At 38.9% G+C, this 72,089-nt stretch overlaps 1 protein-coding gene across 5 annotated transcripts; it reads right to left on the bottom strand.

Moving 5' to 3' along the window:
- Positions 1 to 1,123: 1,123 nt before the first annotated feature.
- Positions 1,124 to 44,629, bottom strand: ERCC6 (ERCC excision repair 6, chromatin remodeling factor). 5 transcript variants are annotated; one of them, XM_059851545.1, is made up of 21 exons: positions 44,456 to 44,611; positions 43,244 to 43,677; positions 40,720 to 40,840; positions 39,130 to 39,238; positions 36,758 to 37,484; positions 29,572 to 29,697; positions 25,709 to 25,867; positions 21,781 to 21,916; positions 15,748 to 15,918; positions 15,124 to 15,300; positions 13,623 to 13,739; positions 12,114 to 12,209; positions 10,109 to 10,327; positions 9,277 to 9,387; positions 8,712 to 8,831; positions 7,608 to 7,702; positions 5,891 to 6,036; positions 5,113 to 5,805; positions 4,301 to 4,502; positions 3,901 to 3,979; positions 1,124 to 3,481 (listed from the first exon to the last, which is right to left on the bottom strand). In XM_059851545.1, the coding sequence occupies exons 2-21, from the start codon at positions 43,672 to 43,674 to the stop codon at positions 3,053 to 3,055; spliced, it is 4,464 nt and encodes a 1,487-aa protein (XP_059707528.1). In that variant the 5' UTR covers positions 43,675 to 43,677; positions 44,456 to 44,611; the 3' UTR covers positions 1,124 to 3,052. The 5 variants fall into 5 exon arrangements, with proteins under 5 accessions (XP_059707528.1, XP_059707530.1, XP_059707529.1 ...); XM_059851547.1 differs by lacking the exon at positions 44,456 to 44,611 and adding an exon at positions 44,226 to 44,362 and having other exon boundaries at positions 43,543 to 43,677; XM_059851546.1 differs by lacking the exon at positions 44,456 to 44,611 and adding an exon at positions 44,226 to 44,362.
- Positions 44,630 to 72,089: the final 27,460 nt, after the last annotated feature.

Consider the following 72,089-nt stretch of genomic DNA (forward strand, 5'->3'; position numbering starts at 1 on the left):
GGCTGAGCCACAGACAGAAATTAGGCATTTAAAAGTACCATTTTTAATCACCATTTCTAACCAATCTGTCCATTCAGCAACTTACATTTCTTTTGTGGCGGGTCATTATAGTCCAGAAAAGTCAAAGGCCTACAACCTTTAGCTAAGTCTTTTTTTCTCTATGTCAAAATTTAGTTCTATATCAGAGATGTGTTGGTTGGCTATACATCTTCAGCAAAAGGGTGAACACAGGAGAGTAAGCACTTGGAATAATGCAAAAGGAGGATGGGATAGAAGGACAAGGGATAACATCTTCATGAGCAAGAAGGTTTTTTTACCTCCCCCTTTACAAATATGGCTTGAAACCAGAAGGAACAATTATAATGTTTTAAACTTCTGCTGTTAAAGTATCAATTCAGCATGTTTTACCTAAGCAGTGTTCACAGTTCCCACAACTGTTTACGGAGAAATCAAAGTTTCAGCTATTTAGCTTTGTAGATTTTTATTCAATATCTAGATTTTGATTTTTCTTTATCCCCTTTTTTTACTGAGGTAAGAAAAAATATAAGAACACACGCATTCCACATGAGTGATTTTTGGAATCATGCACAAATAAAGTAGCAACTACCAACTACAGCACTGAGTACTTGGAAACTGAGACAGATAAAATACAAGATTTGTTTGACTATGCAACACTGTTAGTGAGGAACTGCTTCAGATATTCTGTGAAGACATGAAAGGAATCAACTTTACACATGTAAAGCTAAACAAACAAAAATTGGATGTTTTGTGGACTGAAAGTAGAATTTTTCTGAAATAACTACTACATTAAAATGTATAGTAGCTATATTATATTCTAGGAAAACTTTTACCTATAAATCAGTAAATCTTTAATCACATATGCTTTTGAGATCAACTACTTACAAATATTTTTTGAGTATTATATTAGTACTTCTTCAGTCCTTAAAGATTTTCAACAAATGCAAGTAGTGGAAAAAAGCTAGTTAGGATGCATAATAGGAAATTGTATGGATAATGGAAATATAATTAAAGACAATATGAATCATTTGGTCAGTGCACAGCATACAGGAGAAGATGCCTCCCTGCCCACTTTTCCCAGTGCCCAATGACTTCTAGAACACACTTTTGTTTTTCCTTTTTTAATAAGTCCATAAAAGCCAAGAATTTATAAAAAGTACATGCAAGTCTATTTACATTAACAGATCAAGAAGCTGCAAACTCTCCTTAATATACAGGAATGATGTCTTTAAAACTGGGAGTTTAAATGAAACAGGACACCAAAACTAACAGCTAAGGTAACAACAGCAGCTTTGCTGACTGCTGAATTCCTGGTTTGCTGCTGGGACAAGCAGAGATGGGGACATGGCACCCAAACCAATTCACAGTCTGTATAGATTTGAAGAAAACAGAAAATTGCTTTGTTTTTACTCTTCTTCTGATCCATTTCAAGTTGCACCCCAAGTTCCTTGTTTCACCTTTTTTTGAAAGAGGGAATGTAAGTGAATATAAATGGGATCAGAGAAGGAGATGTTAGGAGAGGTTCCATCTTCAAATGCTATTAGGAAAATAAACATTCTTGAATAGTCTGCCCTGCCTAATTCCAGCCTATGAAAAGCCAAGAAGTACCACTTCCTGGTAAGCTCTACAGACCCTTTATCACTGAGCAAAAACAGTAGAAAAAGCCATTGGAAGTTTCTCTAAAAGTTTTTTTTTTTTTACAAAAAGGAAGTTTGTATTCTTGTTTCACCATTCATCTTTGAATATTTGTACTTCCACTTAAAGTAAACAAGATAATTTCATAGTATACAAAAAAGCTAAAACTAGCTCAGCTTTCCATAGCTTAAGGATAGGAAGGACATTAGGCATATGTAACTATTCCTAGTTTAAGCCATACAGTAATTCAGTGTTGCTGCAACAATGAAGTTTTCTTCTCAAAATCTGTCCACATTTTCCACCTTAAAATTTCCTTGTGTAACACACGAGTACCTTGAAGACAGACCCAATATTGTACTTGGATTTGCTACATATAACTGGTATTAACCCAACCGTCAAGAAACTTTATGTTCTCCCTACCCATAGAAGATGAATGACGTGTAACTTCGATATATGCTCCAACTATACCCAAAAATGATTATGGTGAGTAAAATACAGTGACACCATTCCCCCTCTGACCAGCTAACACCCCAGCCTATATCAAGGTATAAAATTTTAAGTGGTAGGAGGTAACTGGCCATAAATCAGAGTGAAACATATGAACATTAAGTAAGATTTCAATTATAAGTCCACAACCTGTGACAAACATAACAGTTATTGTTGCCTAAGTTGTAAGAAATACTGTAGAGCAATCACTTGCCAGTGGTGTATGGGACTGTAACTGGATTGCTGATTATGGTGTTAATGGGTGCCCTGGAATTTAATAAGTTTTCCATAATTATCAATTGTCAGTCAACTCAATATCCAGCTATGCTTTCCATTTTTGGTGATTAAACCTTCATGGCATTAGAATTATTTCCCAAGTTAGTTAAACATTACAACAAAATTCTCACTACTGATGCAAATTACAGAAAATTATTCTGATGCACTTGTCAGTACAAGTGAATCTCTCATGCTAACTAAAATCACCTCCCCTCTGCCCTTTTTTTTTTGTGATGGCACACTGTGTGCCCTATGACCATTCAAGTAATAAACAGGAAATCAAGGAAGTAGTTTTCCAGAATTTCACAGAAATCAAAGTCTTACAATCCATGGCAACATCCATGGATCTTATTGTAATAAAAGGTCAGTATATGTTCTTCATCCCATTTATATTAAGATTTCTTTTGAAGAAAAGGTGCTGATAGTTAGTATTGTTTCATCTATGAGGTAGATGGCTCTTTTATATAAATAGTATAAATCAGAAATTAAGTTAGCTTTAAGCCTGCAACAAGTCCTGCACCACTGACTGCATTCAGGAATATAAAATATTTCAAAATTTTCAAAGTCACACAGTGGGCCTCCTTTGAGAGGAGAATGGTAGTCAGCTGGACAAAGAGGTGCCTTCATTGATCGAGGGTCATCGGAATTCTGGCTTTAGCCTCCAGACCCCTTCTCCATTTGGGCTCCTATGGAAGGTGCAGATATTGCGGAGCAGCTCTCTGAAGACACAGGAGTGCTCTGCAGGCAGTTTGGACTCAAACTCCTGCAGCAGCTCCCGAGTGCTCGCCTCGCCGTCCACGCGGGCCTGGAAGGCCAGGAAGTTCCGCAGATCCACAAGCAGCTCATCGTATTCTGTCGAACCCTGAACTGGGGCGGGTGCTGGCTGATGATTCTCATCACCCTCATCCCTTGTCTGCTGTGGTAAAACAAGGTGGTTTCTTGCCCTCATACGAGCTAACAGAGATGAAGAGTCCAGAGCACTGGATGACGATTCTCCAGATTTTCCATTGAAGTGCTCACTGGAACTACACTTCCTTATATTTTGTTTCTTTATTGTATCTCCATCCTGCAAATAAAGACACAGACTATGGGGAAAATTGCATTTTGAGACCCACAGAATTTATTAAACAAAATCTGCCTGTTGTTTAGACTTAAATAACAAACACCACCACTCAGAATTTGGTCATATGAAATATGTCATAAAGAGGTAATGTATTCAGGTCTCAACTTTGGAACTTAAGAAGCAAAAAAAAGGTTTTGCTGGTTTTGAGACAGATAAGCAAACCATGGTGCAATTTGTGACTGTTGTATCTAACTAGACTTCATCAAAACAAAAAATCAAAGTTACAGGTAACTAAAAATTCTGGAATTCTACATAATCATACACAAATGTGTATGACATATCTAAGCCGGTTTTATTGCATAAGTCATAACAATTTACATATATCAGGTATTAAAACAGAAATGTTAGCTTGTGTTTCTTACCTTGTGCTTCTTTGCAGGTGATGCACAACTGGAATGAGAAGAAAGCAGCATGGAGTTTCTTTTTTGGCCAAACCGACTCCTAGAAACCCATGAAAGAATTAACTCCATGAAACATCCTTCTCAAAATGACTATGATAGTTTTTCAAAGACAGACTGAGTTTTTGTTTTAGGGTTTTCAAGAGCCCTAAAGCTCTCTCTTCTACTATGCAACAATAATGTTTTCTTTGTACTTCAGAATGGACTACCTACGCTTATAATATGCTTTCATGTCTATATTAAATATAAAACATGCACATGACTAATACATGTTACTGCAAATACTAAGACAAAAAAATGTATATCTTTAATATCCTAAGCAACTTCTCTGTTTTTGGGAAAGCAGAGTGAGAATGGAACTCACTTGATTCCTGATGGTGCACCTGAAAGACCACTTGTGCCTGTCCAGGTTGGTACACCAGAAGCAGCTCCTAAACATTGCTGACGAGAAAGTCTTAGGGCTCTCAAGGCATCCTGGGCCACTCTGCTCGCTTCTGCTTCCTCCAGCACATGATCTGCACTGGAAGCATCCATAATGGCATCATGCTTCATAACACTGTGTACCCCTAAAACCAGAGGATAAAAAAGGTGAAGGAGGACATCTCTTGATTTATGTGAAAGTCAAATATTCACTTTTTAAGTGAATGCCACAATTTTTCCTTCTTCAGGGTGATTATATTAAGCACATCTGTATAGTAATTTCTAATGAGATAACCCCCTTCTTTATCAGTTAAGTAATCAATCTGACAGCAAATCACTTCTGGTGTGTTGATGAGGTCATTAGTCACAACAGACCTGGCAATTATGTGGGCAAATTGATCATTTCCATTGTTATGGACTGGACAGACAGAAGTGAAACCCTTGTGTAAATGAAGGTTGATTACATCCTGGAAATATCCAGGAGAAATACTGCATATACTTCTATATCCAGAAATGTGGATCTCTCTGAACAGTTTGTGCCAAGGTAACTAGCACATTTGTAACTGGAATTAAAGTCAACTGGAATTAAATTGAAATTAAATTTAAACAATGAACATTTTAAGTTTCACTAAAGTAACAGAACAAATACGTTTTTTATTGTAGCTCTAACCATCAGAGTAACAGATCTGCTCTTTTCCTCATTTGCATAGGTTTTATATACCTCTGTTTAGTCAGCAGCCAAACAACAACTGTTACCTGATTTTTTGAAAAGTTTCTGCAAGACATAGTCATCATTTTTCTTTGAGTCTTGCTCTTCACTGTTCTCCCTTCTGTATTGCTTTTGTTTCACTAGATGAGGAATGCGCTTTCCTTCAAATTTGGCATCTTTGTGATGTTTCTTCTTAGACTTATCTTTGTGGCTCTCATGTGACAGTATATCCACCTTGTGCTTTGTTTTTGAGATACACTTAAAATGATTATTATCAAATTGCCCATCTTCAGTTTTAGCATCCTGCTTTTCCCAAGAGCCAGCTGCATCACAAGTGAGGCTAAGATCTGCCCTGGCATCTGCATTAGCTGCACCACATCCCTCACCAGCCACCACGGCAGTCAGACTTTCTGCATTCTCTGCAGACCCTGCACTGCATGGCACTGACTGGGACATGCATTTGTCATCACTTTCCAAGCATTCCTCCTTGCTTTTACTGAATGAATTTTTATCAGCAGCACTTTGTGCATTATCTTTTGCGTAGCTATTTTGGTCAAAGGCTTCCAAAGTTCCCTTGGTTTCCTCACTTGTCTCTATTGCTTTAGAAGAAGAATCTTTCATGTATGTGGTGGAATAGGAATTGGAGGACTTCTTGTGTGAGCTGCTTTCTGCAAGATGGACATCACATTTAGAAGTGCCATTAGCAGGTGGCTTTGGGACTTGAACATCTGAACCAGTACCTGAGAGATGAATAAAATTAGTATCCATTTAACAAACAATTAAGACATATTTTCTTCCAAACAAACAGAAAAAAACCCCATGTACCTGCAAAAATTGCACTTGTTTCTGTCCCCTGAGACACATCTGGGCTGTTCAGCGTAAATAGTTCATAAAGGTCATTGGATTTGAAGAAGCGATTTTGCTTAGGGTCTTTCAGCACTCTGTTTGTTAAAAATTGTTTGAAGATTTGTCTAAAAAAGAAAACAAATATTTGGTGCATGAAACAATGTCTAGCTATGTTTAAGTACTGAGTACAGTACTTAAACAGAAAACTATAAGCACAAACATTACCCTGCAGAACAATTAAGCAGTGGGAAGACGATGTTAGTTTCCAAAAGACCATCTTGAGTTAGTAACTTTCAAACAACCAAGTAAATTGTTAAACACAGGGATTTATTATTTTGCAACAACCCCATAACACAACAGGTAACCACTATCCTGAGATGTCCTATGAGGCATCCCTTAACTAAGCAATAAATAACTTCACAGCTAGAACTTTTTTGTCCATTAAAATTGAAAAGCTTGCATATGTAACAATAAAACAAACAGAAAGCTCCTGAAAGAAAAAACTACAGCTTGTTAAAATGACAACATTTTATGGGTTCAATTGATTGAAGGAATCAAAAGCAGCAGAGTAGCTCTGTCTGATGGTGATGACTGGATGACAGACACTGAAAAGGGGAATCAGACTTGTGGCTGAGAAGAAAAGAGCCTGCCTACAGAGGACCAAAAGGAACGAATCTGTACGAAGCTGCAAGAAATCTTCTAGTATTGGTAAAAGTGCTTCTGTGCCATGTCTGTAGTACACAGTGCCTAGAGCAAAAGCTGTTTTACTCTGTACAAAAAGTACATCCCTAAATGGAACTGGAAATAGTTCTCTCAAACAGTTTTATCACACTTTTGGTTCTGCTGAGATTAAGCTAGGAAACTATTTTTAAATTCAGTGGTCAAAAAACTAAGTTTTCATTTCCAGGCAAGAAAACACAGGAAAATAGTAAGCATGGGCATTTCATTATTTAGAGCTTTTTGTTCTTCTGAATTTTCCAGGAGGGTATTTCAGTTCTGAAGAATGAAGTCTAGACACAGGATTCCCATGTACATTCATCTGGAATTCATGTGAGTGAAGCTAACAACAGAGAAAGCTGAACGGGAAAGCAAACCAAAAAGATTTCATTGATTTTGAAATACAAGCACTTCAAAGGCTTTAGCTACACTTTGGAATAAATAACATGAATATGACTGGTAGTTATTGGGATTTAATTCTTTCACTTTGGAATGAATTGGGAATAAAATCAAATTGGGTTTGCACAGTAGTAAATAGATCTATGTACCACATACATCTTGATACATCCCAAGGCGAATATAAAGAACTTGATGATTTGAATTTGAATTTCAGACTAGTTAAGTCTCGTGTTTTGAATAAGGTGCTCAGTGTTTTCTGTCTATGCCTCATACTATGTTTTACAGTGAATCCTGGATGAGCTGGACACAGCTGCTGGAACAGACTGATAAGGTACATTTAGCACATGGGTCTCGCTGCTAGGGATGGAGGAGTACAGCTGGGAGTCTAGTATGAGAAAAGGTTCTCCATTTCTCAGTAGAAACTTTTAAAAGTTTTCTATGATGTGCCTACCATGACCAAGGTGGGGGATTAGAAACAATGTATGGACATGCACACTTATGTCACTGTTAAACCACCTTAGATTTGCTAGAAGCATTTTCCTGAGCACGCAGCTGTATCCAAGAAATCATTCTGACTGACCTGTGGTATATCTTCTCCTCAATAGTCCCTGCAGTGAGCAGCCTATACACAGTCACCTCTTTCTTCTGGCCTATTCTCCAAGCACGTTCCCGAGCCTGGAACACAAAAGGTTTGGTTACCAGATATGAGCCTCTCCAACGTGTCTGACAGAGAGCTAATGATAACACTCTTTCAAACTTAGTTTGGACATTTAACAAATACTTCAAGAAGTGGTATTTCTAGAGCATAGGATAATTAACTCAGCAGGAGAGGAAAAAGATCTCCAATTGTACCAAGAAATCTATGCAAAAATTATCAATACATTATGTTAAAATCAGAACTTTTACCTAGAATATGTACTTTACATAGACTTATTCAAGAAGGAAATTTCCCAATAGAGTGTTAATACACACCTTTCCTTTGAACTTTTCTTCTTTAACTTAACTGAAATCTTTCCTACAAACATCTTGAACCAACCACTAATACAGAGCACTCTAAGTCAGACACTTGCAGATCTCACAGCTTCATAGGATTTCTATAAAAAAAGCTTTTTCCTCTCAAACTTGTAAGCACCATATAACTGCTACATGATTTGATAAATCAGTCTTACCCCACTGTGAGATAAGATGAGACAATGAACAACTTCTAAAAGCTTAGAGCAGCTCTCTAAGGTCACAGCTACATATCATTATCTAGTGAGAAAGCCAATTTGAGCAGCATCTGCTCTCCTCTTCTCACCCTGCATTATGACCACCAACAGTCCTGCTTGTTCACGAGCTTGCACAGCTGTACTATCCCTTCAGAAACATCTGGTTTATTTATTTTAAAAACACAGGCCATTTGAACTGTTAGTTTGACTGCACTGTAACTGACTACATGAATCAACAATACTGAAGAGTGGTAAGGTATAACAGCATATAGGGGATGTGGTGGGAACCACCTAAATTGGCTTTGCCACAAGAGTAATCATAATGTGGAGCTGCACCCTAAGTGACCATTGCTGGGAACAGCAACTTAGGAAAGAGCAACATAGTGCTTTAACACTGTTTGAGGAGATAAATGTAATTTCGTCTTCAGTTTTATTTCAACTCAGCTGGTAAATGGAATGTAATAAATCAAACTCACCTGTGTGTCTACACTGGGATTCCAGTCAGGATCATAAATAATAACCCGGTCAGCACCAACCAAGTTAACTCCAATGCCACCAACACGAGTTGTTAGAAGAAAAAGAAATATGGATTTGTCCTGTGACATAAGAGAGAATTTACTAAAGGAAGAATTAGCAAAATGTAACATTAAAATTTTTTTTTTCTGGATTATTTTATCAGCATTATATGCAAAGATGCAAAGGAAGCCAAGGGAAGAAACACATTTCCTTGCTCATCCAGTATTTCTTTTGACAAATAAAAGTACTCTGATCTAAATTTTATTTACTGTTATCCAATAAAATTGCTTTTCCCCCTTCTCAAATGAGTTTCTTTCCTTAGCAGAAAACCCAACTTGTGTATGAAACTCATACTTGTGTATGAAATAAGAGATTACTTTTTTTCCCCTCTCTCACAAAGACAGGGGTTTCATTTCAGTTTTGTGTCTCCAACCTGAAGTATTATATTTAAAAACAACAAAAAGGAATGGAAGAACTCAATCATACTCATTAATATGTTTTCATGTGTGGGATGGAACATCTCACCTCATTGTACTTTGCTACAAGAGGTTGTCTGGAAGCTACTGCTGTGGTGCCATCCATCCTGAGGTAGGAATAGTTTCTGTATCTCACAAAGACTTCAAGTATCTGCATCATCTGTGGTGATGAAAAAGATTTAATGAAATCCAGATGTGAAGACTGAGCATCTGTATGATGAACCTGTAAGAATTTCTGGCACTAACTGCAGTGTCAATCAAACAAATAACAACAATGAAAAACTTGAAACACTTTCTTAAATGACAGAATAACAACTTATGTAAATGGGGCAAAAAAAATTTCACAGCTGAATGCAGTGGAATATTTGAGTTTGGTTTGGAAGCCCAGGGCCATAGCTTCAAGACAATTAAACAGGCTGGTGTGCAGCATCCCAAGGAAATCCACAGAAGGAAGACAAAACTGTGAGTACACAGGGAAAACAAAGGTCACTGCCTGTGCCACTGTCCCGAAGGGAGGGATTCTGAGGATCAGAGGTGCACAGGCACTACACAGAGCATGCAAAGTGACACCAACTGTGTCCTGGAACTACAGCAGGGACAGCCTGGTACCACGTGGGCACAACTGATAAAGCTTTGACCTAGTAGATCGAAACCAGCCCACTGCCATATTGCTGCATCATTTCAGTAAAGCTTACTGATTTTGGGAACTGGTCTCTGATTATTCCAAACACATCAGTCATTTCAGTAACTTTTTCAGTAAGATATTGATTTTATGAGAAAGACACTACAAAAGGTGGTTCTACTTACAGGTTTTTTGGAACTCTCACACACGTTTTAATTAATAGTAATAGCTAAAACTAAAAACAATTAGCTCATCTTACCTGTCTGGACTGAGTAAAAAACAACACTCTGTGACCTTGCTTGTGCCATATTTTCAGCAAGGATTCTACCACTATCATTTTTCCAGAACGTTTCCAATATCCAAATTGATTTGGATCCTCTGCTTCAGCATCTGGCACACTCTTCAAAATTCTGGGACTATCAGCAACAAAGTCAGGGTGATTGCAAATCTTTCTCAAAGTTGATAGTCCTAAGAGAATCTAAAGAATACAAGAGAAAAATATTTCTATTTTCATGAGGAATACTTGTCTATATGGCTTGTGGAAAAAAGTAAACAACAATAGATTAATCCACTCACCATCAATGTTTCTTTTTAAAAATGTTTCCATGCTAATACTTGCTTAAGGGAAAGTTTTAGGAAAAATCAGTACAAAAGAAAGTGATTGAAATTTTATGTACTTATGAGCCTATTGTGGTGATAATGTTAAGGGAATTCTGCAACAATATCTGCACTAGTAAAACCAGTCCCTCCCTAGCTGTAAGGCCATGTTTTTCTCACTCAAAAGGAAAAATGCCACCAATTTGTTTTTTGAAATCATGAAATTATCATGTCTTTCCTTCCAACTTCTATCACATTAGCAGGTAACTTAAGACAGACCTTGAGGATAGTCAGTGTGCCCACCAGAATGCATGATAACAAAGAATAAATGAATTAACATAATTGAACACACATACAAAATGGAAATTACCACTTTTGATGCCACGTTCGGAGAGTCCTATTCAGTTATTCATTCAATAATATCACAAGTGCTATTTATACTTCTGAATATTCTGAAAAATGAACTAGCTTGCAACAGGGAATCCCTCAATCTTTTAGCACTACAAGCTGGATGAGCTTGAACATAATTTATGGTTTGTTTTTACAATGCTGTTTTTCAGCTGGGATTTGCTGTTGTCATCACAGAATATCTAATAAAAGCATTGACATTTACTGTTCAAAATTTTCAGATCCCTAGTAAATACGATAGCCCATTTTGTAACATCTTTGTTAATTTCTGCAGATAGTCTTGTACAAGCCATCTCTAAAAGTACAAGCTCCTTAAAGAAATTTTCACTGGGATAACTAAAATGGCTATGTACTTGAAAAAACTTGTCCACTATACCTTTTTGAGATCTGGAAAACTAAAAACATTCAAAACAGTAATAAGGTAAATGTGTTCTGTGTATGGGACTGCAATACATATGGCCACGCTGACCATAACCACTAACTAGAGCCACTGGGCATGCAGCAATAATGGATTTCACAGCTCACAAGACAAGAAAATATGGTGAATTACACATTATAGCCAACACATAATACCTCCTACAAACAAGGGCTAAAATGGAACGGAGACACATCCATTGCATGCATAAAAACGTCAAACAAACCAAATGTGTGCAATGTAGGATTCACAGGGAATAGCAGATTCTACAGAGGCAGCAGCAGCCAGCAACTGAAAATGTACCCCAATTATGCCTTTCACTTGGCCATAGCAATTTCAACACATACAATGCGAGGATGGAGGCAGAAGATGTTGAGAAGTGACTAGTAAGACAGTAACAAGGATGTTTGCTTATTTGTTCTGCTTTCTGTTAATACTGTGACATCATCAACTATTGCATAACGAAGTTATCACACCTGAATTGTACTCTCAGGAGCAACTGTGCTTTTCCTCTGCTTCACTTGGGCAATTAGTTAAAAGCATGAATACAGTTACCTACAACAGGCCATCCAAAAAGCCAGAATTTGTTGCCAAGATCACAAACATACTGTGAAGCTCATTCCATTCCTACTTTTATCTGGTCATGTCATTACATATGGATCACTAACTAAAATATATTTCACCTAACATTTCTGAGAAAAAAAATTGACAACTACAAAAACTGAATAGAGAGATCAGTGTGTTTGCTTCCCTTACTGCTCAGAACTAAGCTAGAAGAGTGCAAAGGCCAGTCCATGATTTTATCCATCAAACCCTACCCATCACTATCCATATTAATGCCCACCTGCATATCTCCATTGAGAATCTGGTACACTTCTTTAGAGTTGATGTAATTTTGATAGATTTGACGCTGCTCCTCTGTCAAACGGCAAAAGAGGACCTACAAAACAAACCAACCACTCAAGCCCAACCTGTGGGAATTTTAGAATTTTACCATGTGCTACAGTGAAAGTTCAGAGATGTGTGACATAAAGAAATACTGTCAAAATATACTGCACAGAAATTGCTAGAAATAAAAAAAATAAATTAGAGAATGAACATGATTGTCAACATGACTTTCATGAGGTTTTATGTGCTCTTTCCCAGTAGCTAAATCTTCCCCTCAAATCGCTTTAGTTTTGGAAGTGCTGCCATTTTCTAGTTTTAATGAGGTAACTGTGCAATGTTAGCATTCTCTCAAAACTGTTTACAGTAAACTCTTTCCATTGTGCATCTGTCACCTCCCTTACAACTTGCAAATTCTTAGAAGTTTAGCAGACGTGGTCTGTCCTGTCTTTAGACCTTAAGCATGGAATATAATGATTTCTCAGGCGCTCTGATAGGCTGAAATTGAATAAAATCACTTCCTTGCATCCTGCAAGGCACCCAATATTATGCTCTAAATCAAAGTGATGTAGTGCCATGTGACTGGCAAGAGCAAAAATCAAATTTGTTTAAACTGTCTATGATCACACTCTTTAGATTAAGGAGCCCAGACTCTTCAATATCTAGACACTTTAAAGTTGGTTAAAAATAGTATATAGAAATTAAAAAATTGGTTAAAAAAAGAGCATTAGGCTGCATATACACAGTATGGCCTATTTATTTATTATGTACCTTTCAGCACTGTCTTACAAAGACTAACATATCTACTTCTCTTTTAAAGTGAGCAGACAGGAAAGGAGTCAGAACAGAACATAAATGCCTGAAGCACTGAGACCTGAAGAAGAAGCTAATAATTACAAGTGAGTATTTGTAGGAATTTCAGTTAACCAATACTTTCAACCTCCACTACTTTGAATGAAAATGTTTCCTAAAGAAAAAGGCCACCTTGTAATAAAGCAAACAAGTTTCACATCACAAGGCTAGTATATTGAAATTTATTATAATGTATAGGCCAGCTAGCTTGCAATATGGAAAAGTGCCAGCAAGTATTTCTGTATTACTGGCTGCCCAAATTAATCTTTCTAGGACAGGAAACAATGCTGAATTGTTTCCTGCTGTACAAAAGGAAACAGACAGACAACTCATTTCAATGCACTTGAGACCCAAGGGGACAGCATTAAGTGGCCCTGACTACACTTCATCTATCCTGTACTTTTCAGAGAAGTGAACTTATACAGACCCTGCAAGACAGCAGTAATTTAATACTCAGTACAATGGTGAAAGAATATGAATCTTGAAAGCTCTATACCTTATCTTTAGTTAAACCACCATTTTATCTGCTACTAGCACAAATTATCTCCAAATTTTCATGAAAGACTGAGTTTTGGGGAGGAAGAGGACTCGGATCTAGTAGTGAAAACAGGCAAACCTGTTCATTTTTGTCTGGAAGTGAAAGGCTCATTTTTACATCAGCCTTCATTCTCCGCAGCAAGTAGGGGTTTATGGTGTCCCGTAACACACAGGCACATTTGTATGCAGTTTTTACCTGAAAAAAAGGAAGCAAAGGCACAAGTTGTATTTTGGTTCTTGATATTAATTCTAGCAACTAGCAAAATTATATAATCAGCAATAGGAAAATCCTAAAAAAAAAAAAGATCATAAAAAATTTAAAAATTAAAAGATAAATTAAGATAAAATAAAAAGAAAATAAATAAAATCTATAGTTACATGTTCAACACAACATGAATTGCAATAAAATTCATGTTAGCAACAATAAAACTGAGTAAGACTTCCTCAGATACATCAGATTTCTCTTTAAAAGAGATCAAAAGTAAGATATTTAATTTAGAAACCAAAGAAAGAAGTGAGTATAAATCTACACAAAACCAAGATCCTCATGAAAAAGTGCTAATACATATACTAAAGATCAAAAAAAGAAGCCTGCAGCAATGATGGTTACCAGACAATAAGTGAAGATTAGTGCACACTTGAGACCTTTAAAAAAAATTGGTACAAGAAAATCCCCATGATCACAGAAACTAAAGGTCACTCCGGCCCTAAATGGAGTATATAGTTCTATAAGGGGTAGTGGATGTGTGAGATAGGTATTAACTGTAATAATGGCTAAAAATACCTTAATTTGTCTTAAAGTAAGACAAACAACATAATAAATTATTGATATATAAAAACAATTGAAAGGCCAACTTAGGAAATCACTAATACTTATACAAGAGAAGTACTTAAACTTGAAAAGAAAATAAAACTTCAGCAATGCGTGCATGGAAAAACATTACAATCAGCAGTTAAAAGGATACAAATTTAATAGCATTTATATGAAACTTAGTTGGCAGATTATGATGCAGACAATTTATTTGCTATCTAGTTAAAAACAGAAAAATATTTAAGCTGTCATCAATACTGAGAACGACAACTACAAAGATTAATAAACACTTATTCAAAATAATTTCCCAAGTAATTTTTTGATTTCCAAATTAGTTTATCTACTTCCAGACTTCCAACACCTACTTTAGCTTTTTAAAATAAAAACTGTTTCTGGACTGGATTTAAGGATTCCACTTACAGCATAAATTGTCAAAGCTTGATAGCAAACAGGAAAGTTCAATTTAAATACATTCAAATGTGGGATCAGTCACCTTCCACTCCAATCTGTTTATCTTCATATCAAAGAATACTTTTAATGACCTAAACTTTAGGGCCTTTGACAAGAAAACCTTGTATGTAAGGTGCACTCCTGTATACATGAAACAGTCTCAGTTGAACGATTTTTTTACACAAGCAGCAGTAAAGCACACACACAGCTCTTTTTCTGGTTAGTGTCTAGAACATACAGCATTAAGTACATTTAGAAGTACAACAGTAACAGCTCGAACAGTTTCCTTCAAGTAAAATGACTTTTTGGATGCATTTACCTGGACAGGAGAGGCATTGCAATATCCTCCCATGGTTATTGGGACAGAAAACTGCTCCATGAACACAGGGAGGGTTCCCAATTTTCCTGGGAATATAAAGTCAAAGAGGGACCAGAGCTCCTTTAGGTTATTTTGCATAGGGGAGCCAGACAAGATGATTCGATGGGGTGTGCGGAACTATTAATAAAAACCACAAAACCAAAAGAAAGTTATTTTCATGGTTCCTGGTGTATCCTGCCTCCTACCTCAGAGGATACTCAACTTCACTATCAACAAATTCTCGTGTCAAAATATATGGCCCCACATTCATGAAAAAAAAATGGATTTCTGCAACACACTGTTCATAAACTGTTAGCAGAAAACTCACACCAGCAATCTGATATTTATCAGTACTGGTAAATTACTATGCAACTTAAAATTTCTAATTTTTTTCCTCTAGAATACTTGTGTAAATTTACCCATGTAAATTCATTAAAAAATGATAAGTAAGTTATATAGTCAAATACAGACCATTGTGATGTATGCTTTTATTCTTTATTAATGATCAAACATATATTTTTATGATAGGCTACTAGACATTGGAACCTCCCTCCAGAGCACTTAAATTTATTTTTTATTAAGTACCTGCTTGCATGCAAGTGTGACTGCAGCATTTGGATTTCGGATTTTGTGACCCTCATCCAGAATGACATAATGCCAATCATACGTGTGGATGTTGTCCTGCATCAGACGAATGTACGAGTAAGATGTAATTAAAATCCCATGGCATGAAGCAATTTCATGAATTAGTTTCACCTAAAAACAAAAGGTGAACGTTGTCAGTGGGACAGAATCCTCAGACCTACACACACAGAGAGTTGCTATCCAAGGTATGTCTATAAAGTATTATAAAAGCAGATCTATAATTTACTTTGCAAAGAAAATATCTATATGCGAGATTTTGATTATGTTACTCTTAGCTCATCTATGAAAGAATGAAGCACTTGAATACTGTGTTACAATAAATCAGAATTTACCAAAAGCCGGGTCAGAAGGAATAAGTGGTTTTTATTTTCAATTTTTTAAAGGCAATGTCTGAAAAAACAAACATTGGATTTGATTAAGGTAATGGGTTTCTTCAAGTTCTCCTATATTCTCTTCACAAACCCAGCTTTGTGTACTGCAAGCAAGAATGTTAGAGGAAAATTAAACAAGTGAAATACTGAAAAATAAATACAAAAATCTATTTGTTTAATCCTAAATTCTGTCTAACCTTTCTCATTGTAAGATTAACATAGTTGCTACCAATCTTCAAATTCTGTGCTTCTCTTGTAAGCTTTAACCTGTCCCCAGGTTTTTACTAGCCTTTATAACTGCAAGTTATGTAGGGCAGGGACAGTCTATATCATTTTTGACAGTGCCAGGACTCATCTTTATTGCAGTTATCCTCCATGTATATATCCAGAAGACTTAAACAGCAGATGATGAGAAGGGAAAAACAAAAAGTACAACCACCACTAAATTTGCTAAAGTAAAGACACACCCCTTATTACTAGAAGTGCCTTTTAATTAAAACACAACCCACAAAAACCAATTAAAAACCAAACAAAAGGGAAAAACCTATGTCAAAAACTCAGATGGTGTCAATATCCATGACCTTTTACTGTAAAATTACTTCCCCACACACACCCCAAGATTCCAAAAAGTCTTTTAACTGTTCAAGAATATCTGCTTTCTGATTATCATCCCCTGATAAAACCACAACACATTATTTAATGTTGGAATCACGAGTCTCAAGAGCCTATGTAATCTTTAGAGTAATTTGTATTACACACAGAGTAGGATTTCTCTGCAAGTGTGGACATCCAAAGCTCAATTCTACCTGGTACATTATCCACAGTCTGCAACTTTTCTCAAGTCTCAGCAATGGTCTGTCATAGAATATTGTAGACATCACTACCCAAACGCTTAAGACAAATCATCTCGGGTGATTTAAAATTAAAAGCTTGTAAAATATGTAACCTCTCCTAATTTTTGCAATTAATAGGGTATGTCTGCAATTAGCCTGACTTACAGAATGCTACACTCTTGTCATTAAAAGATGTTTTATGAAAGTGCTGCTGTTATTATGGAGGCTCAAGAGACCAATCCCTCCTAGAGGGCAAACAGTGGACTCGTAGAAAACAACAGCCATAAATCACGCTGTCAGGTAGCAGAGAGAACAGAAGTGAAACACAGGCACATGAAGGCCATTCATTGTAAACACACCAAGGCAGAATCCTAGTCAGGATTTACTGAACCTGTAATTAATTAAAGTTTCCTTCAAGCTAAATTTTTAATAAACAAGGATTTGTGCTGACAATGAAGAAACAGAACAACACAATTTTATCAACTCACACTACAACACTTACTAAGTCTCATTTTACTGCATTGGGTACCTTTTCAAGGTTGCCTTCACTTTAAGAGCAGTTCACGGAATAATTCTAAGTATTTTAAAACATGCTAACGGATCGAATATTGGATACAAACTCTTGAGGGTGTGTTATTTTATAATTTAAGCAATTTTACAGAATTTTGTATATAAAATATATTAAAATATAAAATACGTGTATATATATATATATATGTGTGTGTATATTATTTATTTAATCCACAGTTTTCTTGTTTAGTTAGATTAAGGCATGTCTAAATTTTTTCTTTCTCTGGAAATACACTTCAATTAAATATTTCAGGTCACACACTGTTACACTAAGTTTAAAGAAGTGTGCTTGAGAGAGACAAATCCTACTAATGCCAGATTACACAGCAGTTACCTAATTTTGAAATTCTGCACTCTGGCCTTTATCTGATGCTAATGAATAGAGGAACATGTGAGTACATCGAGTAATTATGAGCATTTTTGCTCAGCACAGTACTTCAGGCCTTTACAGTTCAGGGACAGTATTTTCTCCCAAACTGGGTGATAAGTTGATGGTGTTGCGTTGTCTTCACTGGAGCACATGAGAAGTACAAAGACTGGATGAATTTTGGCAAGCACCATTTTTTACAGCTAAAAGGTTCATGATTTATTCTAAGGACATATCTCTAAGCAAATGCTTTTTTTCCTGTTGGTACCTCAATGTACCTACAAGTTTGTTTCTGAAGGTAAAAAAGCAGGACAATTTTTGGGACTGATGTTTACAGAATTAAGTTTTTTTCTTTTTTTGGATAGTATTTTAAAAATATTTAAGAGGACCTGAAATTGGAACTCTTATGTATTGTTATTAAAAATGGTAATTTTCTTAGACCAAAATGTGTATGTTAAAACTGAACTTAAAGACATAGATTACTGATAACTACAAAATTCACTAAACATTCAGATATCTTTGAGGCAAGCATGAAGTTAGAGATAGTATCTAATCACTTATCCAACCATATATCATTTGTGACACAAAAGTGCATTCTTCAGCAGGCTTATCACCATCTCATAACCAACCACTAGGCCTGGGGATCCATAAATTCAACATATAAAACCTCTTTATTCTTTCCCTGCCCCAACAAAAAAACCTAAATAGCACCACGAAGAGGCTTCAAAAGAACACATTATAATGTTTAATAATGTAAAAGTTGCAATACAAAGAGCTAAAACACTTATTACATATTTAACAAGAATGCTACTTCTTGAAGCATGATACTAATTTTATCCGAGTTTGGTCCTTAAGGCAGAAATAGAGCCTTTGGCTAAAACACAGGTTCCATATGCTATCATGCTAGTAACTGTAACCTCTGAAATTGACTTTTTTACATGTAGATTATGTACTCTACTGTGAGGCTAGAAGGTCTAAAATTTTCAATCTGTTAAGTCATCTTCATGTAGATGGCTTCACAGCTGCAAGCATCATGAACTTGACAATTACTTTATAGGGCTGCATTGTGTGTCCTGCATTTGACCAGAATAAGGGAATGCAAAGTTATACATTTACAAACAGTATGTGACTAACATCAGAAGGAATTGTTAACCTTGGTGATACCTCTTCCAAAGATTAGGAAATTAGAAGTTCAGCCTTGAACTTAAAAAATACAGCCTCCTTCCATATGTGATACGTTAAACACGGTAACCAAAGTTCACGTTGCCTCTTACATTCTATGATTTACAAATGCTCACGTGCCAACAGAAATTTTAAAACAACAGGACAAACCATAGTAGGAGCTTAATAACATAAGATAGCACTTCAGGACATTTAGCCACAAATGCTATACCTTGTTCAAACTGAAAGCTGACTTCACAGGGGAAGACTATTATTACTTGAATCTGGTTCCACCTACTGCTCCAACTTAAGCCCATTTATCATCCTAAAAGAGCTAAATAATCTTCTGCAATCACAAATAATAATTTTTAAAAAGAGCAAGTTTTGCATTACATCTGAATGCCTTAAACAAGCTCAAAAGTCTTGGAAACCCCTCCAACTTGCTGCTGTGTATTCCTTCCCTCATCTAAAACACCAATTTGCTTTCCTTTATAGATAGCTGAAGACCTTTAGTCATAGTCTAAGAGGTGAAATGGGAATATACTTCCCTCCTTTACTGTCAAAATTTTCTACCATTGTTATTTTAGAAAAATAATAACGAGTGTCTCTTTTGAAACTTTGCAGATGCTAAAAACTCCACAAATATTATAGCAGTGAGATGTCTCAATAACTGAGAACAAGTTGCAATACTAGGTTTTACCACAACCTGCTGGCCAACCACTACAGGATAAGGTAGTCCTCAAAATTCATTAAGATCTTCATTATCTGATATCCATTTAGTCTGGAGGACAATAGTGTTCCTCCACTGGTTCAGAAAATTGTAGCCTCCTCAGCGGCTGAAAATGACCATTCTCACTCCAAAGCTGATAACAAAGTTCAGTTCCCCAGTCCTCTCCTGGAGCTGTCCAACATGAAACTCTTCTCATTTACTTTATGATAAACTAGGATACACAATTAGAACAGGTGAATCCTAGAATTGTCTGTTAATTCTAAACAAGCCTGGGCCACACTGAGACTACAGGTGAACAGGGAGTTGGCTTTTGGCTAAGTAAAATTAATCTCAAAGAACTTATGCAGTTTAACCACTCTTTTAATATTTATTTTACTTATTTATTTTTTTATGTCTTATGCCAGAATGATCCCTGGATGACTATTACAAAGTTAAGATATGCAAAAGTGGTCCTCTGCAATGCCATAGATTATCAGCAGATGGAATTGCTGTAAGATCAGAACTAAAGTATTCATAATGTATTTTGAAAAGAAATTCTAGGCAGGTGTAAATCACCTGTCCTGTATTTTATGTGATATATTTTCAGTGTACAAGTGTTACTTATGCTAATTTATTAGTACCAAACTTTTTACTGCAGTTATAAGGGGAGGTAAAACAGGAAAGTTGCTTTTTTTTCCTTACTTTAGCTTGCTCTTCTCTAAATAAGAGGCATCTAGGAAAAAAACATGCATGTGGTTAAGACCTTATCAGTGACACCTGTTTAAAGCACTGTTACAGCTCTTAGAAGATGAGGCATTAGGTTCAGTTCACTAAATCTGCTCCAAAGTGCTAACGTCTTTAATTTTAAGTTGTTGAATATGCATTTGAAGGATGACAGTGGGAAGGTGAAATCTTGAAAACCTTACTAGTCCTGCAGATGGAAAAATTTGAATCAGTCTGTCAAGTCCATTAATTAAGAAACAGCCCAAAATAAGCACACATGATTTAATTTACGAAGACATGTGACCGTGTTATTGAGGTCAACAGACTTTTAGGGCTTGAAAACACACCAAGTTAATTGAACAACAGGAAGCTATTAGCACATTAGAGTGTGCTACTCCTTTTTTGCTAGGTACTGTAACTGCATCAATTACTTCAGAATATGTTTAATCAAGTGCAATTAAGTACCACATAATCTTAATGTTATTACAAGAAATTCAATAAATATTTAAACAGAAATTTAAAAATGCTTTGCTGAATCCTGAAAACTCATTTAGACATCTGAAATATGCCGGGGAAAATAAAAATCTAAGTTTTCCTTGTTTTGTTCCTGCAAGGTACCAAAGTTTCAGACTTCATACAAGTCAGGCTTTCCAACTTAAGAAACAGACTAAGAACATGCATATGAAGAGACCATCAAAGAAAACTTAAAGACAGAAAGGGCAATGCTTGAAACAATGTAAACTAACAAAGTTACTCTGTCATTAAAGAAAATGAGACTGAGAGATACCAACTAACAGCAACCAACTGAAGAGAAATTACCCAAGCATGCAAAACACATTAGATATCAGATCAATGGCATAGTGATGCAAAGAAATGCAAGAAGAGAATTCACAAGTGCTACAAGCATTTATCTGGTGTACAAGCAGTCTAGTAAAACTCCTAGCATGGACTACAGTACAAGGAAAACTCAAGCAAGAAACCTGTTACTATGTTTAATTTGTTCAGGCAATACAAGTCTTCATCATAATAAACATGTATTCTATATCAAACCCCTTTTAGTCCAGTTTGCTATGAAATTTATACAAGACAATGAACTTTTAGTTCTATTAATACATTCAGAAAAAGCCCTTTCCTACACAGAAGCATTAAGCAATTAAGCAACGGGATTTTTTTTTTTTTTGCTAGTGACAAAAAAAAAAAAAAGGCCTCAAGAATTAGAAAATGAACGTCAATCATTACCTTACTCTTTGTATAAGAACCAGTTTCATGGAGCACAGCAACTCTAAATGGAGGCCACCAAGTGTGGAATTCTTTTACCCACTGATGCAACACAGTAGCTGGACAGACAATCACTGTTGGACCCAATCCCTGGTACCTAAAATAGAGTATTCAAGAAAAAAACCCTTGATGTGAAATAAATAATCTGTATTAAGTGGCTCATTAAAATACACACATATTAAAATGACATACTTTACAGTTTAAGTGGAATATGAGAGCTACGGAAATTAATTGGCAATTTGTTTTCCTGGAAGTCTGTTTTTTAAAGGAAGATGAAGAGGGTACTGCTAAAAGAATCCACTCATTGAACAGTTAATGGATACATCTATCAAGCTAAACAGGAATAGAAAAACTCCAAACAATAAGGCATAAGGGAACTTCCTCCTGTGATATTACAAATCAGGTTTTAGTGACTGCTGTTTCTATAAGCGAAAAGAAATCATTAACAAGCAATTATTTTATTACTTCTATTATACAGAATGTGTAGCTAGAGTCTCACAAATGAACTTACACACAGGTGTTCTGCTTCATGTTGGTAATATACTGTACTCTCATCACCATAGTTTATCAATAAGACAAGGACTCTAAAGTGGCAGACTATATCATCCATGGATGTTGAGATCTGAGCTTGGCTCAAACTGTCTCATAAGTTTCTCATTCGTAATTATATTACTGTTCCTGAGAATTACTAAAGAGGTCTGAAACAAAGTCTTTCTGCATATTAAGTTCAGAACTGCTCCTAAAGTTAAAAAGGGAAAAATCCCTTGCACACCAGCCAAATAAAAAATAGTACTCCCACAAATAAATACCAAAAACCCTGTAAGAAATATATTAAGTGGTGGTAACTAGAAGTTATTTTTCAAATACATTTGCTCTTTAAAAAATGGAAAAAAATGACTCTGCAAACAAAGGCAATAGCTTCAGTTAACATACACTGATCTGTGTCTATGTACTATACAAGTGACACTAAAACAACAATGCAAAAGATCACAGTATACATTCAAGATAACACACTGATAGCAATAAAGGATTTCTCAGACACCAGCAACACCCTGCTTTAAAAAAACCAAACTCCTTAACATCTTCAGAAACTGCTGACATGAAGAAATAATATTCTTTATTCAAAGCTTATACATATGCAGAACAACAACCCGGACATTGCTTATTATGAACAAATATGATAACACAACTTTTTATGTTCTAATTAAAAAACTCCCAGCAATCCAAAGGGAAGTAAGAACTTGGAGACATGAAAAATAACTTCAACTATGCTATGAATCCAAATAATCACTGCTATTGCTCTTAAAAATACCTACAGCAAAAAAGCCAACTTTCCCAGAACTAGTTTCTTACTCTTCATGAGTAGTAACAAAACACATCTGTTTATTCCCCTAGTCTGTATTCACACAAGCTCACATAAGGTTTATCCAGATTCTTCCCCCCTCAGCTTACACAAAGAGTTCACACCTCCTTGGATCAATTTTCAGAAACTTCACTCCCTCTCTGCTTGGCTGTGTGAAAACTCTTCTGTGTCTAGTCTGACTCTACCAACTTTCCACTAGCCAACATTTTATTATTCTCCTGAGAGCTTTTATTTATTTATATAAAAGAGTCATCTAGCTCCTTCCAGTCTGAGCTGTTCCACAAAACAAAACAAATCATACACTTCTGCTTGCTACATTTAGGAGGCATCCTTCATTCTCCTAATCACTGCAACACTGTAAGATCTGCTCTGCTGCCTATCCAATTTATATTTGTTTTCCTTGAACAAAGGTGACACTTAAAACATTCAAAACCAAAGTCTTACTAGTGCCTTGTACCAAGATAATACTACTGCCCTGTTCTTACTCCAAATATATTGCCATATTGTATTCTGTCCCTTTTTCACAACTGCATTGCACTAATAGCTTATGGTCAATGTCATATTTGGTCAATATATCCAAATCTCTTTCTTCTGTTGCTTCTGGTTTATAAAGCCAAAATTCACAAGAATCCTTTATTTATTGCTATTTAATTGGATGCAATTGGAATTGCATGTAAGTTCCAATTCCTGCAACTTACTACTAAGAAAAAGCAAACTGTACTCATGCGATATTTATAATCTTTAAACACTCAAAAAGTTAGCACAGGAAATCATGTTTCATTATAACCAAATGTTGCCAAGGACTGGCAAATCATGTTTTCAAGCTGAAACAATAACTAAACCCTAGTGAAAATAAGAGAACGGGGCAGCAAGAGAAACACACTTTATCTGGGGCAATGGATTTTTATTTACCTAAGCACCATGGAAATTAATCTCTGCCACTCAAAGTAGAGATTGAGCTGTTTATGTTTATGTCTCAGTATCCTGAAGAGCACAGATGGGTAAATAATCAGTGTATAAACTTTCTGTCAGTTTCTCATCTGCTGTTTCAAATAAATGAAGGCAAGTCTGTAGCGAAAGGTTTTTGTTACACACTAAGGTAAGGAAACCCAAGCTAGGCTGGAAGACACTGACAGTGCTGACACACAGCTTTGTCCCCTCTTAGTGCTGGCCTTGTCTGGCTAAGACTGTCTACCTTACAGCATCACAGACATAAAATCAGAGCAAGCTTCAGCAACATATTAAGCCTTGTTTCCTCCCATGGAATTACTGTCATGATGGACTCAATGACATGCACCAGCCAAAACATGAAACTCACCACATTATCTTATCTTACATGCAGAAACAGCACTGCAGCTTAGGTGGGCAAATTGATTTTGGCCTTTTCAAACTTTTATTTGTAGTTTTGCACTATTTAACAGTGTCAAGAGATGTCCTTGAAGGATTTCCATCAACTCAGTGGTCTCCCAAGTGGGGTAGGGAATATAAAATAATCTGTACAATAGTATCCTTAACCAGGCAGCCATATTAGAGTAAATCAGCTGGCCTGAGTGAAGGACCTATGGAGTTTATTTTTATATTAAGACTATAGTAGGAAGCAACTAAAGAGAACATATGAATATTTTCTCTTAAAAGCATTATTTTACAATTCATGTACAAGCTAAACATAATTTAAACATACCTCTATATAAAGGCAATTGTTTGTTTAGTACAGCACTATGATAGTTGCTAAATTTAATGTAGCTATTTACATCAGGTAAACAGGCCAACAGAAGTAGAAAAATCAAGTACTATTCATGTGTGAGTCTGCAAATCTGAGGGCACAAACAAGTGTCTTGCCAGTAATTCCACCTATGAAGAAGAAATTTTAAAGCATTGTTCAGTAAGAAAAAAAAATGAAATACCTTGTAAGAAAGGCCAGTCATACTAGCATATGTTTTGAAAAGCAGCAACAACAAAAAAGCAAAAGCAGATGGAAATTCCTCTGCGTAAGTTACTGGTTTTACTCTTACTACTAATTTTTGGCATGGATAATTCCCTGCCCATCAGAAACGCTAACTTTCATTGCAAATCAGCTTGCTACTTCCTGTAAAACATTTACCTGGTGGCTTGCCAGAACAAATATTTTAATGTAAAATTTAATAAATGGAACTAAAGGTATTACATCTAATTTAAAATTCCATATTGTGTAAACTATTGATATTAATGTAATTGAGTTTGTAAACAATCCATTTGTGGAAGGTAACCTTAGACACTATATTGACCCAAAATATCTAGCGTGGCTCATCTGCAAAATGAAGCATCAATGCCTGGAATTCATTAAAAGTGTTACATGTTTAATTTTTCCTGCCCTACAGCTCCATTGTCTCGTAAAATTTTTCCTTTGATGTCCCCCACTAAAAGAATTAAAGGAATATTGTAATTGAAATGTCATTAATAATTCACAGGACCCTCCTCCACCAGTAATACATCTGATGAAATATTAATTGAGCTCCACAGACTGACAGTCTGCAGAGAAGCACTTGCCTGTAATTTGAACCACGAGTCCTCATATTGCTGTAGCTCAGACCTGCCAAGAAGGCAATTATCTGAATGGTCTTGCCCAATCCCATCTCATCTCCCAGAATTCCTCCTGCCTGCTGGCAGTGCAATTCCCAAAGCCACCTAACACCTGTCTGCTGGTACCTAAAACAAGGAAAAAGAAGATGGCAAATGTTTGATAATACAGATCATAACAGAAAGTACTCATGAATTAATCATTTGGCAAGGTTCTCATACCAGTTACTGTAACATGCTGGATGTGTGTTTTACATGAGTGCTGTATTTACTAGGTCATACATTTTTGATGCACTCAGACATTACACGTGACTTTCGTTCTTTATGCAACACTAAAACATTTCTAATTAAACTGACAGTCATTGTAATTAGAGGGTATTTTATTTCATATATATTTAACGTGCTAAAAGCAACTTCGAAAGTTACTCTTATGAAGCATTATCTTTTCAGAAAAGACAAGATGCAAGGGTCTAGTAAATAATATTATTTGGAACATACTCCTTGAACTGAAGGAAAAGGTTGACTTTTAAGGGGTATAGACTTCATACTCTACTACAAAAACTGATCACATCTGCCAAATCATGCTTTTTTTAAACATAAATTTATTTAATACATTTAGTCTCTTTCAATGAAGAAAAAACCCAAGACTAAGCAATAGAAACTATTGCAGTGCAGAGGATACAGCAGAGGAGGGAAGTTTCTGCTCCCAGTCCCTTCACTGGAAATAGTACAAGCAACAAAATAAAATACATTCCACTTGAAAGAAGCAGACTAGAAAGCAAGATTTATCACAGCAAGCTAAAAAGGTGAAGATAAGATGCTGGGCTGAGAATCACTTTAGGACATACCTTTTTATAACAACATGAAATAGTTAGACCAGTAGGAATAACATACCATGTGGGGGGGTTAAATTGAAAACAAAAGAAATAAATGAAAAACCATACCTTTAAATCACATTTTAAAAAATCAAACATGTTTCAGCACCTCAGTGCCTTGTAACTTACAGGAAAAAAAAGGTTACTGATAATTTTCTTGATGGCATGCATTTCTGGAGTGCAGAGCACAGCAAAGAACAAAACACTTTTTTAAAATAGGGGTCATTCATTTTAGGTGATTTCTTCTGTGCATTCTGAAATCCTGTTTCCATCCCTGAACAAATGATATTTAGGACTACTGACAGCTAATGACACTAGTGTCTACAAAGTACTATTAAAAATCAATTTGTGATGAGTTTGGTATGGATTTAGAGAATGCTAAATGGAGACAAACAAATGGCTTGAGTAGTTAAAAAAAGATGATCAAAGAACACATCTAATGGTTCAGACATCACACTATCTGCTGGTGTCTCAAAAGCATTATGCCACGAAGCCCTTAAGAAACCCTTTTATTAGAAATTAATTCACCTTAAAATGCAGCAATCTATAAAACAACTATGAAATGGCTTGCAGGATTAGCTATAATTGGATTAAGATGCGATCATTACTACATTTTATGAAGACAAAACATCTTCTGAAAAACATTAAAGAATTGAAAATAACCTTAATTCCAGTCAGAAGGTGCTCCCCCAGACAAATGTTCAGCATGTCTCTTCAGAAGACAACCATTCAATAACTTCCTAATATAAACTTGTATTATTTTTAGGATTACATACAGAGCTTTAAAAGTAGATGAATTTATAAACATATTTCTCCCTCTCCTACCTTCTCCTGAGAAAGTTTCACAGCAGATAATTAAGCTTGTGAAAAATTCTACTTCATCGTTATATAAAAACATGAAAGATGCAGGTGCTGTCTTTGTATGATCATATGAGCATGCAATGTAACTATTCAAAAGTTAAAAGAACACACATTCCTCCTTTTTTGTGGTTATATGGAAAGACAATTCTTTTCAGCCTTACACTTTAATCACTTTTATTGCACCATTTTTTTTTTCATTCCAAAAATATTCTAGAAGTAAATAAAAGTGCTGCTGGCCTTCCAAAATAGTTACATTGTATTGTATTTCACATGAGCAATCATGCCCTGATGCATCCTTCAAAACTCACCACAGCAGATACCTGAGTTCCCCTGCATAGCTGCAGAGACAAAATTGTGTTGCAGATTTATCAGGGAAATCACACACTGGAAGCAAACAGTGATGAAGGCTGTTTTTGGTTTTTTTTCTAGAGAAAGCATTCTTGCAGGCTTATGCAGATGGAAAAAGGCAATGTTTGCAGGTCTGCTAAGTTTTGCTCCACAGCAGCATCCATGTTATTCCTGATCAATATTTAGCAAAGCAGACAAGTGTGCATGGAAGAAACAGACAGTCCACTTTAACAGGCTTACCAAAGAACAAACCTGAGGGTCTCCTATTTCCAGCATGAGCTAACTTTGGAATTTAACTACGCAGGAAGATTACTTAAAGTATGTGCTATACATGTCCTTGGGCCAATATACTTCCCTGTTTGGTACTAAACTTGCTCAGAACTCCACAGTTTAATGCCTATTGACTATGGGCTTTCCTACACTGGAGATTTCAGCATTTAAGTTACAAGTCAGACAAATCATTCATCGCAATTGATCCTTCTAACCACTTAAGAAGTTTTGCCAACTGACTCATGCTTGCAGGGATACCCTTCATTAGTGAGGCTTGCATCTTCAAGATTAATTTTTAGTGACTGCTCTATTTCATTTCCCTTCGGGTTGCTCAGACCACACATCCGTCCTCAAGATGAATACTTGTGCAGTACCTTCGCATAAACAACTGGAGACCACATATTGGCTCTGCATGGTCCCAGCAACCAAGGCATTAATTCAATCCCATTTCAGAGCTAGTGCTTTCCTTCTGAGGACTACAGGACAACAGTAATAATTTCTCTGAGGTCACGACTAAGTGGTTCTCTTGGAAGGGATACCACACACACCCATTATAAACCAGGGCTTTCTACTACAATAAGATTTCAAGAGAGTTTGCTTTCAAGAGAAGAGAAGATTTTCCTGCTGAGTGAAATGTTGCCAACAAAACTGAATTCAAGCCCATTATGCATGAAGTTTAAGAGAGAGAGATTATGGATAAAATTAACTGGTTAGCTGCTAACTTGTAGTTTTGTTATGTTTTTTTTTTTTCTTTTTTGAGAAAAACTTGAAAGCATCACTGGGCACTATATTTTAAAAAACTGAAACAGAAAACACTTATGCTGAAATCTGTAATTAAGCATTAAATAACTAAAGAATGAGTTGCGGAGTTTTCCATCTACCAGAGGGATTAAGAATTCACTCTCTATATCTGAAAATTTCACCTGGCAAAATGTTCAAGATTATTTTATAATATGAATTACAGTTACTTTGAAAAGACTTTCAAGTAGCTGCTTAAAGAAAAAGTTCTCCATATTTTCTACTGGCAGGAAATTTCACTCCACTCAATCAGAGAAACACCGTATTTCTTGTTTTCTTTTACCACATCTTACCATCATCTTATGTTTCAAAGTAAAATTATTCTACCACTCCACACCTGAATTAGGAGCAAGCATATATCAATAAAAGAATGCATTTATACAAATAGACAAGGAGAGCTTCTCAATTCATAGTTTAGTTAATACACATTTACAATATTCACATCAGCCAGTTATCACCTTCACACATAACTGCATTTTGTGCTCACAATAAATTTATTTCTTTGAAGTTTGATCCTGAAATTTTTTTTAAAGAAAGAATCATATTGAAACAAAAGTTGAGGCATCATTCACTGGAGCAAAAGTTACAGCAAAATAATCTGGAACTTATTATGACTATTACTACTAATATTATTAAGAGCATACAGTAACATCATATTGAAATAAAGTACACAATACATACTTAAAAAGCTTTTTGAAGAGAAATCCTGGTACTTTGAAACCCTCTTCAAATTCAACGTCACTTTCTTCAGAAAGTTCCTCAGCTGTTTGATGTTCTTTATCCTTCAAACGTTCTTTTTGCCACTTCCTAAAGTAACACAAGGAATCAACATTCAAGTATAACATGTAGAAGATTCTGCATGAAAATGACACTGAATTTTGATCAAGTAAAAAACCCAAAAAGACCACATACTCTGATGTCATGATTTAAAATAGCAATCCTTCGGAGGAGAGAATTATGCAACTAAATGCCTGAAATGTCTGATATATTAAGGTATATTAGAAAAGGTACATGCTTTATAGCTAGTTAAAATTTTCTGATTTTCTATAGGCAAAAATACTAATATAATGGAATCAACAGCTAATAGCACCAAAAAGCCTGGCAACTTTAAACTCCTATATCTCCCTCCCCTTAACCCCTCCTCCACCAAAATATTGATAAAGTTTAGGTGTTCCAAAGCTATTTTACTAATTTAATCAAACACTTAAATTTAACTTCCTTCCTGTAGAGAAAAGTGAATCAGTGTATAATCTTACACAGAAGACTCAGTTGAAAACATCACCATCTTCAGGGTGACATGCTCTAAACCTGTAACGCAGTCATTAGTAAGAGAATGAGTTTTATGAGGTTTTGGAATTGCAGTGTGATTTGCAGTTCGCAGCCTCAACTTGTTTGGACTCCAGGCAGCTTAGAGAATTACCTTCCTGTCCCATCATTCTCCCACTGCTGAGAAAGTACCAAAGGATCTCAACATTCCAACAAAACGACACACTTGTGTTTCAGTGACCTAAACCCATCTGCCTCTAAAGGTAAAGTGTACTCTAGCTGGCTCCATACTCAACCAACAGTACTTCACTGACAATTTGCCATTTGCTGGAATTCTCTCCTGGAAGTGCCATTTACTGCAGGCACACTGAATGTGGTGGATAAACTGGAAAAATCCCTACAGAAATTGGCAAGGCACACAACAGATTAAAAACATCCATAAGCTACTGCTCTGAATGCAGTGCAAAAGCAAACTTCCACTTAATGGTCTCTGCATATCTGACAAATTTAAGAATGCTTGTGTTAGGAACAAGAGAGCAGGGAAGAAGTTCAACACTGCACATCCAAGCAATACAATCATTCACTCTTTCTCATGAAAGAATTCTGATTATGTGAGGTTTCTAGATGGACTTTTCAGTAGTACCTTTTGAGAAAATACTTCAAGTCTGTCTTTATGGAACTACTCATGAACTTGGTATTGTTCTATTAACTCAAAATAAACACCAGCATCTCCAAATACACATAAGCTCCAATCACTGCCAAGAATGAAAGCACTGAAAAACTGACAACACAATGCTGGTCAGGTTTAGAGAGCCAGTTTCACTGAAGCATATTTTGATCTCTTAAGTCATCTTCAGAAGCAAAAATAATGATGGGGGAAAAAAGAGCATATCCAGGGAAAAAACCATATGAACAAAGACAGCCATCAGTTTGCTGTTTAAAACTGATCGTTTGCTAATGTTCATACAGAAGTCTTCTAATTTCATTACATTAAATCAAGAATCCAGCTAAGTAGCCAAAAAGAACTCACTAAAAACACATGAAGTGTCAGTGTTTTCCTCTTTTATAAACCTATCCTAACAGGAATGGAAATCTCTACCTTGGACTAGCAGTCTGCTAAATTGCAAAATTACACTCATGGTCTGCAGTCTAGCATCTATATGATACATTCTAGAGTCATAGCATAAGAATGCATTTATGCTTCTTTCAGTACTACAATGTTATGCTATCAGGCTCAGAGGGTCTTACTTTTCTGAGTTCCAGAAAAAGAAATTCAAATCGACAAATGCTGATAGCCATTGCTTCAGACTGCATCACTACTGGAACTGAGACATGCCACAACTTGATTATTTCCTCTGACTGGGTTATGACAGGACTCAAACCAAGGAAGGAAACTCCTACTTACCACACTAAAATCAAAACAACAGATTACAAAGCTTAAAAAGAGACATGTATGTAAGCAATTCATGATAAACCCAAACAGGGCAATAATTTGCACAAGAATTTGATATTAATTTTGTACTCCAACACGAATCACTGCCAGCCAGCACAGGAGCAGAAGCCTCCCCTGGGAAGGAGCAGATTGCCCTCTAGTGTGCATTGGCAAAAGTGATCCAGAAACAACCAAGAGTTAACTCGAAGCTGTCCAGGAATTTAGGCACTTCACCTCCATCTAGCTAGGACAATTTCTTCAAGAAGTGTGACATTGGGATTTCTCCTAAACTTATACATGGAAAATATACAGAATTTGAATTTGAACTAATAAACCCTCTACTTAATTTTCCTAAAAAACATTTCCTTTTTCTATGCTCTGTTACTTCACTGAAGTACTACATCTCTTCCAAATATCTAGAGGTTTTGAGCCATCAATTATCAGTTTAAAGAAATAGCAGCAACTTGTTATCACAAATAACTTTCAAAGTTTGAGGAAGCTATTCAGTTTCTGAAAGGCTGTGAACTTAATGTAACACACACCATTAAGATATTATACAGTGAAATATCATTATTTTATGTAGAAAAGTGTAAATAGCCAAATGGCTGAAGCCGTGGGAGGACAAACACTATTTCCAAGACCAGGTCAGCCTGTTGGCTAATCTGGTCTTGTACCTTTCCTAGGAAGTAAGACTTTGGTGGGAGAAATAGTGGTCATCATCTTTTACTTAAATACATAGTAAATTACTGCTCATTTGGTCAACAAATTCCTTACACACATCAGTTAAACATCATTAGTATGCCTCACAATCAGAAAATACAGGTTTTACTGTATTACCAAAGTCTCTTTAAAAAACAGAAGCATGACCTTTGAGAAATCTGTCTTATATTGTCCATTGTCACTGACATAAATGTAATTTTATCCCTGAAAGTGAAGTATGAAAGCCATATATCATACAATTAAATTTCTTCTTAATATAAGAATGTATTCAGATACTAAGCCCATTTCACACTTATTGCAATACCCTAGAAAGAAATTCTGCACCCAAAACAGTAATGAGCACAATTTAACTTTTTTTTTTTTTTTTTAAATGCAGTCAGGAACCAAGCTGAGTATTTAATATAGTTTGCATTTGTGAAGCACAATATGTTTTATATTTTATACAGCTAAGAATCCCTTACAGATTATTCTAATTTGCTAAACTGACGCATTCAGTATTGCTTTTTTGATCTAACTTTTTATGGTCTATATGGGTGGATTTAATTGGTATGTCCTAACAGATGAAACACATGCATTTAGTACCACAAGCCTCCATAAGTAAATTAAGACTGATGTAGACAATTACACACTTGAGTTTAGAATGAAAGGTGTACTCAGTGAGTGAGAGAAAATATATCTTCATTTGTGTCCTGGCTTTGTCACTTAAAAGAGCAGTAAGAATGCTTTAAGAAAGTATCTTTCAGGAAAGGCAGTATTTAATCCTTTGACTTATCACTTTGAAACACAGAGATTCAGGAACTTAGATACATCAATGAAAGCTAGCACATGAAAACCAATTTAATTTAACACAATTTTTTTCTTTATCAATCAACTGCTTTGTGTACTGACAGTCAAAACTTCCTGCTACTCAAATGCCTCAATATCACTTGAGAGACAAGAAAAGAAGCAGCTTTCCCAGCCTTGCCTCTGCGCACTTGACGGCAATAGAAGTCAAACAACTGTATTTAACAAACTATACAGAATACACAAGAAAACACAGACACAGCACTGATCTCCCACAATATGACTTGTAATTCCTTCCTTGAAGCAGCAGGCAGATACATACTGACAACTGGCATGGGAAGAATGTACTTCAGACTGCTAAGGTTTATTATGACTCCAAGCTATTACTTTATACTGACACCATCCTGATGTCAATAATGTAATGTATTAACTACATATAAGCAGAAAAAATTACTTTAAACTTATGCTTGGCATTTTAATATATGTAAAGGAAAACTTTAAGTAATATAAACAAAATCTTGATACTTTGTGGTTTCCATATCTGCAAATCTTGAGAATAATACAAAAGTTGCAGTTTTCTTGTTGAGAAAAAAACCAAAAAAGTTTTATTTTCTACACATTTAATAGGCACTATTAAATGTGCCTATTACTATTGTTTAGTGCTTCTTGGTAAAGAAGTCGAAAAACAGGTTCATTTTCATCTTTTCCATAGTCTTCAAATGAACTGATTGTGCCATGACCAGATGTGCTGGTTTTGGATGAAGTAAGTTAATTTTCTTCACAGTGGCTGGTATGGGGCTGTGTTTTGGATTTGTGCTGCACACAGGGCTGATAACAGAGATGTTGTTGTCACTGCTGAGCAGGGCTCACACAGAGACAAGGCCTTTTTGTGCTGCCATGCTGGAGAGGAGGCTGGGGGTAGACACAGCCAGGACAGGTGGCCTCAACTGACCAAAGGGCTGTTCCAGAGCAGATGGCATCATGCTCAGTTCATAAAGTGGGGGAAGAAGGAGGAAGGCAAGAACAAGGAGGAAGGGGGAAACATTTGTAGTGATGGAGTTTGTCTTCCCAAGTTAGTTAGCTGAGATGGTGCCCTCGTCTCCTGGGGATGGCTGAACACCTGCCTGCCCATGGGAAGTAGTGAAATAATTCCTTGGTTTGCTTTGCCTGCATGTGTGGCTTTTGCCTTCCCTATTAACCTGCCTTTCTCTCAGCCCAGGAGTTTTCCAGCTTTTACCCTTCTGATCCTCCCCTGGTGGGGAGTGAGTGGCTGTGGGGGGCCTGGCTGCTGGCTGGGGTCAAACCATGACATCTGAGCAATCCACTGGGCAGGAGGGAACAGGTTTTGATCACACCAGCTCCAATTTTGAACATTTCTAGATGAAGATGGTCACTACTGAGTATGACATAGACACTAGTAATATACCTGCTGATGGGGATCAAGTCTCTGAGACATTCCAGTACCATCCTAGAGAGTGACTACCTAAGCCTCTGGGTTCAGCTGGCAACAGCCAGTATGGATAGCTGGGAATGACAATACACTAATTTTCAATGAATATCTGAATTACCTATAGGTGCATGACAGTATCCTATTGACCTTACTCTCCACAAACCTGATGGTCCCTGGTACTGTTCACTATTCTAGCAAGCTATGATTTCACCTTCAGCATTGACCTTTCAGAACAGATTTTGGTCATCTGCACGTCTACACAGCAACATGGTTCCAGTAACAGTAACTAGAATAAGGCAAGACCCACCCAAGGGAAAAAATCTGAAATTCCTGATAGCCTAAACTGATTCTGCATAGCTAAATTTTACTTTTTCATGTTCCATTGTTCACACCTTGCTTTGAGTGACTAGGCCAAGCGCTGGAAGCAGCCGTCAGAAGGACAGGCTGCTCTCCTGCCTGACATTTCCTACAGAAAACAGCTCCTATTCTGACAACAGTCTCTTGTTCTAGAGATGCTCTACAGTCATGCAGTTAGCTAATTATCCTGCTTTAACAACATCAATGTAGTTTCCCCTTGACACAGACTCCCTCTTGAAGTCCCATCTCTGAAAAGTTTTAATGTAAAGGAAACTCATTTTCAGTCTCTAAGAGTGTAGGACTGAATTCATTGCCAAGCACAAGACTAGATGTTCAGAAGAATAAAGTAATCCTGAAGGACTTTCCTCTGCCTCTCTCACGGGTAAAATATACCATAATCTCACCCATTCGTTTGCATTCAAAAGTAAAACTGACATGAAACAAGATATAAATGTAAGCAAATGACAGCATTTCTATAGCATTCTTAATATGTTTCTTAATTCACTACATTTTATTTTCTCATGGCATTTCCCATAATGAAGATTACCTGGGGGTGTCAGCATAAAAACATCAATGTGGACAGCTGCAGCTTAACAGCCACAATAACTGTAGCTATGAAATTTTTAAGAGATGTAGTGTTTTGGTAGCAATTACAGTTATTGATATTTCTAAAATTCATTTAGGCTTTTATTGTAACTTCAGTAACCAAAAGAAATGTAGTCTATGATATGACTTTGCTAAGGATAAATTGTCACAATCTTAACGTTATTAAAAAACGTTTTTGAATGAATTTAAACTGTGAGTCATATTAAAACTTTCAATCAAAATAAATTACTCTTGATGAAAACACTGAATTAAAAATGATTTAATATTGGTCTATTTTAAATGTGAAGAATACAGTTTTATTCAATAAACCAGTAAATATTTTACTGATTAAGAACAATTAGATTTGTTAATGCATCCCATAGAAAATAAATTTTTTTGACCCTTTGGACATTGTTCAGATTAGCCTCTGCCAAAATTTTTATTCAAGAGCAATAAACTATGCCTTACTTTTCAAAAGCAACATCCTGGGTTTGCAAATGTATTGCCTTATATCAGTTCCTAATCTGCCTTTGTAACCTGGGATGTGAAAGTGAAGTTGGGCTCTTCCTACATGAGATTTTCTCCAACTGAGAGCACTTTTGCTACCAGAAGATATCTCTTCCTCCACAGCAACCCAGGCTCTCACCACAGGAGAGATGGTGTTTATACCTCTACTTCTTGATATTCTCTGACACAGCACCATTTAAATCCAAAAGATTTTATATTTCCATAGAAGTGTAAAATTTGAGCTTCTTAAGCATTAATCAAGTTCCTATGCTAGGCTTTATCACTACATCAATCAACATTCACTGACTGTCCTAATACATGTTCTTCCTCTCACTCTAAAGAAGCTGATTTCAAGTTCTACGATTTTTTAGAGGACTATGTAACTACCTGAAGGATGTTCAGTAAAGGTACCTAATTAAAAGTACACATGCCATCAACAAGCTGAAGTTTATTATACAAAGCTCAACCCTTATACTAGAAAAGAGACAACATGCCTGTGATCACCAACATGTCGGTTATACAAATTTCATAAATCACAGATTAGCACAGGTGATCCACAAATAAGGACCTACAACAAGAAGAAAAGTTCAACAGCAAAGTTGTTGTAATTAAGCTCCATGTTTAAATCCTTCTGGAAGGCTACCTATGATCCTTCTGACTATCTTATTTCCCTTACTTCAACACACTCCCTAGCAGTCTATTATAGCTATTGTCCTTTGCATGTTCAACATACTAATTTATTATTAACAAAAATGTCTAGAACTAACCTTAGTCTTTGTTTATAATAATCCACATCTCCATCATCTCTCGATCGTCTCACTTTGTGCTTCCCTGGTGTATGCTCCTCTTCCTCAGAGCTTGGAACATAGTCAGCATCATTTTCAGTTTCTTTAAAACCCTTCTTCACCAAATGTTTTCTTTTTCTTGATAAATTCTTAAGTTCATAATCAGAATCATTCTCAGCAAGAGAAGATGCCTGCTCTTCTTCCTCTTCTGCTGCTTCTGGATCAAAGAGCTCCTCATCAGGTACATACTCAGACTCCCCACTATCATCCTCTTGCTCATGCCTGCACTTCTTGGCCTCAAGATACTTCTGTTCCTTTGGAATCCTGGCCTTTGAATGAATATGAAGGGCATGCTTCTGAAGCTCTCTCAAGTGTTTTTTTAAACGTTTATCTGTTTTTGAGAGGGCTTTACCAGTTTTCTCCTTTGTGGCAGCTGCAGGAGCCACACACTGAACATTTTTAGCTTGTTCTTTCTTCTTTGCTCCTTTGTGACGGGATAACTTCTTTCTTTCAAATGACAACTTAGCCTGGTCTGCTAAGTACTTCTCAAAATCAGATGCTTCATTTAGCCTTAACTGTCGTGCCTTCCTCTCTGGCTTCTGAGGTATTTTAGTTCCAAATGGAGTCATCTGACCAGTTCGGATGAGCTCTGCCCACTCTGTTTCCTGAGCAGGCATAAGCATACTGCCAAGGGATGATGGACCAGGTTCTGCAACAGAACATACAGCATGGCTTTAATATCTTCTGTGTAGCTAAAGCACAGAAACGAGGGTGTTACACATACTATCAAAATGCAAATACTTTTGAAACAACACACAGCAGCAAGAACTACCATAAAATTACAATTCCCAATGATACATGAACTCTAATGTACCACCTATGTTGTCAATTGTCAACATGTCACCATGTTCAGAACAGGAAACTACTGTGTTCCCATCTGCAGCAACACTGCCCATTTCATTTTTATTATTGATTTTTCAGTCCTACTCAAAAGCTTGAAATTTGACACTTTGATTACCACACCACAACAAACAAAAAATCTCACAAAACACAGATTGTCCTACCATCTGCTTCAAAGAACCCAACAAGAAAACAACAAACAATAAAATGAAACCAAAAAACCCAAAACCTGTCTTCCTAGCCAACAATACTAATATGAAGATGATGACTTTTAAAGTCAGATTGGCTGCACAGCACTCTGCCATAAAAGAGCACTTTTAGGTGCACTTACTATACACAAACTGTAACTGCTGTTTGAAACCAAAGAAAAAGAAAAGCTCGCGAATTCAGGAAGCTGAAGGGGAATTCTGCCCTGAAATCTATTACTAGGACCCAGAATTTCAAAGTAAGTCTATGAGGATTGCCAGCACAGCTTTAAATGTCCCATTTTAAAGCACTATATCTATCACATGTTTAATGAGTAATGACAGTGCACCAGGCATGAAAACCCCTCTATGTCCACCCCTTCCTACTGGAACTGCTCCATTTCTTCTGTTGGGCTCCACGCACTTCTTAGTTACATTTCAACACACTGGATGCCTGAGCTTTGCTGCATGACCCCTCCAAAGAAAATAGGATTTAAGATGCTTTTCTACTGAGAAAAGTTAACAGAGGCCTTGACTCCTTTAAGTGTTGTGGAATCAGGAGAGAAGCATGAGCTGTACAAGATGGAAATCTACTCCAGCCACATGTGCAAGGGTCAAACAGCACAAAGAGTTTTTTCACCCCTGCAAATAACAATATAACCCACAGGTGATGCGCAGACACCAATGGGACCCAAACTTGCCCTGCCAAATATTGCAGGTTATTGACTGTGGTCAAGCTTAGTCTGCAGAGAGCAGAGAGAAAGAACACCTAGCAAAACACTGAGGCAACATATATTCTGGAAGAAAACTTACTTTTAAAAATCACACTGCAGCCTGAAAAGAAGAGCACCTCCCTCTTCCATTTCTAGTGATACTTCCCAACAGTAAAAAAAAAACCAATTTTGTTAATGCTGATTGATTGCATCCAGCATATAAAATGTAATTCAATCATGATGTTAGTCATCTTTATCAAATTAGCTGTGGAAAAAAAGTTAGGATTTCCAATTTATTAAGCCCAATACTCTAATGTGCCTCAGCCATCCCTACACAGCTGAACACAGACTAACATCCATTTTTTAAAACTTCCCACATGAATATGCCAAGATTTGCAAATCTGCAGGTGTACAGAATAAGTGTTCTTAACTCTCTCTGAAAGCCAACCACTGAAATTTATTTCCTTACTGGCAAAAGTCTTACAAAATACATTCAAACAAAAAAAAAAAGGCATTACAAAGTAGAACAGAATTTTCAGCCTTTCCCTGCACATACCTTCATCTTCCTCATATTCAATCTCATTTGCTTCATCAGTAAAGTCTGTTAAACCAAGTATTCCTTGAAGACGTTTTTGTTTTGCTTTTATCTTCTTCAGCTGTTGCTCCTTCAACAAGAATTGTGTAAGTGATTTAATTTTTAGTCTGCTTTATAAATTTGCTAACCTTTTAAACAAAATTTAAATCAATATATTTACAGTATTTTCAAGCAGAATCTCATATTTAAATATTTACAGTATCACATGTGAGAAATAAAGGGCAAAAAAATGCATCACCATAATACTGTAGGGCTCCAACCTACAGGAGACACAATTTTGGGTGTATGATTATCTCCCTATATGTGTATAGTAAGATCGGGCTGTTTAACACACAAAATTCATGTGCACACTGGTAACTTTCCTTTTCGAAACAAAACATTCCAAGCAGTAAAACAAAGACACAGGCAATGTAACCTTCACATTTGCATGTGAATGTTACATTCCTCCATGCTTTAGAACTATTCCCTTACCTAGAAAGACACATACTTCAGTAAAAATCAAATCCATTGCAAAATTCAGGTTATTAGGACCGCTTTTATGGCTTAGGATTTTCAAAAGATTTTTTTCTTTCACTTCAAAGATGGCTAACAACAAACTTGCAAGGAGGTCTGAACTTCCCCTGCAACTAACACGGGTGTCAATCTCTTCAAGCAGTATGAAAACATGCAGAATAGTAATCCTTCTTTAACGGCAAGTCTGGTTTAATGCATTTCTTCTTACTATTTCCAGCTACTTTTTTCTAGTCCTTTGCCACTGCTCTGTTCTGGCCCATTACTTTCTTAGCTGGCTAAATTATAAGCACTATATTATCAGGGTTTCTGAAATTATCAAGGTTAAAAAACTGAAAGTGAATGAGTCAGTGGCAAATGACCTAAGACTGGCCTTCTGAGGGCAAAGGACAGTAAGTTTCACAGTCAGGTTTAGCATTAGAGAAAGTATTAGGGTGAACTTCCAGCAGACAATAAGCTGATCAAGGTGCTGCATTCCTGACTAGTAGAAATTTCTTTCCTATTCACAGCTGTAAAGATCTTTTGCCTACATTACCCTGATGCCAGCTGGATTGCTTTACAACTCCCTTAACTCTCTGCTCTGCCAGAGAAAAGCTGCAGCAGTTTCTGACAAAGCAATGAGTTAAAGGGGCTCACAGAGAGAAACTATGTGTACTGTCAAGGTATAGATAATGAAAGAGGGTTAAGGAAAAGAACACAGGGAAGGAATAACCATGAGACCTGATATTAAGTTAAACTACTGAATCATGCCCTAACAAGGCTCGGTCAATTCTCCAAATACTCCTATGAGGGTTTTAATTAAATTAATGCAAATCAATCTCTTGAACTGGATGACTGGAACTTCAGTTTTATATGTTGTTCCAAAACTCAGATTAAAAAAAAAAAAATTCAGCACTTTAAATTAGTATGAAACCATCTCAAAGGAAAGGAACAGCAATTCTAGACAGACTCTGAACTATATAATTAAGAATTACTTAACAAAAGCCAAACCTTAATTACAAACTCAGTATTGTTAACAGGACGTTACTGTAATCCAATTACCTTGTTATATTTTTGCCGTTTTACAGAATCTAGTTTTCTGTTAATATTTTTGTTGTCAGCTGCTTGAGGTGAAAGTTCCTCAATAATTTTATTTATATGTCTCAGAGATGTTGTACATGATCTGAAAAAAATAATAAGACTGCAATGAATTGGTAAATTCTAGATAGAAAAAAAGCACACTCTTGATTCTGACAATTTAAGAATTTCAGGAGATTTAATGTAAGACTTAAAAAGGTCTAAAGGCAAGGTTCTGAATAAGCATAACATTTAAACAACACTAGAAAGACTAACACTTAAAGTTGTACATCATAAAATATTTTCAAACTAAATTTTGGTAATAGTAAAATTGCAGAAGAATGTGAACTGACAACCACTGTAGTATTTAGTATTCAAAAGTTACCAGTTTAATGATGACAAGCAAGAGTGGTTGTTTTCATTACTCAAGGTAAACAAAACAACCCAAGAATTGAAATAGTTTTAACGGTTTGATGCCATTATAAAAGGAAACTAATATTTTTAAGCTTTTATGCAAAAAGTAGATTACAAGACAAAAATGCAATTTTATGAGACAGACTAGTTCAAAGAATTAAGAGCACATCAACATTAAACTTCTCCTATTCATGCATTATCATTTTTCATGTTTCCATATAAAATAGGAAATTCAAGTAGAACTACATGCTACAACTTAATGTTTCTTCTGTTGAACTCATTTGCAAGGAAGAAGGAAGTGTCCCACCATCAAAAGCAAGAAGCCTAGGTTTGTTAATTCATATATCAGAATACTTCATAAGGATACACAAATGAGAATCTCAAGGTATTATGAAAAAAGTCAAAGACAACTGTTCACAAGACCTGCAAAGGTCTTGTGAACATTCCCTGTATGCAAAGAAAAGCAGTAAGGAAGTCTCCTCCATTGCCAGGGAGGAAATTTTTGGGCCCCGTTTACTTCCAGCTCTAATCTGAATTCTATCACTTATTCTTCCTAGGAGATATATTTTACCAGCTCCCCAGCAATTACTGCCATCCTCACTTCTCCATTCTCTTTTAACATTTTTGAACCATCCCCTTTTTCCTCACTCTCCAGTTGTGCTGCTTGCAGTACACTCTCCTCCTGCACATCTCCTAATTTTGGCTCTTGCTTCCCTGGCCCTGGAGTCTCTTGCCATCCTCTTCTTCCACAAAACTTTAATTAACAGGACTTTGCAATTTACACAGGATTTAACTTCAAACATTTTTATTCTCCTTTTTCTGCTTAAATCTGTGTTTATATTATAGAAAAATGCAGCTTCCACAATGAACTCTGTGCCAACTACTCAAAAAACACTTTTTGCCTGATTTTTTCTCTAGTCATGCATTCCCTGTACTACAGGATTTTAAGCAATTATATTACCCTTTACTCATGTCAGTTAGTCCCTCTGCTCAAAGTCAGCTACAGCTGCTAATTTTAACAAAATTCAACTTTCAGATTCTCACATTACATTTTATGCAGACAAGATTCTGCAAATCTGCATAAACCATTTGCATTCCCTCATGTAAATCATGTTGTACGACTTGGAGGGAAAGGTGAAAATAGAGGGATAAGAAAAATCATAGGATGCTTCTGAAAGAAGAACGGGAAAACACAAACTAATTAACAGTGCTGTGCATCACTCTTTCAATAACCACATACTCTAACTGTAATGGTTATGCTGCTCCATTCTTTCTCTCAGTAACACCTTACTCATTATGTTCTTCTGCTCCATAACACCTGAAATTAGATTTCAGTGCTGCAAACTTACTTAACTTCACATCTCCACACCCAAGCTGGAAAAGTAATGAAGTACATACAATTGAGACCTACACCACTCTTGAGCACTAAAAAACCACTATTAATGCAATACAGTGAAACATACACAGGTAGAATAATTCACCTGCAATAGTTCACACAGTAAGTCTACAATGAGACTAGAAACAGAAAGGGAGATCAAAATTTGAAAGATTACTGGCTCCTATTCCTCAAAGTCTTCTACTATCAATAACATCAGTGGTACTTAAGCATTTGATTCCTCTGAGGTATCATTAAGCACTTCTTACAAACACTTGTGCTAAGGCTGTTTTGGCTCTAGGACATTCATGAGATGGAGTCATCCAAGTTACAGAAGGAACATAACTCAAAGAATATGACCCCACAAAACATACAGAACTGAGGAAGTGACACTTTTTCTGACTGTAGCTTTGAATAATAGAGTATAATGGCATTCTCCAATGCCCAGAAAACAGATGTATCTTGGTGAGGTAGGAGACAAAGCAGAAAAAGGAGGTGCACTCTACACTTGATGCATGACTAGATTAGTCAAATACGGGCAATGAAGCATTGTCTAGTGTGAAAAATATTTTCTTCATTTTTAAAAGGTGACTCCAAAGAGTATGTGTGATCAAGCACTTTCAAAACATCTTTTCCTCTTTAAGATTTTAAAAACAGGAGACACCAAGTCTCATTAGATTGTCAGTAGCAGAAAAAACAGTAAGAAAAACCACAATTTACCTCAAATCCTCCAGTACTGACTCATACTCTTTTGATGCATTAGCTATTTTTGCTGCTTTAGTCGCTTCATTAATTGCATTATCTACTTGCTGAAGAACTCCTTGCTCCAACACATCCTGGTCATAGACATCAACTCCTAAATCTTTGAGCTCAGCAGCATGTGCACTACATGAGACAGACTGAATCTGCTGCCTGTTGATCTGTAAAAGGGGATGTCCTCTTTTGGGCACCTCCAAAGGAACAGCCATGGAAGTGGAAGCCTGGCAGTCAGAGTTGGGAACTCCCATACTGTTACCCACACCAGCGTCACAAATGCCATTTTCCTGTTCAGCTCCCAAGTCCTCATCATTATGTAGGCAATCACTGCTTGAAGTAGTGGCAGACTCTGGTTCTTGGATACTGTCTGGGGGGTGACTCTTGTGTGTTGGCATCCTCTGCTCAAAGGCAACAAAGAAGAAGCACGTTATCATAAGAACATTGACACATACAAAACTCCTCATGAAGACTGTGCCCCCCTCCAAAAGTAAGCAAACCAATAAGCATGCTTATAATATTATAAATTCTTGTTTCAAAACACCAGGTTGACTACTTCTCCATCAGTCCTCCCTGCAGAGGCATCTCCACACCAACTTTCCCAATCAAAAGAGTGACCAAAACCTCTCAGAGACAACTATGTTTAACCCTCCTGGAAGACACTGATATGAAGACAAATAAGACAACGTGTAAAAATTACTCTCCTTGCCAGACAGTGGACTCAGTCTTGTGTGTAAATGGTCATGCTCCAGAAGACTGTGACATAACGAAAACATATAAAACTTAATATACCCCAACCCCAAAAATACAACTTTTGGAAACAGGTTAAGACTTGCCATTGAAAGTACCAGTGAGTGTAGTAGGCCGTAAGCTTTAGTTTGACAATTCAGCTTTAAAGTGGAGCGTAAAGCACCTCTTTTCTCAGGAAATCAATGCTGGACTGACTTACTAAGGCAAGCCTGGAGCTGATACGGTTCAGCAACCTCTCCTAGCACGGCAGTCCATGGATCTCAGTCCCACATCACGGTTTCCTCCCACCCGCTCGGAACATGTCCGCACAGGGAGTGGTCCTTAATTCAGGCAGCAGGTACCGCACCACGCCCGGCCCGCCCGCCCCGCGGAACCCGGGGCCTCTGCCCCGCCTGCACCAAGCTGGGGCAGACGCGGTGCTTCACCCACCTCTGTGTGCGAGCGAGCGCTGGACAAAGCGCGGCTGGGACGGGCAGGCGCGGGACTCCGGCTGCCGCGGGGCTGTGCCCGAGCCGCGCCCCGCAGCGCAGCGGGAGCGGCAGCGGGAGCGGCACCGCCGGGCCGGGCCGGGCCGGGCCGGGCCGCACTGCTCCCACCGGCACGGATCCGGCACCGCGCCTGCGCCTGCGCGGGACCGCGCCGCGCCGCGCGTCACTTCCGCAGCGGCGGGGACGGCCCGCTCCCAGTCGGGGCCTCCGTGGGGCTGAGCTGGTGGCGGGAGCAGAAATGAAATCTGTTCCGCGGGTCCCGCCGCTTCCTCTGCCTGTTTACCCCTTCAGCTTTCTGCCTTCCCATTCAGCGTCCAGAAACTCCCGCATCCAGCTCCCTGCTTCGGGCAGCAGAACTGAGTTTACTTGCTGGCAGCCTTGGTCCAACTGTGAGAGGATTAATGTATAGCAGAACACATAGATATTGATAAATAATTCCCAATAATGTTGATGGCTTTTTCCCGGCTTTATTCTGAACTACAGTTTCAGGTCCTTGACGTTCTTTCTTTTCCATTATTTTATTACTGCCTTATAATGTGTGTGAGTCTTGGGAAATCACAATGGGTTTTCTAATACCTTTAAGACCTGGACCTGAAAGGTCATAATGCAAATAAAGCAGTGCTACATTGATAAACTCTTCTTTGTTTCCTTTGCTCTGAAATACACTGTTACTGCAAATACCCTGTAGTATTTGCTGACTACAATGAGGAAACTTCTAAATCTTCATTGGCATGTTCTAAGTAGAAGGAATGACGCTCTGTAACTGCTGAAACAATTTTAAATGTGAAGTGCAAAGTCTTTCAGCAGGTTGAGAAAGACAGCAACCAGGGACATTTAAGGACAGAGCAATGTCAAGCTGCTGTCAAAACTAAACTATGAAGGGGTAGACTCAGTTTTCCAGAAACTGATTACTGAAGGTCAAAAGATAAGTTGTTCTGGAAGCAGAAAAGAGGGCTTTGTATATTATTAGTTAGGAGAGAAGTTTTCAAATGACAGGCTGCTTTTTTCCTAAAGGAGAAAATGGAAGGTTTTCCTACATGTTAGCAGACTTCTATACATTAAGAGATCACTAGTGTCAGAGATGGTCACTACTAAGATTGGAAGAAGGGCTATAATCCAACATTAAATATTATTGCATCAAAGCAGGTACATGCCAAGCAAAACAGTTCTGCTGTATCCTGACTGTGACTCCAAGGATCCCAGGCAGAGACTTGCTGATAAAGATCCCTATTGTGCTCTGTATATAAGGGCACACATGGGCCTGAAAAGGGTCTTCTTGGGAGTGTTCTGAAACCATGATGTAAAAATGTGGGAGTTCCTTTTGGCAGCTCCTGTCCAGGAAACACCATAGACTCTGGGAATGATGTGTCGGTAAAAAGCAAATTGTACAGCGAGGCTGGGCAGACTGGGTCAGGCCCACAGGCCGTGTGCATGGAGGCTGTTTGACTGGGGTCTGCTGAACCAGATCGTGCCGCAGCTGAAAATCTCCCTGGCTCCATTAAAGTCAGAGCAGGGAGAGATCCCGTAGGCCTTTAAAGCTTGTTCTGTGGTGGTCCATCCTTGGTGCATTTGCAATACTATGCCTTTCTTTAACTTTTCAACCTTGACACAGTTTTACCCAAGCTGGGGAGATCTGTCCTGTCCCTCTGTTTTCAGCCTCACCTATTGCCTGGAGCGGTCTATTATAAGGCTTTAAAAGTACAAAATCTGGATTATATAACTTCAAAATCTGGATTATATAACTTCAAATGTCTTTGAAGTTATATTTTCAGTGCAGTCATTTTCACATAGAAAATTAATTTCTAATGAACCAAAAGTTCAGTTCTGGTTTTGGCTACATACACATATAGCTTCTGATATTTTCACATAGCATGTTTGCATGTGTGTTTATCTTTTGCTGAAGTATTTAATTGCATTTATGTTCATTTTGTTTTCCTTTTTTTTATTTTTTGGTGTGTAGGTGACTGCTTGCTGCAGTGCAGCTACTCTGCTAAACCATTGGCAGTGTGGTTTCAAGGACAGGACAAGTTCTGCTTGTTTGATTAGTTGTTTTTAATGTTGTAACATAGCCACAGTCTTCACCCCCCCCTGTATGCAAGCATTAGTGATGACAACTGTTGCTGGAGCTGGTTTGGCAAGTTTTGATATGCAAATATTGAGCTCTTGTACTTGAACTAGCAAGACTGGGAAGTTAAAGGGTGTCTTCCCTTACTATCAGCCTCGTGGGGTTTCTGGGAAGGATCCTGGCAGACCATGTGAAACAGCAGCTCAGACCTCAGCTGTTGGATCTGGAGGGATGTGAAAAAACTCAAACAGACCCCAAGGAAGATCAAATAGAATAACAGCTTGGATAGGAAGCAATTTGTTTCTGTGACTCTGAATTGGGTAATGAAAAATTAGGTTCTGTAAATTATGGTCGGTGATTAGGGGGTAAGGGGCAGTGATTTAATTTTTAGTCTGTGATTTTTTCAGTTTGCTGCTCTGAAGTTATCCCTGTAACTATGATAAACACATCCCAGGGATGCACCCAGTATAACCAGTAACAACCTACCATGTCTAAGTGCTGGTTCTTAGCACGAGATGATCCTCTCAAGCCCCTTGTGCTGGACAGCCTGGTTGTGCTGTTAAGGATGTGACCTGCTGGCAGTTGGCCAAATCCTCATTCTTGCTTTTCAAATAGGCCTTTCCTCCACAGATTTTGGATGTATTTTGCCAAACTGGAGGCTAAGGAAGGACTTTGTGATAGAATATATTTATGGATTTTGTTCTGAGTAAATGCTGTATGTGGACTATGACTGATCACAATGGAGTAAGCACACAGAAAAGCTTGGACTGAGTGTCTAAGAAAAAACTAATCCAAACCAGTACATTTTCAGAGTTAAGTGACCGTGGGATTTGAGCATCTTTGAGCTCTCATCACACCAGTGTTTACATGCATTAAGGTGACCTGAGATGGCTGAGCCTCAGGCATATGACTGCCACTTTTCTTTGTGGAGCAGTCCCAGTGGATGCAGTGCTTTGCTAAATATTTAAAGATGTTCCCTTGTCCCAAAGTGCTTAGGCCGAAGATTTTAATTTATTCATAGAGCTTAAGCCCAAACAGGACCATTAGATCATTCTTTCTGACTTCCTGTGTGGCACTCAAAAATACTCAGTAACTTCTACATCAGGCCTGAGTCTTGGAGACAAGGTGGCACAGATGGCTTGCCAGGATATCACATTTTGATTTAAATTCACTGAACAGTAGAAAATCCACTGCATGACGTGGTAGATTGTCCCAGGGGGCTAATCCTTCTAGATATATTTCATGTATCCTGAAACATGCTAGCTTTAAAAAAAGAAAGTCATGTGCTTAAAAGACAGGCTGGTCTGTTAAACACAGAGGAAGGAAAGACTTCAATGTAATTTCTGAATAAGATGCAACTTTGTAAAATCTTGAGGTTGAATGTCAGAAGAATAAACTTTCCCTTACCTGCTTAGACTTCTGAAATAGCATGGACACCAGAGGTTTCACCTAAAACTTCCCTAAGCAGTTATATGCTTCTCTGTGCTATAGCTGTTCCTAGAAATACTGCTTTTGTGGCTGAGCTGATCAGCTGGCTGCACTTGTCCTGCCTGAGGCCAGCTTAGAAGCCAAAAATCCAACACTATTTTGGAGGGGTCAGTTAGTCAGGTGTGGAGTGTCTTAGTGCCCACAGGCAGCAGTGTTCTGCTGAAAAAACAGATGGCAGTACCAGATTTTAATGCATATCAGTTTAGCTTCTCTATTTTTCAGTATTTTCCTGATGAAGCATCAACTGTGGGTCTGAGCCAACACCCTGGGAGATTTCTGTGCTGGTGGTGAAAATGCTATACACTGAGGCACACTGATACTTTTAAAACAAAATGCCAAAACTGTGAAGTTGTGATGAAAATAGATAATAAATGATTTAAAGGCTGCATTACTCCTCAGGAGGGCACAGAATTGCCGGCAGCATTGGCAGAAATGGGAATTCCATCCACGGTAATAAAGCATCTGTATCTCTTTGTACCAACGAGTTGAGTGGCAAGTATCTCTCAGAGCCATGGCAGTGTAATAAAGCTAATATATCAACCTAAGAGAGATGCTAAGCTCTTTGAAAATAATTGTGTAGTTGGCAAGCAATAACTGCTACTCTTTATATTGCAGAGAAATAAAATTGGTTTTTTTTCTTCCCTCACTCTCACTGCTGTGGTGCATTTAAGAAATTAAATGCAGAAATCTACTCCTAATGCACTACTAGGCTGGAAAACTAATGATTGCAAATGGGAACAAATTCCAGAAGAGGAGGTTTCTCCCACTGCTTTTCTCTCGTTAGATTGCTCACCTTTTTTATTTCCCACAAATATTGCTAGACAACAGCCCATGTGTAAGGAAGTTCTTGATAATACCAATCTTTTAGGAAAGCTCCGTGTTTGTGGTTATTTGGGCTGCATTTTTCTCCAAAGGAATTGAAAAGTGACTTTCTAGGTGAAAGCCTTTTTCTGAGCTTGCAGCCAGATCATTGCTTCTCGTGTGTCTTTGCTACATATCTTTCATAGGTGTGTGTGCACAACATTTTTAAGGCCCTGTATAAAAACGAGAAATAAATTATAGGAGTTTTAAGAGCTGAGTATGCAGATAATATGCTGTTGGCATCAATCTTCTGCAGGCAAAGAGGGAAGACAAACCTGGATGTTTATTGGCTTCTCAAACCAGCCTTTCACATATTGCATACTTTGTAGTTGTTCACTGAAAGGCTTAGGACAAGGCTCTGGCTCTTGCATCCCAGAGCCAGGATCTTCTACTGCCGTCTTACCCAGGCAGCCAAAGGCTGCTGCTTTCCACCTGCTGTCCACTTGTCGAGGTCTCCTTGCAATGACTACTAGCATCTGTGATGCTCCCCAAAACTCCTGGCAGTCCTGCTCAGCCTGTGTTTGAACTGTCGATGGTGCCAGGAAGAGAAGCATAATAAATATTTGAGTACTTGAAATTCTTTCACCTCCTCAAAAACTGGGCTGTTGGAGAGCCGGTGGTGGCCACCTGCTGGCTTTAACACTAGAGGGAGGCATCGCCTAAAAGAAATCACAAAATAGCACAATTTAGAACGATTTATATGTCTTGGAAGGGAACAAACCACTGATTTCTTTTTAAAGCCTCTGTTTTTATTGGAATACATTATGGGAGGCCTCATTTGTTGCTGAGAACGCTCTTGGCCAGAGTGAAATCCAACCCTCCTGATGAGGTAGGCAGATTCAGCCTGTGCTGCTGTGCTTTGTCTCAGCTGGGGTCTCCTGGGACAGCACTTTACTCCAGGCCTGGAGGTAGTGCAGCCTCTATAAATAGCCCATCGCTGAATTGTTGTGTGAGCAGATTTCAAAGAGTAAAGAATTGTACCAAAGGATAAAGAAGTGTGTTGTTTTAGTTCAGGCTGACACACTCAAACCGATTTTGCTGTCTGGCTTCAGTTTGTCCTCAGGGCAGAGGTCAGGAAAATGAAATGTTGGTGCTTCACTCTGTATTCATTTCTCCCTAATTTAAAGCCTATAAGCAAAATAGTAGGGATTGACTTAATAGTGGTGGCTATGTAGGATGGTTGCTGTCCCTGAAGAGGTTTTTCCTCTCCATCTTTACTAGCTTGTTCTGCTGCAGCACGGATCCTGTGCAATGAAAATGGGAGGTAGTGCACAGCTCCCTGATTCATGATAGACTTCAGTGCCTGTAACCTGCATTTTTGTACATTGCACAAAAAGACCACAGAAAAATGGGAATAGTTATTTGTGGGCTCCACAGCAGTTGACAGCAACTCAGAGTTGTATAAAGCATATATTATACTGAGCAGAGAGCTAAAAAGGAAAGTAGGGTAAAGGAAATGGCCCCGGAGCTCTGTGTATCCTCCCCAAATCTTTCAATGAGTCCTGTTCAGTGGAGATGCTTATTTATTCTCCTAGAATTTTATCTGCCTTGATTCTCTTGGTGAGCACAACTACACCTAACAGGCAAAGGTGGAAAAAGTGGTCTGAGGTAGTCTTTCCCAACAGGTAGGAGGGAATGAAACACTGCTGAAGGAGCAAGAGAGGCTGAGATGTGCAGGTGGGGACAGAAACAAATGTGAAAAGGAGATGTTTCGATGGGGACCAGAGAGGAAGCAACAGATGTGAAGAGTGAGGGAAGGCCTGTTTTGAAATCTGGGGACCAGAATTAATTGCTGAGCAGGACACTGCACTGAGATATGTAGGCGACTGCTTTGAGTGAACTTAAATCTTTGCATTTTGAGGTGTAGCACACATGCTGAGGAGTTCAGATGCTCAAAGATCACTGAGATGGAGGTCTTGAGAGACAGGTCTATTGTCAGAAGGTGCTCAGAAAACACTTCAAATGGATGACAGGAATTTAAAAGAATAATAAAAAGTGTAAATTACAGATATAAAGACTCTGTTTAGAGTTACTGAAGCTGTTCCATGAATTTATCCTTTAACAAGTTCCAGGCAGTGCCTCTTGTCCTTTTTGGCAACACTTAAAGTGTCCTGAGTCTTTGTTGGACTAGGACTTGGTACTCTGTTCCTCTTGCATCATGCTGCTCCATCTCAGCCCTAGACTGCTTCTAATAAAGGAACTTTCACAGTGTCTGTCTGCAGTTTCATTCTGTTGAATCCCTTGGATACCTCATCATCTGTGTTCCTCACCAAAGGCCTTGAGATATGGTTTGTTAAACAGCTAAAAGAGAATTGTGTTGCGAAAGCTGCTGATGTAGTTCCATTTGCCTTTCAGAACATAATCCAGCAGATTTGTACTTATTATAGCAGATCCCTGTTTAGAGCAAGGAAGATTTCTCAAGGTGCTGTTTAAAACTTCCTGGTTTGTGCTGCAAATTGTTAATCAGTCCATGACAGCATAAATAAAATTAGAGGGTTTAATTAAAACTAATGAATGAGTGAATGGAGAATACACAGCATGTTTCACTTGTAGTGCACTGGTGCTGTGAATAATTAAAATGTCACAGAGTAGGAGATGTCTTGGTAAAATTGTTAGAGCTGCAAAAATAGAGGCCCCCACACTTTGGTAGTTTGGGAAGGTTTTGCTCTTTAAATTGTTGAAATACATTTATATAAGTTAGGGGAAAATAAAAAGATATATACAACTCTGGTTTTTATTAGGATGGAGTCAAAGTTGGAAGCTTGGTGCCAAACAAACCCTACTGCCTTTTGGATAGGTTTGCATGTCTCCGAAGATCTAACTATGTTCATACCATATTAATCCTACCACCATATCACCCAGGGGATTAGTTTCCTCTATTGACTCATCTGTGACTCTATTCTTGCAAAGTAAACTTATTATTATAGGCTATTATATTGTTGTTACTTGTTAATGTTCCATCTACTCAAATCACAAACATTCTTTTGATTTAAACCCAAACCTGAACCACAGGCTGAGCTGGATTTGCCTCTGGCTCAGATTTGGTTTATATGTGGTCAGATACCAGGCCAAGAAAATAATTTTAACTGGACTGTTTTAAATAGATCCAGGGGGCATTAGGTGAGAATTAGAAAGATTGAATCAGAAGAAGCTGATCAGGCTGTCATAAAGCTTGGGATCACATACTAGACCCTGAGTATAAATTCTCAGAATAGTATGAAAACATCTTTCATCTTTCTGCTTTACAGTGGCTTGTTGTTGCCTGTGGTACGATGTGCTTTACCACCCCTCTGTGACTTATTCTGGGGTTGGTGCTCTCCTTCACATCTCTGGACTTTTCCCCAGATCTATTCTGCTGACCCTATGACATCTTCTTAGGCAAGGAGCCTGTTGGAATATGAAATAGGATCTGGATAAATGTTCTGGCTGCTGACATTGCTGATGAAATAGTAATGCCTCTGCAGCCTGTTTTCTGTGTCAGAATGACCCAAGGTGAGCATCAGTGAGGGACCTTACTCAGTGCAGGAGCTTCACTGTGTGTGCTGGGAGGTTTAAAAAGTACCATGCTTCCATCAAATGCCTCTAGAGGCTGTGATCTAAGCAGTACTAGATGCGAGTTAGACTGGGGAGAAAAGATAAAAATCATCCTTGAGGAGGTATCTGTGCTGTTGTATAATCCTAACTCTGTATCAAGAAATTTCTTACGATGGCTGAATAAATATAGAGAATTTATATCAATTAAGCCTGGTAGGTCAAGATGATAAGAGCAGTGCAAGCTTCCAAGTGGCACTATGGAAGTGTCTTCCATGTCTGGACTGGGTATGCAAAGCCTCACTACTAACAATATACAAAAAATATTCCTTCTCAGTGCTTGGCTGCCTGTTTAGCAGAAGATCAGACCAGATTATGACAATGGTCCCCCTGAGCCTTTAAAATTTATAAAGGAAGAAGTAGACTTTGCCAGGAACTCAAATGATTTCCTAGTGTTATATGAAGTATCACTTAAAAGTATGGCATGACTCTAACCTGTTCACCATTGCCTTAATGCTTTGGCATTAGGAGTCATATGGAAAAAGGAGTCTCAAAAATCAGAAGAAAAGATTTTGAAGAATATGGCGGGTTTTTAGTTAAAAGATTTTTTTTCCCAGATATGTTTTTGGGCTATTTTGGTCCAAAATTCAAATACTTTGGAAGCAGAGCATTGAGTGACTATGAAAGAACATATTTCTCCCTGCATATCACTTTGTGTTTGAATTGAGGGAAATTGCACTAAAGAAAATGTGGGCCTTTCAATTATGCTCTAAATCCCAAATATCTGTGCATTGTCAAAACAGACTAGATTTTATTTTATGGCTCCGGCTATAGCACTAAGAGCCTTGGTTACTTGGTTTAAAAAAATAAAAATTAATACCCAACAATTTGAGTTAATTAGGTATGCTCAATTCCTCTCATAAATTATACTGATTTATGTGAGTTCTTCAACTTTAATGGTTACATTAATAACTCATTTTAAATTAACAATAATCACAAGTGCAATTGGGAAAATATCTTCCCACTGGTTACTTTAAGATTCAGATTCAATTAAAGTGTTTGGTACTCTTTTTCAATCAACCAGGGCTTGGATCCTGCTCCTAGTGACATCACTGTAAATCTGGGGTGAGGTTTTTATAAAGTTAATGGCATTACTCCAGATTTACATAGATCTTGCCAAAAGCTAAATAGAGTCCATCAGCTAAAGCATTCCCTTATCTTCAAAGGGTATTGGTTTCATCTGTAATAAAATATCTTAGGGCAGCCTAGGCTAAGCCTTGTTATTTGGCTTCACTGAGCTGCTTTGTGTGAATGAACGTTTTTTATATTTGAGTCTAAAAGGTTGAAATCCATAAGCAACCTTCCCTAGACTACACCAGAACAGATCCAGGCTCTATAGAGCCTCTACTAAGATGCTTTTCATTATGACAATATGAAGTTAAGGTTGCAAATGTTTGTTGGACTTTTCAGAGGAACACATGTAAAAACTTGTATTTCCTAAATTCCAGAGGCTGACAAATATGATCAGAATGTAGCTAGAAACAGGCAGACATGAGTTGTTTGGGACCCTGTCCATGCTGGTCTGTTTTTTTGCAAGGGATGGTTCTAATTAGCTATATTCTCTTGCTGATTATATCAAACAATTTTTTCCCCAAATATAGATTAATCAGTTACCTTACTGGTTTATTTTCTTAGTTTTCAAGTGCTCAAAAGGCAGAGAACTTCAGATCAAGATTCCTCAATGAATAGTCCTCTGTTTTTAACATGGGTTTGTTGAGTTTAATGCTTGCTATGGTGTAGGGTGCACAGTGTATGCTTTTGGAAGGTAGGAGCTCTGGCTTGTATTTTTCCATGTGGTTGGGCAGCAATACCCTTGTTTAAGTATCTACAAAAGGTATTGTTATGCTTTCCTTCAGGACACAGTAGGAACTGTGAGCCAATAAGTCCTGCATTAAAATATATGTCCTTGCTCAATCTATTCAGTATGTTGGAACACTTCTGCCCCATTCCCATGTCTTGCTGCAAGAATAAGACAAAAGTAGATCAAGAATTGATTCACAGACTCCAAGTTTTTTTCTAGTGGAAGCTTTTCATCCTTTCCCTGTATGGGAATGTTCCCTCACGGTCAGGTAGGATGTGTGATACTCCTGGAAATGTCTGTCTTGCTGTGTATCAGTGTCAGTGTAGGGAACATTGTCCTCCCAGAACTGCTGGGTGAGAGTAGATGGCTGCACCATGCAGTGCACTGTCAGGCTGGAGAAAAGGTGCTGGGGGTAGGCTGCTGGCACAGTACAACCTTGGCAATGTTCAGTGTGCTTTCCAGATGAGCAGGCTGAGCAAGCAGAGCTAGGAACTCATAGATCCTGCATCAGAAGGGAGCTTGCAAGAATTTTCTCAACATATACATGAACAGCCATGGAATGAACAGGAGAGAATCCCTTTGTTTGTGTGGGATCCACCTATCACTGTTAGGGAAACCTTGGTGTTCTCTGAATATTTTGGTTAAAGATGTGCTGGTTTACAGTCCTTCTCTCTGTAAAGTTGCTGGGAACAACATTCATTTATAACTGGAAGTATTATGACAATGTCAAACCCCAAAATTTAGACTAAATATTAAAGAACTTAATGACAGCTAAATTTATTACAGTTAAGTCAGCCTAAAGAAACATCAGAAGGCCTGTAGCATGGCTTATATACAACCATGATTACCCAAACCTGAGAGAATAACATGTGAGGAATAATCTTAGATTCTTGTTTCTGAAAGATAAAGAAAAAGAGCAGTAAGGAAAGTAAAACACTGGGGCAGAGGTCCGTAGGAGTTCAGATATCTCCATCCTTAGTATGTAATTGGAATTGCTCCTGTTGCACCTTGTGTGTTGCTGCTCATAGTATTAATCTGATTTCAGACTGTTTATGCCAGCAGGCCGTGGAGTCATGCAGCTGTGAATCAACTCCAATAACTAGAGTAGGATCAATACCTAATTCTATAAAGAAATCCTCTTAAAAAGGGCATGAGACCAAAGCTGGAATTAATAGAGTCTTCCAGTGTACACCTCTAATTGCACATGAGAGAGTTGTCAGTATCCCTGATACAATTTACACTGCCTCAAAAACACAAACCTCAGCAAGTACAGAAAGTGAAAGCACTTTTGGAATGATCTGTGCTAGAGTGATTCCCTCCACAATAGGCCTAAGCTAACCAAAACTGATGCTTTTTATACAAATGATTATAAATAGAAGCCAAAATTTTGTCAGACCAATAGTGCAAACTTAACATATTGGCCCCTTGGTGTCATTTGAAGAAAATTAATGCAGGGGGCCAAAGAGACAGAGTCTGCAATATGTAATGCTCCAGAGACATAGCTGAGATTTTGTTCCTAGTGTAGCAGAAATAAATGCTCTTGGCAAGTCATAGGGGAGGAATAAGACATGCATAAGTAAGATTAATCAGTAAAGCCAGCATCTATCTCATGAGTCATATTTGACATCAAAAGGGCCAAGGTTGTTGCATGTAAATTTGTGCTACTACAGGAAAGGAAAATAACAAAGAATCTCTTGTGCAAATTGTGCTCTAGATTTGTATAACTGGGAATCACTAGAGAGAATGGGGGCAGGGGAAGGAGTGGGGGCTTCTCTTTCCTCTTTCAGTAGAAAACTAAGTGTGAAATCATGGCCAAGTAAAGTCACTGACAGTGCTGCTGTGGCTTTTACAGGGTCAGGTCCTGCACATGGTTTGTATGTACTGGGTTACAGTGGAAGGGCAGAATTTCTCAGCCTTTTCTTAGGTAAACTCTCAGAAGGAATGACAACAGGCCAAAGAGCCTCTCTCTGCTGAAAATGCTAGACCTGTTAAATCAGAAGCGAGAGACTTTTTCCTCGGTGAAGGTCAAATAGGTTTTTGTGAGCCACTCTTGTGTGACTGAATAACGAGGGGCTGGGGAGAAAGAAGCAGAGTGTGCCTGAGTGTGCAGTTGTGGCCTCCAGGCTGCAGATTCCCAGCTCCCCTCCCCTTCCCCGAGTATGTGCAGAAGTGACCTGATGCAGAAGTGCCTCTTTTTGTGTGCTCTGTGAGCAGTTTGTGCTGCTTTGCCTCCCCTTGCAGCAAACCACTCTGCTAGCTGTCTGCCCTTTCTGCAAGGACAGGGAGGTGTGAGGGACAGAAAACAGGATTCTGAAGCATTGTTCTCTGTTTCACTCCTAGATGTCCTGGCACAGTCAAACTTTGTGATGGACTAGACATGTTTGTGCTCTGCACCAAGGACGACTCTCAACCAGGTCCAGAAGAAAGCACATCAACAGAACCAAAAGGCATTCCTTCAGCACATGACAGAGATGTCTAGTCTTGCTTTTTTAAAAGATTATGTTGAATGGGACAGATACAAGGTCTTCATCTGTTTACTGCTTTTTTTCCCAGTGGTTCCTTCCCCTTCAGTTTACTGGGTCTTACTTTCAGAGCTTAGGGAAATTGTCAGGCACAAGCCACTGTCACTGGTAATAAGAAAGGGGCAATGCTTTCAGCATGGAAGAGATGACTGCCAGTCAATGAAGGACTGCACTTCCTCCTGGAGAATCATATTTCAAGCTTCTGCCCAGATCTTGCAGCTCAGTGGTGCTCCCACATGGGCCCAAGCCTTCAAGGCACAATCTGGCTCTATTGCTTTTGTGACAGTGGTTGTCTAGGCAGATTCCCCCAGGACTGAAATGAGAGACCTCCTGTGCTGAAAACACTTGTGTCTGTCCAAATTGAGCTAAAGTGGGCTCTGCCATTAAGGTTTGTAATGGTTTATATCCTTGGGGAAATGATTGCAGGGTTCAGGACATGGATGAGCAAAGGCTGGCCAAGCAGTTGAAGTGGCCACATGGGCTTTAAGTGTGGGGAATGCTGGGCACCAGGGCAGCAGGGTGGGTGGATAGGGGTCCCCATTGCATTCATATGATACGTAACACACTTTGGAAGAACATTTGTTCTTGCAGTAGCAAAACTAAGCTGTTAAGATGGACTTTTGTCTTGCTCTCTCTGATATAATGCTGATCTGTTCCTCTCTGTCAGAGGGAAGTCTTAACACTTCAGGGCATTTTCCCTTTTTGTTCAAATACATTTTTCACTTGCCAGTTTCCCCAGAGCAGGAAAACAAAGTGGAACCTTAATACAGTTTAGAGATCGACTACTGCACAGGCAAAATAGGATTCAGTGGAATAAAATCAGAAGGGGATATTTGAAAGCATACCACCACAAGCTTGCACCACAAACTCATCATGTGAAGCATTTCAAAAGGGTTTTGGATACTGATGCCAATAAGGAAGAAGCCATCACCCACATGGTCCTACAAGATGGGAAAGAGCTGGAAGGAGCAGCAGGGCTGGCAGATGAGCCAGTGGTAGTGCCAGCAGGCTGAGCAGCCCCAGGCAGCTGGCCAGCCTGAGCCTGGGAGCCTGCTCATGGTTTGGCTGTGGCAGAGTGCCAGGCTTGCTCCCTGCATGTGCATTTACAAGGAACCAGTGCCCAGTTTACTTGGATACAAGGGGATGCTTTGTGAGCACTGCACCCAAACTGGCATGCGGATAGAGAGCTTTATAAAAGCAGCAAGCCTTAAGGAGAGCTCTTGTGTGTGTGAGAGTTGTTGGTGTAGGAATGTGCTAGCTGTCTGCTGCTCACTCATTCATATTAAGCATTTTAAATAGAAAATGCAGACAAGAGGGACTGGCTGCCAAATGCATTGCTAGATACAAGATGTAAAGATGGAGTTAAGGGGAGGTTGTGATTTAGTCATTTAAAGGTTAAAATCATGCTGTAATCGGCTATGCAGCTCCAGGAACTTCTGAATACACATTATATTGGCAAGACAACCTGTCATGTTAAGAACATGCAGTTAAAGCTTTTTTGTCTTCTAGTAATGAGGATGGAAACATGATAAATATGGTAGGTCTGGATTGAAAAATCACCATCGCCCAGCCCTGCCCTGCCAAGTTGTGAAAAGAAAGTCCCGCTCATATGGTTAACAGATGGATTTGTGCAGTGAAGGGACCTGTTAGATACCCTGAAGTTTATTTCTTAGTCTTTGTAGAGCCAGTCTGTGCTGCATGGAGGAACAAATGGATGAGTGTGAGTGCTGATAAACTTTCCTGCTCCTGGAGTCCCTGCATAGTGCAAGTGCCGTGGGATGGAGTACTTGCCCTGGGTTAGAAAGTTTGGTGACTTCTGCCTCCCTGTTTTCTGGTCTAGCTTTGTGTTGTCTCATAGCAGAGACATCCTCTGCTCTGCAGCTGTCATAACACTTGCAAGCCACCCACTCTTCACAGGAGCAATTACATGTAACCCAACCCCTTGCTGTGTGTGCAAGCTGATCTCTCCCACTGCCCTAGCTCCAGAATCCCTTTGTTTTGCAGCTCTGTCACCTCTGTAGCAATCACAGCAGACCAGCTTCATTATTTTCCAATTTGTGCTCCGAGCTCTGAGACCTCAGACCTGCTGGCCTTCTCCCAGTGGAATTCCACTTCGGCAGCTTAGACAGGGTGCTTTTTGCTGGACATTCCCTTGCCTGCCTCTTTTGGAGTAACTTACAGGCTGATTTATCTTTCTCCTAATTGTGTCAAGTTATTTGCAGCCATAACTTTTGCTTCTGATTTGTCTCCTCTCTACCCCATAGCAAAAATTTGCCATAGAGTTTACCTTATTTGTGCTGATTTATTTTAACACTGGTTGCAATTTACCATGGTTTGTTTTTCCATTCCTGCACTACCACATCCCCTACTGTGCTTTGTGCCGGTTTGAATGGGGATTGTAGGGAGAGCCCTGACAAAAGAGAACCTCTCTCTCCTATGAAATCCAGTTTTGTATTGTTTCCTGTGCTTTTAAATTAGGAAATTTGCTAGGGTGGGCAGGCCTTTGGGGCTGCAGTTGTTGCCACTGTCAGTTTTACTTTCTCGTCCAGTGTTTGATTTGAGCTGAGATGTTCTGATTGGATGGTGTTTGGTGATTCTAAAGTTTGACATTTGTACCCACTCCAAAATTAGCACCCCTCCTGAAAAAAAAATTTAAAAACTCCAAACACAACTATTAACAGATTTCTTTCTAGAAAAAAAATATATTAAATATTTATGATTGACAGCTTTTCTGTTTCTCTGGAAAATTCCATTTTAGCTCAAACCAAGACACAGTCTGTACTGGTTATTTAATTCCTTGATATCACAGATAGTTAATTAACAATTATGGCTGATAAGTTATATTTTTTCAACATTGTACAGTTTCTGCAAAAAGTCTTTGGAAAACTACTGGAACTGGAAATGCTCCAGGGAGCACATGCGATAGAAGTGGTTTGCCTGTGACTCACAGGAGGAGCTGCTCGGGCAGTTCAGAGCCTTTCTCATGTCCAGTCAGGACCTGAATCACTGGCTTTGCTCTGGGAAACTGATCTTGGTTACCCGCAGCTGTGTGTGCCTCCCTGATGTTTCTACCACAGCCAGGTCCCTCTGACTTTGCTGGAGGTGGACACTGAGTGAGACCTTTCAACCTATTTGGCTTCTAATGAGCTTTTCTAGGAGAGTGCCAGTGCCATGGAGTTTGGTGGTGGCCTGGGTCAGCCTCCCTGGGCAAAAGGACAGCGTTAATTTAATTTTTATGTGTTTGTGGTGTTTCTAATAAACACAACTGGTCATTAGACAAAAGGTAGTGAAAAGGTACTTAAGATTTCTTTCCTGTTTGTGTGGCCAAAAATGTTAGCCAGCTCTAATGAAAGTGTTCCCCAGGGAGATGTGTTTTGCAGTTAAAAGTAGGATTCATAGGCCAGCCCTTGAAATCTAAACTTGGGCATCTAAACAGAGATAGCCTAAAGATAAGACCAGCTTGGAGTAGGAATACTCAAAAACATAATTCTGCAGTCAAAAATACTTTCTGAATAAACCCCATCAATGGGGCTGCTGACAGTGTCACAGAAATAAGGCACAGATGTAAGCTGACCCTCTCCTGCCCCTTCTGTGCAGTGACACCCAGGACAATGCTGCTGTGTGCACGGGGAGAAAGAGGCTGAAGGGCTGATGGATTTGCTCTGTGCCATGCACAGACAACCACCAGGTGCCAGTTTAACACTGGTTTCACCAGTGTGGATGCTGCTCATTTGTGGGATGGACCTTTGGGTGGGGGTCAGTGGTTGTCTAAAGCCAGAATCAGAAAACACAGGTAGCTTAGCTGTGCCATGAAATCACCAGACCAGGAGGTCACTGGTGGGGAGGAAAATGGCATTGAAATAAAGAACTGGGACTGTTGTACTCTCCTCCCCTCAGCAGCTGGCCCTTGGGTCACCTTCGTTCAAGAAATTTCTGTCGGGCACGTGGAAGAGCTGTCCCCGGGCAGATCTCTGTGTTTGCGATGGTTGGAGAGTCCCTCTCCCCGCAGGGCTGCGGTGCAGAGCCGGGAGCTGCCTTCGGTTTGATCCTAAAAAGCGAAAGGTTGGCAATCCAGCCATTCTTCTGGCCAATAGATGGTGCTCTCCAGCTGATTTTCTGTCTTGAGTTGGCGTCTGGCAATAGTTTCAAGCAAGTCCTTTCTTATTGTTAACTCCAGTAAATCTTTTCTGGGCTGGGTTGAACTTCCCAATTATGAAACTCAGAGCAGGCTTTTGGAAACTCTTCAGAACAGGCCTGATTGACTAGGCAGATTTTTTTCCATTTGCAATTAAGATTTTATATAAACTTGAACAATGGTGAAACAACAAAATGCATCGTGCTGCATGCACAGTGTGCTGCTGGCAGCCTGACAGCTTGTGACTCCCAAATTATACAGTGATGACCCAGAGCCAAATAGGAACAGAGCATGTTCATAAACATGCTATCAGCTAGGAACACAGCATGCTTTGAAATTCTATGAAGCCTTGGATAATCACATTGTGACAAACTAATACAACCAGGTGGTGGTAGATCAGAGCAGGATAGCTCCCTCCTGGCACTTGAGACCCCTGTATTGGAGAGAGTTTCACAGCTGATTGAAGCTACCTGGCAGCTGTGCTGTGGGTGAACAGGGTGCTGTTGTTCACCCCTCTGCTGCTGAGTGAGTGTTTGCAGTTGTTATGCAACTGCTTCTCAGTTTTAGCTTATTTTTTAAAGTTTCCTTTGACAGCATTTTGTTTAACACACTTTTGTTGAGAACTGTGTGTCTCTTGCTCTTGATCCTGGTTGTGTCATCTTCTCTTGTTACTTCTGCCAACTCTACTGTTTGTTGGGTCCATCTGTGTGCTGATTCAGTTCACTAACGTTGGTAAAATTATCAGTGGAGAGTGTCAGCAGCATCCTTTCACTCTTTCAGCAACAATGAGCCCGGGAATCAGTTTAGTTTGCTGAGGGAACTGCTGTCAGAACCTTCAGGAATGATGTTCACCCTGAGGTTGACAGCAGAATTCCACCTGACATGGAGGCCACAGGAGCAGTCCCTGGATTCCAGTTTTGCACATGGTTGTGTGACACAGCCCAGGTGTAGGTTTTGTGCCTCCTTGGTGTTAAGCATACCAATATGTTCTTCGAACAGCTAACTGTGGTCTGTGTATGTCATCCTTAGGAAAGGAACATTTTAAAGCACTCACAGCTGCTTATGGGAGGGCAGGGTATCACAAGGGAGTGATGCATTGCTTCAAAGACAATGCTCTGCAAATGCTACATCTGAGATTAACTCCCCAGCTGTCTCTTGATTTACTGATAATCAAGGGCAGGTGAGCTGCAACTTCCTTCCTTTGCTCTTCCTTGTCAGAAGGACCTGTTTAATGCAAACCTAGGAAGTATGACAGGACATTTCTTCATGCATTGCTGGTGGTTTACATGGACAGCACTCACTTGAGTCACTCTGTTGGAGATGGGAGCATATTCTCCTGTGGTAGCTCAGGAGAAAGTATCCAATGTGTTCAATCTGGCAGGAGTTTCATATTAACTCCCCTTCCCCCAAAAGTGTTATCACAACCATCTAATGCGATTTTATGGATATAAAATCTTCCCCTGATTACTGAACTGAAGGGAACATGACAGCAATTTGTTCCAGTTAATAACCAGGAGGCTTGACTTGAAATAAGTTGGAATGAAAGCAAGATTAAACCAGATGCAGAGAGAAAAGAGTTGCAAATTATTGAAGAAATGCTTGAGGTTTCTTCAGCAGATTTTTCATAAAAACTAATGTATTTTGAGAGTGCTCTTCAAATCCATGGTGCTTGCTTCTTCCACAGTGAAAGCACAGTTATTTGTTTTGCTTTGAACAGCATGTGTGGGAGCACATGGTGGTGGTGGGATTGCACCATTATATTTCTGGAATGAGCTTTTCAGTGGCTGTTATAAACCAGATAAACTCACACTACTGCTTTCTGTCCCCCTCCCCAACTCAAGAGTCAATAAGGAATAATCAGTCTTGGGTTTTGCAAGATGGTTTCTGGTTCTTGTAGCTTGTGTTAAATTATGAATTCAGGTGAAGCACATATTTATACCTTAGTTTCCATATATTTGCAAAAGTAATAGATCACAAGGAAGTCCTATAATTATTCTTGATTTTTTTTTCTCCAGGATGTTGTCTACGTGTTTTCATGGCCAGAACCTGATTTCTTGGTGATGTCCTAGAAGTAATTTTAATTATTCAAGGACCAAGAATATGAGTTTATTGAGATGAAGAGGGAAAATTTTCAACACTATCAAGTCTTGCTTTTGTTATGGTTTCCATATTAGGGAGCATCAGTAACATATCCTGGAAGAATCTAAAGCCCAGATCCTTGCTAATGGCAAAGCCTGCTCTTGGTGCAATTGCACGTTAAGGTTTCCATTAAGTGCAGCTGTGCATTGGCCTGAGGCACGAGCCTGGTCACTACCTAGAATCAAGAGAATCTGGGGAGGCTCAGATCATCTGTTCAGAGGCAGATGTTAACAGAAGTGTGTAGGTCCAGAAGCCAGAGGGTGTTGACAGCTGACTTGGGGTTGCATCTAACATCAGAATTTTTCTAAAGTATTGGATTGTTGCCAGAAAGGGAACCCCAGCTCTGGTTGTCCTAGCAGCACATGAGACCAGTGCTTAGCTCTGTGTCTCTTTGCTGTTACCTCACAAGTTCACTGATGCTGCTGTTCTGTGTCAGAAAGTTTAATACATCCCAGAGCACCCCATCAGTGTCTGGGTACTGCAGGCTGTGTGTCCACTTTGCAATGTTTATTTCTGTGAAGCTGAGTGGGTGGTAGCCATAAGAAAGAGGCTTCACTGAAATCAGGGTGGTTTTATGTTTTTCTGACATGCTTCTTTCTCCTGTCTAATTCAACAGTCTAAAAGCACCTCTCCCTGGAATATGGTTTGGGAGGCATGGGGGCACATCCATCTTCTCATGAACCTCAGTCTTGACAGAAATTCACATGATGGCTAACACACACTGGCCAAGAAGGCTACAGAACTCTGCCTTCCAGAAAGCTGTGTATAAGCAATAACAATAAATAAACAATTTTATTTTCTGCCACTGCATCTCCATCTAGGGTAATGTAGCTGCTTGTTTTGCCAGCCCAACCACAATTTGTCCTGGTGGGATCTAGCCAGCATATAACGTTCCTGGTCTCCTTGGATTCTGCTAGCTCAGATCCTGTCTCAATTCACAAGGTTTAATTGCTATCAACAGATTCAGACATTTTGTTTAATCATCAATTTTTTTTTGCTTGACAGCTAGGAATGGCCAGGATTACTTGGCTGCTATGGATCTTCCATTTGCCAATTATTTGGATGAATTATAGATATTAGTAGGCCTGGAAAAGCAATTTCTTTCTTCCAGCTCATTAAACCATTTAGCATTGCATTACTCTCCAATTCACCTCATATGTATAATAATATGACCATCTCTATTTGTCAAGAGTTAAACTTTTACTGAAACACAAACCAACTAAGGCTTATTCACCATTAACAGTACGGGCTATTGTATTTATTTAACAGGAGGAACATAAATCTAGGTGGAAAAGCTTTAGGAATGCTGTGGGAAAAGAACTTTTACAGTAAGGCCACCTTCTACTGTACATTTGAAGTGGTAGCTCAAGAAATAGGTATCAAACAAAAGGAATTCACTGTCTTTCAGATCATTAGAAGTCCCAGCTGCTCCAGGCAAGGCCATGAGTAGAAGTGTGATCTTTTCAGTCATGTAGTGGCTGTTTCTGTGGCTCCCTGTGCAGAATGGAGTGGAGGCAAAGACAGGGAGGTGGAAAGTAAAAGAGACATCTGTGGGCATTTTGTATGGTGGGGGAGACATTTTCTGCAGTGTGTGTGTAATGGCTATTGAGTGATGCATGCTGTGAAGTGGTTTTCAGAAAGCTTAATGGATTACAGATTCTGCAGTGGTCCTGAAGATTTGTTTCCTGAAATTATATTTTCCCTACTTTGTCCATCCACTCTTTGGGAAAGAAACCAAAAGATTTTTAATATTGCTAAGAAGCTGTCCATGCACATGGGAAATTAAATTTGTTAGTGGGATTTGCCTGTTGTGATAAGAATGGCCTCATTCAAAGAGGAATGGTAATTCTGTGACTCATTTGATGAAATTGTTATTCTCTTTTTCTTTGGTCTGCCTCAGCTGGGGCACTCTGAGCATCAAAATAACCAAGGACGTTCGCTTGGTAGCCTTTGCTGCAGTTGTACTTCAAAGTAGTTTGGAAATAATTTTGCATGAGAGCTTGTATTTAAGGTAGAGTTGAGAGCAGAAATAAAATGTGAGTGACCTGCAGTTGAGAGCAGACTGAGATGAGAACTGTGTCCAGGGAAAGGTCTCTGATATGGACATCTGTGAGACAAGCAGAGTCTATCAAGTGTCCTGAACTGTTGAGGGAGTCTGTGCTCTCCTTCAGTACAGTGACTCAGATTAGTGCTGGATGCAGAAACCATCAGGGAAGTATAAAGAAATGGTCAGTCATATATCCTAGCCATGCTTTAGAGAGGGCATTTAGATAGGGAAGGATGAGGGAAGGCGCAGCTCAGAGTGCCTCTAGTTCAAGCAATGAAGAGGCAGCTGGGAGGTTAGTGTGGTCTGTTGGAGAAAAGGTGAGTGTGAGGAACAGAGTAGATGCAGGGAATATTTTGAAGTGTAATGCTTCTTCGTGATTCCCTCCATGCTTCCCTCCTCTCCCCCGGGGTCAATTCTACTGGCACTGTTTCCCAATAGAAAATCTAAAGTTCAAGAAAACTACATTTTCCAAAAGTAGGATACTGATTAGGTGCCACAGTGGCCCATCTGCCTCTGCAACTTGACCCAAAAAACAGAGTCAGAGTTTCCAGTATCACTGTAAATTTTTTGGCTCAAGATCAACTTTTCTCTTCCTTTTCTAAAAGGGGAACAGGCTGTTGTTCAAGAGGCAGCAACTAAGTCACCAGCCTTGTCTTTTCACATTCAGTCCAGCATCCATGGAAAGCATTGCCTGACCCAGCTCCATGGTGGCTGAAAAAATACAGAGGCTTTTTTAAATACAGAATGTGGCGTCTCATATATTTCAAGCTGCAGTTTTTCTGGTACAACAGAAATACTCTGTGGGGACAAGTAAGCTGTGTAATTTTTAAGTAAGATTAATCAATGTCCTTTGCTCCTACTCACTGAGCCATTCTTCACCTTCAGAAACACCACGCGGTCGCAATCTGCTCCTCAATCCATCCTGTGGCTGGTTCATGACAAGTCTCCAAACCTGCAGTACATCACTAGCTCTGGCAGCGTGTGGGTAAACATCCTCTGAGAAACTAAAGCATGGGGCTGAAGGAAATGCCCTGAGTTTTTGTTGCTGGGGGAACCAGAGAGCTGTTTAATCTTCCATTTCCTACATGGAGAAGTGGTCAGCTGTGACCCAATGTTACTGTCATCGGGGAGATTTGAGACTGTTTGCTAAGTCTGGAGTCTGAACTGGAAGTTCAGAAAGGGATACTGTGCAAACTGGATCTTTGGCTTTAGCAAGAGCGGAATTAGGACAGCTGAACTGGAGCTCCTAGACCAGAGGATGCCAGATGGGAATGTAGCTCTTCTCTGCAGCTGCCTTCATGGTATCTACAGCCTGACCTCTGGGAGAGGACCTTGGCTAATATGTATGAGATGTCTGGGAATTCAAGAGTATCAGAAAGGCCAGGCAGGCCTGGCTGAAATGTTGCCAGTGTTGGTAGTAGGGTGGCTTCTGTCTCAATCACTTGGAGAGGTGTCCTGCATGATTTAACTTCACAATGTGATGTTCATAAAAAAAAAAAATATAGGTTTGAGTGAGAGATCTGGACATGCTTTAGACCTAGGTTTATGCGATCAGTAATTTCTATTGCCACGTGTTTGCACCTGCCTGGCATGGAGTAACCACTCAAGACTTGCTAGAGGTTGCAGAGGCCAGAAGCTGCTGGGAAGGCTCTGAGCTGTCCTGGGTGGTGCTGTGAGAGCCAGGCATGCATGTGCTCACGCACACATGCTGGCCAGCATGCAGCAGAAGTTCCCAAAGGGCTGAGCAAAAAATAACCTGAAAAAGGAAACGGTGTTGTTGAGAATATTTTCAGAATGCAAAATAAACTCTGATCCAAGAGAAGGTATTGCTTTGGAAGGCAGCCAGAAAGCAAATACAGCCATGACCTGCAATGACCAGAGCTTCTCTCTTCTGATCCTGCCTGCCTTCTGGCCTTCTCAGCGAGTGCAGTACTGAGTAAAGAGAAGCCCAGCCTGTTCTCTTCTTATTTATCCCTACAGTGAGAAGATCAGATGGTCAGGATACTTGGGCTGAGCAGTGTCTTGGCTTGCTGAATAAAAAGCCTGGCAAAAAAAAAAAAATCCCACTCTGCACTTACAAGCTTCCTCTTGTGGGGAGGGAGAAGGAATGCTGTAGAAAAATGTGCTCCCTGAACAAGAGCAAAGTATGTAAGATCTGTCACTTCTCCAAATACAAATTCACTGTACTCATTCACTGTAAGCATAAGGATATGCTTATTTCAGTAAAAAAGAGCCATTTTTATTAAATTACAGAGAAAATTATCTTTAAGACATTATCTTTAAGATTCGCAGAAAAGGGGAAGTGTTACAGGATTCATTCAGGATTTTTTCCTTGGAGTAAACCAGTCTGTAAATATTATGTAAACAACTGCAATCTGCTCATGCTGCTGCACTCAAAGCAATGATGTGTCCTTGTAAACAGACTGATGCACCATTCTTTGTGGTCAATGGGATTCCTCCTCTTGACTGAACAAGGCTTAGACAATATCTTCTCTCTTTTAATTAAGAGTGCAGGGGAAAAAAGGCATGATAAAAACCACCTCATTGGAAGCAATTAACTTGGTGGAAAACTGTAGTAGCACATCTCAGCCCCTTGAATTGCTTGAAGAGACTCCATCTGAAGTCATAAACAGTGTTCTTTCTGAACCAGCAGTATTGCAGGTATGATGGTGCCTGTTCTGTCTGTCTGAGCCACTCCCCTACTGCTCTTCTGAAGGGTGGCCTTCACTGGAGAGCATCCATCTTCCACAAAAGTTAATACTCCTTGGCCTTCAGTTAATACTCCTTGGCCTTCAGTTGTGCCCAGTAGTGGGTGCTCTATTTTCCAAAGCTTTTAGAGTTGTCTCTCCAGTTCTCGATCACTGGAAGAAATGGGAGGTAACTTTTCAGAAAGCCTGGACTTAGGCTTGCATATTTCAGCTTTGACTGGCCTTTGCACCTCCAGAAAGATTTCATGAGCGGGACAGGGCTGTACCTGGTGGTCAGAGAGGGAGTTACTTCTACTTCTTGTAGTAGAGTTACTTGAGTTACTCCTACTACTTCTTTGTAGTTAGGAAGGGTGGTGGAAGTACTTCTAGTGAGTATATGAAACAGTTGTTTTGATAAGACACCTTTAGAAAAAATAATCTCAACATGAGCAGTTTTGTCTTGATGACAGCACAGGTGGGTCAGGCAGAATGTTTTGTTATCTGTGTTCTGGGAGTTAATGGAGTTAATCACTTCAGAGCCCTGACAAACAGCACACACCCAATTTTATTGGAACTAATTAGCCACCAATGCAGCAGTGTGCTCAAAATTATGTATTCCTCTCACTAAAAGAGCTGCCCTTGTTTCACATCTGTGTCTGATTATGCCTCTTGAACTCTAAGGCAGCTGTCTTACAGGTTCATTTTCTGTAGGAACTCAGGAAATTACTCAGGAAAGCCACTGACACTGCCTACCACTTACTGCCAGATCCCTTTCACTCCTCATGAGAAGAAGCCTATTACTGGGAACTGCTGGCACGCAGCGTGGTCCAGGGCAGCCTAGCAATTAGAGTGGAATTTGTAAAGAGTGATTGCAAGAGCCTCTCAATGTTACCAATTGATGTGTATTCTTTTGGCTTATGGAGGAGTCCCCAAAGACTCTGGCCCTTCCCTCCCACTGACAAATAACAAGGGATTCTACAAGTCACATTGAGATCACAATGGGATTGATTAGGTGTAAGGGAGATAATATATGAAGGAGGATGTAAAGTGATACTTGCTTGCAGATCATTAGTATAGTGAGGGACTTGATAGCTGTAATATTGACTCAAAATGTTGGCATTGGTTTTTCTGCATGAAGCAGCCTTTGAAATAGTGCAAAAATGACTGCTTCTCTTTTTATTCCATTTTAATATAAGAAAAGATAAGTGACTTGGAACAACTGAAATCTGAAACTCATTCATTGTCTGGTTATTTTCCTGATAAAAATGAATTGAAGAACAAAAAGTGATTTCTTGTGTGCTTTGCAAGAAATATACAGTAATTTCTTCCAAAGGGCATGTAGCCCACCAGAGTTGACTTGAATGAGAATTTAGGGCTTCTGATGGTGTTGGTTAACTCATCCCTTTAATTTTCTGTGTAATGCTTTGGGCTATGATTTCATCTGATTTCAATGCTAAGCAAGAGTCAATCATGCCAAAACTTGTATAGCAAGCAGACAAGAACAGGTGTTTCTTGAAATGGTGTTGGTTTATTGAGATATTTTATTCATTAAATCAACTTCCCACCAAAGTTCTACAGTCACTGTGCTACTGAAGTTGCTTGGTGGTGGTTTAAACCACTAAAGTCTTGTTTTTCTGGTTAAAGGAAACAATTTTTTTTTTTTTTAGCATAGCATTGTCTGTTTGTACATCTTTAGTGCAATACAACACTTGCCAAATAAGCTTTGGTAACTTTTCTCATGTGTTTTCTTCTTGATTTTGGCACGCTGTAGCTATGACAATGCTCTGTGATTCAGAAGAGAAACAGCACTCTGGCAGTGTAACCCTCCAGGCTGAGAAGGTGTCTGGAGACATGTCATTTCTTACTGCAGTGTGTGATATTTAGCTGCAGAGATTCGTATGTGTGACAGAATAGGATCTGCTTTTCTGGCTCCTTCTTCCACTTTGACTTCCATTCCCTTTTGGCACATTGCAGTACATATCTCTGTGTTAAAATTGCTGCAGTCTCAGGCTGGAAAGAGGTGAGTTAGGGCTGTACCCTCAGGGGCAGCAGAGGAAAGGTGATGTTTGCATGGCTGGCTTTGCAGATTGTCCTTAGCATGACCAGAACTGGGAAGATGTCAGGGCATGGGGCAATGGCACATACACACACACCTCTGCAGAGGGGGACGTGCAGGTTTCAGACTATGGAAGTCAGGCAAGAAAAGAAAGAGATGTGTCCTTGGAAGTGTGATGACTTGCCTGATCAGAGGCTGTGTAGACCAGAGGAAGGCAAGCCCGAGTGCCCAAAGAAGAGGTCCAGAAGAAAACAGTTGACCTATGTGTAACAGATGCTAAAAGTAATAATGGCTCTACTGTTTGGGTTGAAAATGTGTGTTTAAATCCTTCTCTCACTTCTTCAGTGGTGCAGGAGCTCTGCCAGGAATAGCTCCTGCTGCCATATCTGTATGGAGCCCTGTGTACCACCCCTTGGCTGTGTGTGTGGTTGTGGTCACTTTCTACAGAGACAGGGGACTCCTGCCTCCCTGTCTGATGTGCTGAGCCCTACCGGGGTCAAGTAAAGGGAGAAACATAGCAAAAAAGATTTTGTGGATCCAGTAACAGCTATCTGGCTTTTAAAGCTTTCCAAGATTTCCTGGAAGCTAGAGAGCTGTAATCAACCAAGTCTGAGCACTGGACAAATGCACTGCAGTGTTTGGGTTGGTTTCTTTTTTCTCCCTCTCATTTAATTTAAAAATTATTTGTTGGAGGAACAGACTAAATGAAATCAAATTGCCAAAAGACCACAGGGGAGCTCTACAAGGTCTTTCTTAAACTGAGTACATAAACTTTAGCTCCCATTGGTTGGGCAGCTTTGGAGTCTTTAATCTTTGTTGCTGTTTATTTTCCATAGCTGTCACTCTCTGTAATTCTAATTATTGGTTTTGTTAGTGGAGTCATGAAGTGTCCTGCTGGCTCAGAGGCTGATGCATGGGAACCTTAAATTGACTGACTGAGTCGTGACAAGTGCGTATCACTCCTGTCTCCACAAACTCCTCTGCAGGAATTGAAACAGCCTTAACAATTATTTGGCCAGCTGAAAAGGAGACAGTACCAAAATTAATAAAATGTGTTTCTGTAAAGCAATTTCCTTTGCCTTTCCCTGTCCTACTTCCCTACTTTGTTTCACCTTTTGTCCCCTCAGAAGTTAATTTTAAAATTAAAGAATGCATGCTACATGATACAACTTTGGGTTTTTAAGTGAGCCTAGAGCCGAAATCAGAGAGGCAGTGGGAATTCAGTTTGACCTCAGCACTTGCAAAGCACTGAGCAAGCACACAGACACTGTACAGTCACCCAGGTGAGCTGAAGAGGTAGAGTGACATTGCAGATGGCCAAAGGGTGGACCTGGTGGGTGGACCTGGTTCAACCAGCTCAGTAATATGTGATGTGCCCTCCTCTGCAGGCTGTGCACCTTGCAGTGCACACTGAGAGTGTCCAGAGCGTGCCACTTTTCTGGTAGCTTTTTAAGCTCCATGTAAATAAAAATATTTCAGACTCATTTCAGAGGTCTCTTCAGAGAAACAATCTTAAAAAAGTATTTTACATTTCCTTGCAGACTTGCAAGGGGAGGTTGAAGACTAAGTGTGGTGCAAGGACAGTGGGAGTTACATGGCATCTTCTTGGGCTGACAGCCTTTATTGCTGACCAAATACCCAGTAGAGAGGATGAAGACAGGATGGTGTTGACTTCACATGTGAGGGTTCAGCAAAACTGCATTGGGTGATGGTGACAAAGGGTAAGGGGGTTTGTAACTCAGAGGATCACTGGATCACAGCTTCACAGTGACCTTGACATTGGTCCCAGCACTCAGTGTGGACATGCTGTTGGCTTAGGACCTTGACATTGGTCCCAGCACTCAGTGTGGACATGCTGTTGGCTTAGGAGCCCAGCCTGTGCTCTCAGCTGTGGCAAGGGTTGGTACATGCCTGCATGTTGACTTTTGCAAATGCTAACAAATCCCATAGTCTCACAGTGTGCTGCTTGTGCTGATGGTGTGCTGCCAAATTTAGGATGCTCCTACTAGTCCAGGAATTAGTACTGATGTGACAGATATAAATCTGAATGAGCATCTCATCCATGGGCAGTTATTTGCCTCATGTATCAGTGTGACACATCAAATGCTTTTAAATTCTCAGTGTACTGATCTGTCTGGATGCAAATGAGTTCTTGCCTGTTTGTACCTCACCTCTTGGCTGCA

This window comes from Haemorhous mexicanus, chromosome 7 (assembly GCF_027477595.1).
Source record: "Haemorhous mexicanus isolate bHaeMex1 chromosome 7, bHaeMex1.pri, whole genome shotgun sequence".
Classification (NCBI taxonomy): domain Eukaryota; kingdom Metazoa; phylum Chordata; class Aves; order Passeriformes; family Fringillidae; genus Haemorhous; species Haemorhous mexicanus.

Bases quoted from the DNA above. Each gene is read 5' to 3' on its own strand.
- ERCC6 (XM_059851544.1), bottom strand. From the start codon at position 43,743: ATGAGGAGTTTTGTATGTGTCAATGTTCTTATGATAACGTGCTTCTTC. The intron at 39,239-40,719 runs GTAATTGGATTA...TTCTTGTTGAAG, and splicing joins AACGGCAAAAATATAACAAG to GAGCAACAGCTGAAGAAGAT. The intron at 15,301-15,747 runs GTACTTAATAAA...TTTTATTAATAG, and splicing joins TCACACTTGCATGCAAGCAG to TTCCGCACACCCCATCGAAT.